This window comes from Piliocolobus tephrosceles, chromosome 18, assembly GCF_002776525.5.
Source record: "Piliocolobus tephrosceles isolate RC106 chromosome 18, ASM277652v3, whole genome shotgun sequence".
Classification (NCBI taxonomy): domain Eukaryota; kingdom Metazoa; phylum Chordata; class Mammalia; order Primates; family Cercopithecidae; genus Piliocolobus; species Piliocolobus tephrosceles.
In genome coordinates, this window is record NC_045451.1 from 7822552 (window position 1) to 7894640 (window position 72089).

A 72089-nucleotide genomic window follows, 5' to 3' on the forward strand; every position below is an offset into this window, starting at 1 on the left:
GTGAGAAATTAAACCATCCATTTATGTATTTTTTTTCAATTTCAGTATATAGTCATTCCTCAGTATTTGTGGAGATTCATTCCAGGAGCTTCTACAGATAGGAAGGTCTGCTGAGGCTCAAGTCCCTGCTATAAAATGGCATAATATTGCATATAGCCTGTATACATCCTCTCATTTATTTAACTCATCTCTAGTTTACTTATAATGCCTAATATAATGTAGATGCTATGCAAATAGTTTTTATACTGTATCATTTAGGGAATAATTATGAGACAAAGTCTATACGTGTTCAATACAAATCTTATTCAAATATTTTTTGAATAATTAAGTCTTATTCAAATATTTTTTATCTGCATTTAGTTCAACTTATGAATGCAGAACCTACAGGTAAAAAGGACCAACTGCATTTGCATTGTAGTTTTAGAACTGTTAATCCAGACCCTTCTTGAAAACAATTTTATCAAGTAGAATATAGTGCTTATGTATAATTCCTTTTGCTTTAGTCTTACAGATGCATTTCCAAAGTTACTTAGGTCAGTACCTTTTTCCTTGACTGCCTTCAGTAAGGTTGTAAACTGAAGGGGGTCATGGAAAAAGGTGCTGACCTAAGTCAAAAGGTTGTGATTTTTAAAAACACAGTTACATTGTTTTGACACATTCTTTATTCCATTGTGGAATATCCCAACTTCCCAATATTAAAAAAGTATACATTAAGGTTTATTCTTTGTGCTGTAAAGTTCTGTGGATTTTAACAAAAACTTAATGTCCCATATTCAACATGAAAATATATTCTGCTGCATTATCAACATGGGCTGGGCGTGGTGGCTTACACCTGTAATCCTGCACTTTGGCAGGCTGAGGCAGGTGGATAACCTGAGGTCAGGGGTTTGAGACCAGCCTGGCTAACATGGTGAAACCCTGTCTCTAATAAAAATACAAAAATTAGCTATATCTATATATAGATATAGACAGAGAACTAGAGAGAGTGAGAGAGAGAGAGTACACACACACACACACACACACACACATATATATATATATATATAATGTTAACGGTCAGTGATATTGGCCCCTCTGTTGAGGTCGTTTGATTCTTTTTGAATGATTACACCAAGGTAGTACACTTTTCAGAGGAAGACCATAGAGGTAAAGTGCCATTCTCATCAGATCACATCAAAAGCATATATGATCAATATGATATACTATGTGTTTGTGAATATTTATTTTATGCTTGTGTTATAATAATACTTTATTTTGTTGATCATATTATTTCAGCTTTGGTCTTTGCAAGCTCTTTCAGTTGGTTCCTGCATTCCATTCACATACCTTATCACTGTGGGCTTTGTTTATATATATGTGTGTGTGTGTGTGTGTGTGTGTGTGTGTGCGCGCTTCACTTATTCCAATTCAATTTTATCCCTCTAAACACCTGGAAACCTCTAATCTTTGTTTATATCTACAGTTTTGCATTGACCAGAGCATCATACAATTGTAGTCATATAGTATGTAGCTTTTTCATGACTTGATGGCTTATTGTTAAAATTTCTGAAGAATAATCCACTGCATGGATATAATATCATGGTTTTTTTTTTTTTAACCTATTTAAGGTCATATTGGTTGACTGCAGTTTTATGAATAGGCTGCTATAAACATACTCATGCAGACTTTTATGTGGATATTAGTTTTAAAATCATTTGGATAAATTCCAAGCTGAGCAATTGCTGGTTTCTTTGGTAAATCTATGTTTAGTTTTATAAGTCTTTCAAAGTGCTGTGCCAATGTGCATTCACATCAGTAATATTTTGGAGTAACTGTCTCTTTGCATCCTTGCCAGCAATTTGGTATTATCTGTTTTTTTGGATTTTATCCATTCTAATAGGTATGTAGTTTTATCTCATTGATGTTTTAACTTGAAATTTCCTACCGGCAAATGATGTTGAGCACCTTATTAGATGCTATATATCTTCTTTGGTGAAATGTCTGCTCGGAGATGCCAATTTTTAAAAACAGGTTGTTTTCTTATTGTTGAGTTGTATCTTTTAAGGAAACATTTTTAGCTTTTAAGGTTGAAATTATTTCAGGCTTACATAAAATTTCAAAATGACACCACAATTACCCGATTTGATTATTATTGTATGCCTGCATCAAAGCATCGCACATACCCCATAAATGTATACACACCTGTTTTGCACCTGTGATTTTAGAAAACCCAAAAAGTATAAAGATTTGTGATGTAAATTTTATCCAGATGCACAAAACATTAACATATTACAAAAACATCATTTGATAAAATGCTATTAGCTGAGCTATAGAACTTACTCAAATTTTGACCATTGTCAGTAATGATCTTTTTCTGGACCAGGATCAAAACTAGGGTTGTATCTTGCATTTAGTTTTTATGGCTTCTTGGTGTTCTTTAATCTGGAACAATTCCTCACCCTTTGTCTTTTAAGTCCTTGGGAGTTTTGAAGAGTACTGGCCCAGTTATTTGATAGAATGTTCATGATTTTTGTTTGTTTGATGTTTTCCTATGATTAAATTCATGTCACACATTTTTGACAAGAATATCACAAAGCGATGATATATCCCTTTCAGTGCATTATATCAGGAGACATATGACATTGATTTGTCCAATTAATAGTGGTACTAACTTTGATCACTTGGTTAAGGTGTTACCTGCCTAGTCTACTCTAAATTTGCCTTCTCCCTTTGTAATTATTAAGTGTCTCTTATACGGAGATTCTTTGGGATCATATAAATATCTTGTATCTTATCAGATTACCTTACTAACTGACTTCAGTGTTCCTGATTATTCTTGTCTGAAACAATCATTACTGTGAATGTTACCAAATGGTGATTTTTTTTTCAATTTTGATCATTCCTTTTATATTTGCTAATTAGATTTTTCTTACATGACAGACCTGTCTTTTCTCCTGTATTTATTGATTACTTACTATTTATTTACACTAGTATGCTCTCCTGTATTCTTTTCTATACTATAGGATATTATTCATTACTATTATTGTTTTGCCCAAATTGACACAGATTGAAAGTTCTTTCAGGTAAGCTGCTTTGCCCTTTTTGCACACTCTAAGGTTGCCATAGTTTGGCTAATAGCAATCAGTTAGACAATATATTCTAATATGAAAGGAAACATAGACAAAATAAGTAACCTTTATACAATTTAAATTTTATGTATTCATTCATGTGATTACATGCCATTGTGCATATGTAGTAATCTCCTCCAGGGACTTAAAACAGGGTATATATCAAGAACCCCAGTGAATTCCTGAAATTGTAGGTAGCACAAACTCAAGCACTGTAATATCACAACCAAGATGGCTACTAAGTGATGAAGGGCAGGGTAGTAGTGTACACAGTGTGAGTATACTGGACAAAGGGATGATTCCCTTCCTGAGTGGGACAGAGCAGGACCAGAGGAGGATGGCACAAGATTTCATCACACTACTCAGAATGGCATTCAATTTAAAACTTAGGAATTGTTTATTTCTAGAATTTTCCATGTAATATTTTTGGATTGCAGCTGACCACAGGTAACTGAAACCATTGAAAGTGAAACTGTGGATTAACGGCGGGTGGGGGGACTACTATAAACACTTATTAAATAATGTTGTTGTTTTAAAAGAGCTTGACATCAAATCAAGTGTTTTGAGAGTCCAATGATTATTGACTTTCTAGAATTTTTTTAATTGCACAACCTCCATAGTGCGATATTTTCCTCCAGAAATAAACAAACAAAAAAACCCATATTCTTCAGCAAGTAGTGAAACTGCACAAAGTTTCTGTTAAGATTAAGCCAATTAATTTACTTATTCATCACATAGTAATTGAGAACACAAAGTCTGAGTGTTTTATCCTGAATAATGACACATGATTGAAAGTACCATTTAGCTTTTCATCCTACACGTGGTAGGGGTAGCCATCACCTCTGCAGCAAAAAAAAAAAAAAAAAAAAAAAAAAATGAACTCCATTTCTGCTTTAGAACATTCTCTTTATATAATCTATCCTTCTTGTCTTTGGCCAATACCTTCAGTGGTTCATAGACATCATCATCAAAAATCAGTTCTCTCTCCTGTTGCTGACGTTACAAGTAATATCAAGCATAGGCCATCATGGCGCAACACAACAAAAGTGTATCTCATTAAACAGGATTTGTTTTGTAGATTATTTTAATATTGGATATAAAAGTTTTATACTTCCCAACAATTATTATTATGCGTAATAAAGTCCAAAGAAAAACCCAATGAGGAAATAAAAAAATAAGCACCAGTTCTCAGATGTCAAACTTAAGAAGCAGTGAACCAATGGATCATAAGGTCCTACTCCTGAAATGGTAAACTTGGGAGATGAGAGCCACTGAGAATCAAACCCTGGTTTCAGATGATCAAGAGAAATATAAACACCATAAAAACAATTATTCACCATTTAGGTGTATATCTTGATTGCTTAGATAATGCTTGATTCTTGCCTCCTTCAAACGAGCAACTGAGGTGGGGTCTGAGCACTGGTTAAATCAAGCCATGGGTAGCAGTGGCTACCCCACCACATTCATTCAGCATTTGTTATAGCCATATAGAGAACAAAGTATTGGACCATGAAATTTTTTAGCCTTAGTGAATGAATGGAGACACATGTTTATTATAACTCTTTTCATTTTTATCTTACAGTTTCATTTTAGGCTTTTTTTGTTGTTGTTTAAACAGCCTAAATGTTAACAATGTTTACATAATTTGATTACTATTTAGTTTAGGGTGATAGGTTTGAGTTTCAATTGTGGTAATAACTTACTAGTTTGGCCCTAACAGAAACAACTATCTGCAATGAAATTCCATATCTCTTGAGACAGTAGTGCTAATATTCAAAACCTTATACCAAGAAGGGGAATGTCCCAGAGCTGGTCATAAGCAGAATATTCTTTTAAACTTCATGTACTTTTTTTTGGACTCCTCCTAGTTGGGACCTCAAATTCTTGCCCTTATTTTAAACATATTTATCCTAGATAATTTTTTTTTAGCTTTCTCTTACATTAGAGACTTAGAGCATGCAGATAACAGAGTCACGTGAGCACCAGGTAGTAACATCCTGTATGTCCTCTAGTCTTTCTTTCCTGATCATATAGGATCTGAACCCCAAGAAAGCTTATCTTTTATCCCTGATCTTATGTTTGTCTCTACAGGATTTTCCAATAAACCTTTAAAAATGTTACAAATAAAGGTTTCTAATGTCAATGCTGTTATTTGACAATAGACCAGAATATGAATATTCGTTTATCGATGCATAAATTAATTCTATATAATTCATATTCGTTACAAGGTTTCAACATGTCAAAGGTAGACTACACTACCTCATACTTAAGAAATTATGGGCCGGGCGCGGTGGCTCAAGCCTGTAATCCCAGCACTTTGGGAGGCTGAGACGGGCGGATCACGAGGTCAGGAGATCGAGACCATCCTGGCTAACACGGTGAAACCCCGTCTCTACTAAAAATACAAAAACTAGCTGGGCGAGGTGGCAGGCGCCTGTAGTCTCAGCTACTCGGGAGGCTGAGGCAGGAGAATGGCGTAAACCCGGGAGGTGGAGCTTGCAGTGAGCTGAGATCCGGCCACTGCACTCCAGTCCAGGCGACAGAGCAAGACTCCGCCTCAAAAAAAAAAAAAAAAAAGAAAAGAAATTATGGCAGGGGAACCTCCTGAGTCTCTATAATTGCCGAGCACTTTCTATAAATTGTTAATGCAAAGAATATTCATTCATTCAACATACGGACTTTTGGCCTGGCTCTATGCATTAGGTGCTGGGGTGAAGCCAGAAAAAAACGAACATGTCCATTGTCCTTGTGAGACTTAAAATGTGGCAAGATAAATGTCCATTTGTTAAGTAAACACCAAACTATATAGGCAATTGGGAATTGTGTAAAATGCCATGGAAGTGTCAAGTTTGAATGATGACTTCCCACAGGAAGGGACAGTCGACTTAAGAACTGAAGAAAGTTCAGGACACAAATGAGTTGTCAATGGGAAAGTTTTCCATCTGCCCCAGGATAGGAAGGAGTATGGCTGAGTTTGAGAAATGCAAGGATGGTTCATGTGGCTGGAGTATACAGTGAGGAGGAAAGTTAATGTTGACCTGTGAGCTAAGGCTCTATAAGAGCATGTGGTAGGTAATGTTACAGCTGTTGGTCTTTGTCCAAGAGCAATAAAGAGAAATTGCAGAATTTATAGTTAGAGGGAGGTGATATGTGATCCTATTCACATTCTAAAAACAGCCCTCTAGTTACAGTGTAGAAAAGAGCAAGCAGGGGAAGTAAGAGGGGATGCAACGTGCTAAAATTCAGCGAGATGAGAAGCAAGGTGGCAATGAAAGTATAGGAAGCAGGGGCTGGTCTATCTGGAGTGAAAGCCTGTGCTCATAAACAGTACACCTCAGAAATCCTGGCTTCTCTCTGAAGATTGTGTACATTTAGTGCTTAATTGAAGGGCAGTTGGAATTTCTGGTACTCCTTTTAAAAAGCAACAATGAAGAGGTAAAAGTGGAGCATTCCATACTTTTCAGGCTATTGACTGAATTATTCTGGTCCACCTTGACTGTGAAATTGCCTTCGCAGAAATTGTAGCAGTGAGAGAAATCTAACCTAATTGACTCCATCTTACTTCTAACCTCACAAACTACCTACCTTTGTTAACTTTGAAACAAAACGATAACAGTCCCTTCCCAAAACTAACCCCTCCTTGCTCAGGGACAAAAACCTCCTCCGCAAAACTAATGAAACCCCACAAGATTAATATTGTGAGAGGGTTCTAAATTCTGCTAAGGTGTAGGTGTAAACAGTAACCAACCATTGTTCCCCAACTTTCCTTTCTATAATCATTTACTGCACTAGAGGTCACAAGATTTGTAACTACCCCAAATCTCCCTAGATAACATCCCTATTGTCAAAACTTAAGATTGGTCTTTGAGCTATTTTTCAGACTTTTGCGTTCTTGTGACCAACTGACTCCACTCAGACCCCTGACTAATACCAAGGACAGAATTCAATTGGTCCTGGTCCTGTGAATCCTATCCACAACTGACACAGTGCAAGAAGACAGCTTCAGTGCCTGTGATTTTATCCCCAGCCCAACCAATCAGCATCCCCAATTCCCTAGCCTCCTGCCCCCCAAATTATTATTGAAAAGTCCTACCCTTCCTATTTTCAGGGAGGCTGATTTGAGTACTTACTTCTGTCCTTCTGCTTGGCTAGTACTACAATTAATAAACTTTTTCTCTACTGCAATACTGTTGTCTCAGTGAATTGGTTTTATCTGTGCAGCAGGCCAGATGAACCCATCAGGCAATTACAACTACATATTGCAATCAGCTGGAGAGCTTTCCAATTTCCTGACCCTGGGCTCTACACCCTAGAAGTCAATGGGTTTGTGATACAGAGAAGATATTCCTGTTGTATGAAGTGGCCCAGCAGATTCCATTGTACAGTCACAACTGACCCCACTGTTCTAGTCCTTTCAATTTCTTCTATGTAAGTCAGCACATGGGCCGATCCTTAAATTATATCTTAAGATGAATATGAAATTTTCCTAAAGATGAAACTTCTATATTAAAATATATTTGGTGTCAGTTGGGCATGTTGGCTCATGCCTATAATCCCATCACTTTGGAAGGACAGGGCAGGTGGATTACTTGAGGCCAGGAGTTCGAATCCAGCCTGGCAAACATGGCAAAACCCCATCTGTACCAAAATTACAAAAATTAGCCGGGTGTGGTGGCATATGCCTGTAATCCCAGCTACTCGGGAGGCTGAGGCATGAGAATCACTTGAACTCAGGAGGCTGAGGCTGCAGTGAGCCGAGATCTCATCACTATACTCCAGCCTGGGTGACAGAGTGAGACTCTGGCCTAAAAAAATACACACACACACACACACACACACACATATATGTATATATATACATATATATATATAGTCTGTCAAACGATGTAGATTTCTGTATAAAAAATATAGGGAGATTAGCACACACAGAAATGTGGGAAGATGACTTAATTTAAATATACTCTGGTTTATTTGACATCTCCTTTTGGTGGTCATGAGAATATTCTCTTACAGCACCATGAGACACAATAAAGAAATGAGGTGTCTGTGCTTGGCATGAGAGTTGTTCCAGTTATTTTCCCTTTTCCTAAATCAGATTTCTCAGGAGAACGCCTCTTGAAGCAATCAGCACAAGTATTCATAGCCCGTCTCTTTCAGAGAAATAATTATGTATCATTGTAAGTTCTGTAGCCATCTTTCCTTCTTTTTGGTGCTCTAAACTACTAGTGCAAAATGTCCTTTTCTCAGTGAGATGGAAAAGAACATGCTATCCAGTTTCCTTTCTGCTGCAGGGCTAATAATGAGAAAATATTATGTCTGTCTTTGGCAAGTACATATCCTAGGAGAAATCTAAAGAGTTATTTCAACAAGCATCTCATTATGAACGAAAACCTTTAATATTTCAACTTGTTGAAAATATTTGTTTTGTTGTTGTTATTGTTTGGAAGTTCAAATTTTTTGTGTGTGATCTTTGGTTCCAAGAATAATCCTTTGGGCTTTAGCAACCATCAGTGTCTTCTTTAAATAAAATATATTTTATGTTTGATCTGATGGACAGAGATAGTTGCTATCATTCTTTACATGAAAAAAATAATTTTTTGAAGGCCATAGCTATTTCAAGGGCCCAGTTTCTTAAATTGTTTTTTTACCACCTAGTTTCTTTGAAAGGTTACTTTTACCAAGATTTATTAGAATTTATACAATACTTTGTTGCAAATCATTTTATGATATCAAAATTCAGTGGGAAAATAATTGCATTTATTGTTTCAGACCAAGAGGGTCATATTTGTCTCTCTGAAATCTTATGAATTAGGAGATATTTAGCTAGTTATCCCTGTCACATTTATTCTATTGTGTATCCTGTATATATATTCTTTTTCACTTGGCTCTTTCTAATGCAGACTTTCCTATCCTACACCAGGATGACAAGTTTTATGTGTCAACTTGGTGAGACTACAAGTTAAGCTAATCAGCGAAACAGTGAACTAGGTGTTTCCATGAAGGTACTTGGTAGATGCAACTAAAGTCCCAAATCAGTTGACTTTGACTAAGGGAGATTACCCTAAATCATTGGAGTGTGCCTGATTCAGTCAGTTGAAAGGGCTTTAGGGTCGAACTGAGGATTATCTGAGGAAAGAGAAATTCTGCCTTTGGATAGAAGCTCTACCCTCATGCCCAAGAGTTCCAGCCAGCCCTTCCTAATGGCCTGCTTTGTATTTTTTGGACTTGCCTTCCCAGCTCCCACAGTCTTATAAGCCAATTCCTTAAAGTGTGTATCTTAGCACATGTCTCCTTCTGGCTCTGTCTTCTCTGGTGAAGTTTGCCTGATCATAAATGCCTTCTAATTTTTTAGGTCCTCAGTGTGCTCCTCCCTTGAAGCCTGCCCTGGAGCAGTGCTTCCCAACATTCATTTACAGAGAAGCATCTGAGGATCTTGAAAAATACAGATTCGTTTAGTCTGGGGTTTGGCCTGAATATCTGCATTGCCAACAGTCTTCTAGCTTGTAGATTGGTGGCCTTTGCTTGCAAAATGCCTGGTAGTAAATATTTTAGGCTTTGTGGACCACATGGTTTCTATTACCACTGCTCTTCTCTGCTATTGCAGTGCAAAAACAGCCATGGACAACATGAAAACATATTAGTTATAATCATTTATAGATGTGGTTTGTTCCAGTATAACTTTACTTACAAACAAGTGATAGCCCAGGGTGGCTGAAGGTTGCTGACACCTGTCCTAAATTCTGCCAGTGTCACTGGTTCAGAGACTGCACTGTGAGCAGCAAGATGATAGAGCAGAAGTTCAGAGTAGCAATGTATACAATTTGATGAAGTCTCTGAGTTATATTCCAGTGGTGGGCTGAAGCCTTGTTATACCAGCCTATGTGAGTCCCCTGTAAAATATTTCGAAATGTTGTTGAGCCAGTTATTAAGCTGTTGTAACATTGAAATGGGCTCTGATGGAAATATTTACAACATGGAAATGGCCAATGCTACAAATCAGGAATTTTAATTTTCTCCTCCAGCATGGGGTTACAGCAGCATACCACTGGAGTTAACTCCTTCAGGGTTATTTACAAGGTAAAAGTTATCCCAGCTTAAAAAAATATGGAAATATATGCATGTAAAATGTAAAATAAGTTATTTTAGCTGATATCCATAAACATATTTTTGGCTTTTCAAATTTGACTTTCGGATAGTGTCTTTTGTCAAATACAAGAGATGAGGTTCATCTGATTCTTTTACCTGGCTGTGGAAAAATAAAAGCTGATTCAAGAATATAGATTGATTTTTTGGCAATGATTTTTCTTAAAGTGTGACAAAGCTTCAGCCAGGTTTAAGCACAGATTGTTGGTTAAGGAATTGAAGGTGGTCCTGCTCATGTCTCTCACATGCCATCATTCTTTTTGTGTGTACCAGCTATGCTCAGTGTGAGGCTGTACAATACCAAAATCACATAATGTTGAGAATTATAAGATTTATTTCCAGTGTCAGTTGACAATATCTGTTTTCTTACTGGGATTTGAAAGAGGGGCTTTTTTTTTTTATTAGATATTCATGTCATCCCTGATGGAAGTATAAACTAAATTTGTAAACATGTAATATTAAAAGTGTCCTTGTGAAGTATCTGCTTATCTTTTCATTTTATAAATAAGTCACTGGAGCCCAAGGAGAAATTAATGCTATAGACTGAATGTTTATATCTCATCAATATTCAAATCTTGAATGCCTATCTCCCAGGGTGATGGAATTAGGAGGTGGGAATTTGGGGAGGTGATTAGGTCATGAAGGTGGAGCCGTAGTGAATGGGATAAGTGCCCTTACAAGGAACGGAAGAATCTGGAGTTCCCTTTTCCGTCACATCAGGACACATCAAGAAGATGGCTCTCATTAGACACAGAATCTGCTAATGTCTTGATCTTGGACTTCCCAGCCTCCAGAACAGTGAGAAATAAATTTGTGTTGTTTTAGAGCCACCTAGCCTATGTTATAGCAATGCAAACGGACTAAGACGATGAGTAATTAAAACCAGTTAACAGCAGGGCTGGGCATAGAACTCAGACCTGCTGACTTCCTAGATGGTGCATATTCCATTGTCTGCTAGCCTTGTTCAAAGTATTTTAGTTACTGCTCTGCACCAGGCTGTGTGCTAGACTCTGAGTATATAAAGTTAAGTGAAAGATATCTCCTATTCTTTTTTTTTTCCTTTTTTTTTTTTTTCGCCACCTCGATCGGGTAGTTTTTTGTGTTTTTTAGTAGAGAGGAGTTTCACCGTGTTAGCCAGGATGGTCTCGATCTCCTGACCTCGTGATCCACCCATCTCAGCCTCCCAAAGTGCTGGGATTACAGGCTTGAGCCACCGCACCGGCCGATATCTCCTATTCTTAAGCAGATTACAGTCTCCTTTTGTTAAGTAATTCCAGTGCACTACAAGCTTTAGTAGTAAAAAAGGATCTGCAGGGGTGTGGAAGAAGCAGCAAAGAACTCTACAAAAACAAGTTGAAAAAAACTTCTAAGTGAAGAAACACTAATTCTCCTTCTTAAAATGTGTTTATTGAAGAGTTAAATGAATACAGGCATGAGGAGTAACTGAGATAAAATGCTTAGCTTGATGTCACAATAATGGCATTTATACAGGTCAGTTCCCCTTGCCTTACTATGCATGCTGTTATCTCCAGTAAAGGAAGGGGTTTCTGCAGAGATGTTTGTTTAGGGTGATAATAAAGGCAGTCCTCAAGGTCTGTACATTCCCAATAAAAACAACACACTTCCAGAGACAGCTGATTCAGCTTGAGGATGTGTATTCATTAAATAACCTCTTGAGAGGTCTAAATCCTGCACCATAGTCTGTGAAAAAGAAAGCAAGTCTGGATTATAATCTTCATAAGCCTTTGATGGCACTTCTGATGATTAATATTGAGTGTCAACTTGATTGGATTGAAGGATGCAAAGTATTGCTCCTGGGTGTGTCTGTGAGGGTGCTGCCAAAGGAGATTAACATGTGACTGGGAGTGGCAGACCCATTTTCAGTCTGGGTGGGCACCATGCCATCAGCTGCCAGCATGGCTAGAATAAAGCAGGCAGAAGAAAGTGGAATGAGGAGACTCGCTGAGTCTTCCAGTTTTCATCTTTCTCCCATGCTGGATGTTTTCTGCCCACGAACATCAAACTCCAGGTTCTTCAGCTTTTGGACCCTTGGACTTACACCAGTGATTTTCCAGGGGCTTTCGGGCCTTTGGTCACAGACTGACAGCTGCCCTGTCAGTTTCTCTACTTTTGAGGTTTTGGGACTCAGACTGGCTTCCTGGCTCCTCACCTTGCAGACGGGCCTCTTGTGGGACTTCACGTTGTGATCATGTGAGTCGATTCTCCTAAGGAACTCCCCTTCATATATACATCTATCCACTAGTTCTGTCCCTTTAGAGAATCCTAACGAATACAGCACTCAACTCTTGGTTGTTAATTTCTGAATCTCCCTTCAATGGAACCCTGATTGACATTCAGAAGTACGCTGCAGCCAGCTTGCAGTGGCTCCTCCTCAGAGGAAGCTGTGCACATGTCTTCCCAGCTCCACCTTGGTGAGGTCAGGTTGGCAGCCTACAATTAGCCATAGTCAGTGTTTAGACCATGGAAATCAGCAAATGGCATAGATTAGGGACATGACTTATTTTAAGAGAGCTTATTATCTACCGGTACCTTATGGTACATTTTTCAGTTTCTACCAACTTCTGGTGACAGCATGGAAGAAGTGATTGGACTGAAGGCAATGTCAGAGCAATGCGGTAGAGACAGGCAGAAATAACCAGCTATAGCTGGTTGTTGGCCATGATGGTGGTAGTAATGGCAAGAGAGTGACTCTCTAGGTCTTGGGGTGGGGCAAGAGTCACCTGCATCTCACTATTATCCTCCGTGAAAACTGGCGCTGATGTGCATGCACCCATGCGTATGAAGAGAGATCCATTCGACACACCAGTTGTCCTTGGAGGCACTGACCTATTATCCAGATTTCTTCACAGGTTTAGACAGGTTCTCTGGTGTGTTCTCCTCCTTCAGCTTGAAGGAAGCACTGGGGCTTCAGAGCAACTCCGAAGTTTGTCTTAGTGTTGGCTTGAACGTTCTACCCAAGTAAGCAGTGACTTCTAACTGAATTTCATTTTGCTTTATTACTCTGTTTTTAATAATGATAGATTGCATATTCAAAGTGAGGACAAATTTGGCTTACATCTCTGCACTGAAGTGTTGATTGTTAATTTTCAAAGTTGTTTTTTCTTTTTTTTTTTTTAACTGGATTCCTTCTCGTTATCTGGTTATATCCAGATGTTTCCCACCCCATCTTTTACAGGCTTTTTTTCTCCCTCTGTTTTTGGAAATTACTCTTTTGGTTAGTTAGTTACAGTAAAGACAATGGTGCCTCCGGGTGAAATCAATAATGGTTGACCAAAAGGTCTTTTGCTGGCTAGAGATTTTCTGCGTTCATATTTTGGCATGTCTCTTTTCCTAACTTAATTCTTGTTTTCTATTTTGCTTAAGGGATTGCAACAATGTCGTCTAGAAGATATTAGGGTCTAACTGGACAAGCTTTTACTTTCTTTCCTTTCATGTTGTCAGACACTGCGGGCAGTGAATGTTTAACAGTAATGGGAGCCTAGAGTTCTGACAGTTCTTCCATCTTTTGTACCTCTCCTTAGGGCTCAAAGATATAAACTCACTGACTCCAATGGCCCTTAGGCTGATGTCTGTATTTTGTTAACATACTTCAAAAACGACAGTAAAATTGATTGTGAGCAGATTTGATTTTCAGTAGTATAGTTTTATACAAATTACGTAAAGCACATTTGTGTTTTGGTCACTTAATTAAGCGTCTCATACTAACTTCATTTTTATTCTAGCTCAAGTCAGAAGTGCCCAAAGCTAATTTTCTTAGCTATGTTGATGCCTTGGCTACACATTCTCCATCCTGGATAACTATTTTCCTTACTAGCTTTTGACCTTGTAACACAGGTATTATGAGATGAAGCCCCTTGAAAACCAATTTCCAAATACAGGTCTTTGCTGAGTATGATTTTGGTGGTATATTTATAAAAATAAATTTATTAAAGCTACAAAAGTGTTCATACAAATTTCACTTATAATATTAAATTATTCACATTATATTATCAAAAAGTAAGACAATAAAATATTATCCTCGTATTCTTTAATTTTCATTATGATTAGCAATATTTTAAACATGGAAAATAAATTTTCCTAACATAGATAAAAAATTTGAAATAATCTATCACTAGCAAATTACTAATTCAAATTTTATCTATTAGGGGAGTCCTACTAAACATGATTCTTACTATTAGTCCCTTTGTATTTTATATCTTGTACATAGAAAATTTATTTGTAATATATTAATGTAGAAAAGTCTCAATATTAATCTATCACCATTTTAGTTATTTCAAATGCACAACTGGGTGCTATTAAAACTACAGTGAAAAATTATTTTCTTTCAAGTGCCATTTTACAGGAAAAAAAGTGAAAACATTGATGCACAGAGAATCAAAGTAAATTAATCTGATAATATAAGTGAATGGAACAAGCTGTGCAATATAAATATTTTAATCACTTCTTGATCCAGAAGTGCCACATCTACAAAATGAGCAATTATGGTCTACCTCTTGGGAGTCGACTCTAATTACGAAGCAGTAGGATATTACTAAATGTTAATACATGTAAATATCAAACATGAGGCCCTTGAATTTCCATGTAATTTTTAAAAATATAATTTATGTTAGCTTCTTGTAAATACCTTTGGTTTAAACTATATATGTCCAAAAGTTGAGTATTAGTTGTCTTTTAAGCACTTTATGTTATAAAATACTCTTTATTGATTCCAAGAACAGGTATCTTAAAACTAGTCAATGAAGATACATAAACTTTTAGAAAACTAGCAACTTAGTTTTCTCCATATGCTATGCCAGAGTTTCTCTATCCTGAAGCAAGAAGACCAAGTATTTCACTAAGGGCCTGTGGGAGCCACATTTATTAAGAAGGTAAAATGAGACAGACACTGGGCTCTGGTAAGTGCTTGTGTTCTTTCGGACCTAAGCCCACGGAGGCTTAACTGTGGAAGTTGGCTGTTTCCATTAGGATGTTAGATTCAATCCTGTGATTGAATTCTAATACAGGACAGAGCTCCTCTGTCGTGTATCACAGGGGAAAAAGCCATCTCAGGACACAACCTTGTGTATGTATATGGAACATAGTGTTTGGTAGAATTTGGAGGTTCATGGTCAATAGAATTCTAAGATGGTCCCTAAATTTCCAACCGCTGTTGTTCACACATCTTCATCCAGGTATTCAATCAAATGCAAATCTAGGTGTTGCTGTTCAGAGAGTTTGCAGATGAAACTAAATTACTCTGTCAGTTGACATTAAGACAAGAAGATCACACAACTGGGCCTGACCTAATCACACAAGACCTTTGAAATCAGAGAGCTTCCTCTGGCCAGTTAGAGAGGTGTAATCAGAGGTTGCAAGCACAAGAAGTATTTGACACACTGTTGCTGGCTTGTAGATGGAAAGAACTACAGTAGCAGGGAGTAGGGGCAGCATCTGGGAGCTGAAAGCAACCTCCAAATATAACTGCAAGAAGTGGAATTTTTTTTTTTGAGACAGGGTCTAACTCTGTCACCCATGTTGGAGTGCAGTGGTGTGTGATCTTGGCTCACTGCGACATCCGCCTCCTGGGCTCAAGCAGTCCTCCTGCCTTAGTCCCCACGTAGCTGGGACTACAAGCGCGAGCCACCATGCCCAGGTAATTTCTGTAGTTTTGTTAGAGACTGGGTTTCATCATGTTGCCCAGGATGGTCTCAAACTCCTGAACTCAAGCAATCCACCCGCCTCGACCTTCCAAAGTGCTGGGATTACAGGCGTGAGCCACCATGCCAGGCCCAGGAACTGAATTCTGCATATAAAAACAATGAGTTTGGAGCAGATTATTTCTTACAGCCTCCACGAGAGAACTCAGTCTCACTAATACCTTTATTTCTGCCTTGTGAATGCCAGTCGTGCTGTTCTGGACTTCTGATTTATAGAGCTGTGAGCTCAGAAATTGGTATTTTAAGCTGCTAAGTTTGTGGCAATTGTTATACTGTAATAGAAAATGAATATAATGGGCAAAGGCTACATTAACTCTCCCACCTGAAACAAACCTTTGTGGGTATTTCTGACAAAATTAGGAAGAGTCTAAACAGGTATGTGATGGTGTCATAAAGCTTAAAATATTCCTCAAATTTCATAATACATTTCTGTCTAAAAAGTGAGTTCAAGCCTTTTATTTAATTCACAGAATCCCTCCTATACTTACATCCTAGCATGTGAGGTCCTATATTTCCTACATAGCACTGGCTATTAAGTGTGTATTCATGGACACAAGTATGAATGGATGTGCAATCGGATAGAGAAAAACATTTTTATCCAATATTCAAAATATTTTTCTTTATCCAGTATCAGTAAAACTGATATTTATATGTAAAAATATTTTCATCACAATCAATGTTCCTATAAAAAAAATATTTCCTATGAGAAATGTATTATGATCTTTTGATTACAATTTATTTTCTTATAAGGAAAATGTTTCCTATAAGAACAAAATTTTTATCCAATATTCAAAATATTTTCCTCTATCCAGTATCAGTAAAACTGACACGTGTGAAAATATTTGGATCACAATCAATGTTCCTATAAGAAAAATAATATTTTCTTAAAAGCTTAGTCTATTATTATGCCACATTTCACACTTGATTCCTCACATCTTCTGACCCTCTGATGTGGTTAAGCTTTGTGTCCCCACCCAAATCTCATCTTGAATTGTAATCCCCATGTGTCAAAGGAGGGAAGTGATTGGTTTATGGGGGAGGTTTCTCCCATGTTGTTCTCATGATAGTGGGTGAATTTTCACAAGATCTGATGGTTTTATAAGTGTTAGTTTTTCCTGTGTTCACACACTTGCTCTTCTCTCTCCTGCCACCTTGTGAGGAAGGATGTGTTTGCTTCCCCTTCCACCATGATTGTAAGTTTTCTGAGGCTTCCCCAGACATGCAGAACTGTGAGCCAATTAAACCTCTTTCCTTTATAAGTTACCCAGTCCCAATATTTCTTTATAGCAGTGTGAAAACAGATTAATACAATGAATTGATACTAGGAGTGGGCTACTGCTGTAAAGATACCTCAAAATGTGGCTGCAACTTTGGAACTGGGTAATGGGCAGAGGTTGAAACAGTTGGAGGGCTCAGAAGAAGAAGGAAGATGTGGGAAAGTTCGGAATTTCCTAGTGACTTGTTGAATGACTTTGACCAAAATGCTGATAGTGATATGGACAATGAAATCCAGGATGAGGTGGTCTCAGATGGAGATGAGGAACAGTAATAAATGTTACTCTTGCTATGCTTTAGCAAAGAGACTGGCAACATTTTGTCTCTGCCCTAGAGGTCTATGTAACTTTGAACTTGGGAGAGATGATTTGGGGTATCCGGTGGAAAAATTTGTAAGCAGCAAAGCTGTTCAAGAGGGATCAGTGTAAAAAGAGGTAAAAGTTTGGAAAATGTTTAGCCTGATCATGCAATGGAAAAGAAAAACCCATTTTCTGTGGAGAAATTCAAGGGGGCTGTGGAAATTTGCATAACTGATGAGGAGCCAAATGTTAATCACCAAGACAGTGGGGGAAATGCCTCCAGGGCATGTCAGAGACATTGATGGCAGCCCCTCCCATCATGGGCCCAGAGGTCTAGGAGGGGAAATGTGGTTTTGTGGACCTGGCCCAGGGACCCCTTGCTCTGTGCAGCCTCTGGACTTGGTGCTCTGTGTCCTCGCTGCTCCAGTGGTGGCTAAGATGGGCCAAGGTACAGCTCAGTCTGTTGCTTCAGAGATTGTAAGCCCCAAGCCTTGGCAGCTTCTTTGTGGTATTGGTCCTGTGGGTGCACAGAAGATAAGAATTGAGGTTTGGGAACCTCCTCCTAGATTTCATAAGATGTATGGAAACACTTGTTTGTCCAGGCAGCGGTGTGCTTAGGGGCAGAGTCCTCATGGAGAAACTCTGCTAGGGCAGTGTGGAAGGGAAATATGAGGTTGGAGCCCCCTCACAGAGTTCCCAGTGGGACACCTCCTAGTGGAGCTGTGAGAAGAAGGCCAGCATTCTCCAGACCCCAGAATGATAGAGCCACCGACAGTTTGCACTGTAAGCCTGGAAAAGCTGCTGTCACTGAATGCCAGGGATGAAAGCAGCTGGAGTGGGGGAATGAGGTGAGGTACCCTGCAAAGCCACAGGAGCAGAGCTGTCCAAGGCCATGGGAGCCCACCTCTTGAAATGGCATGACCTGGATGTGAGCCATTGAGTCAAAGAGCTCTAAGATTTGATGACTATCCCACTGAATTTCAGGCTTGCATGTGGCCTGTAGCCCCTTTGCTTTGGCCAATTTCTCCCATTTGAAATGGGAATATTTATCCAATGCCTGCGCCTTCATTGTGTTAACAGAGGAAGTGATCAAGTTGTCCCAAGTTACCAGCAGCCTATCTTTATGGGTCTGTAGCAACTTCAGCCTTTCCCTCCTTAGAAGAAAGAATTTGACTGTGGGGCATATAAAGCAGAAAAAGAGACGGAGGCAAGTTCTAGAGCAGAAATGGCAGTTTATTTAAAAAGGACTTAGAACAAGAAAGAAAGAAAGGTACACTTGGAAGAGACCCAAGAGGGTACATGAAGGTTAAAGAGAGAAGGTCAAGTGCCCCATTTAACCATGATCCTAGGACTTTTATAAGCTCACCTCTTTCCCATGATTCTTCCCTTGGGGTGGGCTGCCCGCATGTGTAGAGCCCTCCTTACCCTTGGGGAGTGAGCACACTCATTGTGTTTAGGGAGTTATATGCATGCTCATCTGAGCCTTTCTTCTTTTTTCTGGTGGAGTGTATCCGGAAGATCGTACTTTGCCATTTTGTCTCCTAATATGCATGCATAGGAAGCTGTTACTCCCTGGGGTCTGCATTCAGTTAACACTTTTAATGTTAACAGGTGTGGACCATCAGGAGATTGTCTCTCCCTGGCTGCCAAATTATCATATTTAGAGAGGCAAAGTGATAACTGCCCAACTATCACCTGACAGGTCTAGTGAGTAGGGGGAGAGCCCTCTTCTGCCCCATTCATGCCTATAACAATTGTATCTTGGAAGTAACTAACTTGCTTTTGATTTTACAGCCTCCTAGGCAGAAGAGGCTTGCCTGATCTCAGATGCAACTTTGGACTTGGTCTTTTGGGTTAATGCTGGAATCAATTAAGACTTTGGGGGACTGTTGGGAAGGCATGATTGGTTTTGAAATGTGAAAGGGGACATGAGATTTGGGAGGGGCCAGGGCAGAATGATATGGTTGCCTTTGTGTCTCCACCCAAATCTCATCTCAAATTGTAATCATGTCAAGAGAGGGAAGTGATTAGAGTATGGGGACAGTTTCCCTCATGCTGTTCTCATAATAGTGAGTGAATTCTCATGAGATGTGATGGTTTTATAAATGGTAGTTATTTCTGTGCCCACATGCATGTTCTTCTCTCTCATGCCACCTTATGAAGAAGGATGTGTTTGGCTCCCCTCCTGCCATTATTGTAAGTTGTCTGAGGACTCCCCAACCATGCAGAACTGTGAATCAATTAAGCTCTTCCCTTTGTAAATTACCTGGTCTCGGATATTTCTTGATAGCAGTGTGAAAATGGACTAATACACCCTCCATTTATGTGAAACCTGTTTGGACGAACGGAGGCAGGATGGTGCACTTCCGGGTTCTTCTTCACCACCAACTCTTCCTGTGTGTGCGAGAATGCAGCTGACCCCCGGGAAGGTGCAGATTAATCAGGCATGCACCAGGTGATGTCAATTCGAGGAGACCAAGATTTACCTGGTGGTACCTGCGGAGCGCCCCCCCTCCCCCGACATGCCTGTGCCCCGCCTATTGCCCTTCCACTCCTAGAAAAGTCGCTCCCAGGTGGGATGCGCCCGGGGTGGGCTTTCTCGGCCCCCACTCTTGTCGGGACTGTATTAGAAACTCCACCGCCGCCCCCCCCCCGCCCCCCAGCTCCGGTCCCTGAAGCTAGATGACCAAAGAATAAATTTGCAGTTTTGCTTTTAGCCTTGCCTACTCGCTGGTTCTTTTGTGCCCACTGGGCTGGTCTTAGAAAAAACAAATCAAAACCTGTGACTCAAAATTAACTAAAAGTTTTTGACCATGATCCTAGATACCCTTTATGATGGTGCTTATTCTTTATATGTAAATGTGAAATTTTAAGGAAATTGCCAAGAGAATCACAAACGCCCATTTTTTTTTGAAATAAAGCTAAGAGAACTTCCTGGCATGTTTCAACTTCTATGTTATTTATCATTTGTCAAGAACTCTATGTGCTCCCCTAATTGATAAGTCTAGTGGGACTCAATGCCAGTTATCTGTCCTTGGAGGAAATTGCCACCAATTTCCTTCTGACTTTCCACTGTAGGACTAAAGAACAGAACATTCATGCATGCTGTGTGCATTATCCAGCCTTGCTTTTTCTCTCACTTTCTCATTGTTTTGATATTTTAGTTATTGTCTGTGCTTTTTTACATAGTTTAAAGTGCTCCTATGTCTATTATAAACAAATTTAAAAGTATTCTAAAATTATTATCCCTATATTAGAAGTAGGAAAATAGAATATGTTCAGTGATCTAGCCAAATATTATAGAGATGGCAACTAAGTCCAAATCCAGGTTATCTTAAGAGTGCAAAATGATGACTTAATATCATAAGTAAAATATTTTTATAATGTATAAGAAATACCGCTTCATAGTTTGAAGAATGGTATTTTAAACTAATTTTATCATGTGCTCTTTGTCAAGAGAGCTTCTTAGGTCAAGGAAAAGCCATAGATCCAGTTACTTACCAAGTTCAGAATTTCCTTTGAGGCAAAATAGAAATCCACAACCATTAAAAAATAGAAGGAAATTTGAAACTGTTACTATAGAAATATGCAGGGTAACAATAAAGCCTGAATAAGTGAGTTTCTAGCGTCTATGAGGGTCCACCTGTGGTATAATGGCATATGCTTATAGTGGACCCAGTCATTTAAATTCATTACTTCCTTCTAGAAATAAAGGAAAAATTTAGTATGGTTTACTTAGAACTGGAGAATAATAGAGTGATGATTTTGGAAACCATCGTGGTTAAGAAATTCCAAGGTACAGGAACTATGTATCAAAATAATGCATCATGCTGAAACTAAGAATAAAGTCTCATAAAGTCTCATGTAATTGATGAATGCTAGCATTATAAAGCAGATAATTAATGTATTCATTGAGAATGATGGAGCAGAGAGATGAAAGAAAGGAAGCTATGACCAAAAAGGGAATGTCAGAATTGGGGATACAGATGTGATTTGGTTTTGAGGGATAATGAAGTTCAGATTATAACTGGAATGGATGGAAATAAACTAATTGACTTTGAGAAGGTAAAAGATATTGTGGAAAAGGATTGTTAGAGTTAAACATGGAGAATGACTTCAGGAGATAGGAAAGAGCGTAACGTTAAACCAGCTTCTCAAGACACTGGGAAGGTGGAAAGTGAAAGGATGTGGAAAGAAGAAAAGAGAGGAAATTACGTAAATGAGTTGCATACATTCGACGGATGAGTTACATTGAAATGTAATAGAAATCCACAGCATCTTTGTAGTCTTTGATGATGCAATTAATATTTTCAAGTCCTGTGAAAACGTGATATTGCCCTTGGTTTACTATCCTAGCTGAGAAAGGACGTTTTAGGGACTTTCACCTGGCTCTTCCTATCCTAGCTTTCACCTCATAAGCCATCAGTGTAGAAATTTTGTCGGTTTCTGAGTGTTGCAATATTCTTTATAAATTCGGGACTTGAGACATAGGCACAAGAGTAATTTGCAGCTCTGCTGCACCCAGTATGAATCGGGCAGGGACAAAAGCTCCACTTATTATCTGACATCCACACACCTCCACTTTGAATAAACTACAGTGGTGTTTTTGGTCCCTGTCTGTTAACATTACCTCAGAACTAATTTCTGTGAAGCCCCCACATTTGAATAACTTTTTTTCCTCAGTGCCTTTGTTGCCATCATGTAACTTGCAAATCTCTTGGGGAAAATATTGGAGGAATATTTAGGGTATATTTACGTCTGTGTTGCAATGTCTTTTCCAAGGGTATGATGCTTTCCATAAAATTACCTGTTACCTTCCTTACAGAGGTATGAGGTTATGAATGCCTACATTGGTAACTCAAGTCAGGTTTTTCCTCGTCAGACCTAAACTTTTATCTATGAAGTACATAAAATTATATTCTAGTAAGTTGCCTGTTATGGATCAAATTGTGTCCTTTGAAAATATATATAGAAACCCCTCATACTTCAGAAAGCAAACTTATTTGGTAATAGGGTTTGATATAGTTTGGCTGTGTCCCCACCCAAATCTCATCTTGAATTGTAGCTCCCAGAATTCCCGTATGTTGTGAAAGCAACCTGGTGGGAGATAATTTAATCATGGGGTGGTTTCCCCATATTGTTCTCATAATAGTGAGTAAGTCTCGTGAGATCTGATGGTTTTATAAAGGGGAGTTTCACTGCACAAATTCTCTCTTTCTTGTCTGCCACCATGTAGATGTGCTTTTGTCCTCCACCATGATTGTGAGTCCTCCCCAGCCATGTGGAACTGTGAGTCCATCAAACCTCTTTTTCTTTATTAATTACCCCGTCTTAGGTATGTCTTTATCAGCAACGTGAAAACGGACTAATACAGGGTTTTTGCAGCTGTATAATAGGTTAAGATGAGGTCATACTGGAGTAGAATGGGTCTCTAATTCAACATGACTGTGTCAAGAGACACTGAGACAGATACAGCGTAACAATGAAGACAGAGGCTGGAGTAATGCAAGTACCAGGCAAGGAATGCCTAGGATGGCCAGCAGCACCAGAAAGAGGGAGAAAGGCATAGAGCAGACTCTCCCCTTGAGCCACTGGAGAGTGCGTGGCCCTGTAGACATTTGACTTCAGGCTTCTGGCCTCTTGAACTGTGGAGAAGACACTCCTGGCCTATCACTACCCAGCTCATGGTACTTTGTTACAGCAGCCCTAGGAAACCAGTGCAGTGTCTGTATGTTACATTCTGAGTAATCAGTCATTGACAAAGATTCCTAGTGTGATCTCTGCCCATTCTTTTCTCTGTCATTTGAGCACAGTGGTAATGCCTAATGGAAGTCCAGAATTCTATGAGCCTTACTAAAATTAGGCACTGGAGTAGAGCAGGATGGGTTTAAAGCAGAAAGATGGCTGGGCATGGTGGCTCATCCCTGCAATTTCAGCACTTTGGGAGGCCGAATTAAGAGGACCACTTAAGCTCAGATCTTTGAGATCAGCCTGGGCGACATAACGAGACCTCATCTCTACTATGAGGTTGGTGTAAAAGTAATTGCGGCTTTTGCCATTAAAAGCATTAAAAGCATTAATGGCAAAAGCCGCAGTTACTTTTGCACCAACCTCAATGAAATAAAAAAAAATTAGTCAGCCGTGGCGGCGTACACCTGTAGTTCCAGCTACTTAGGAGCCTGATGTGGGAGGATCAGTGGTAAATGTTTTCATGTTACCTGACAGCCCAGGAAATCTCTGTTACTTTTCACAGTTTTAATTGTAATAGTATTTATCAGCATCTGTTCTCTTCTTGTTTATGTATTAATTTTCTAATTTACTTTCTCTATACATCTTACATAAGTTTCAAGTTGAGACCCTATTTATCTAAAATATTTTTCTTTTCTTAATTACTAATATTGTATCTAGAATATTGTCAAAAAACAGTAAATGTTTCTTAAAAAGTAAGAATTTCTTGAATCATTTTAAATTTACTTAAAAGTAATGACATTTAATTGAATTTGTTCTTTAGTGTTAGTGACCATTTATCATCTAAGCCAAGACATCTTTGAGAATAATGTTATTCATAATTAGAGTGGGACAATAGATGTAAACTGGGACCATCCGAGGCTAACTGAAATGTGTAGACATCCTTACTATAACTCATACACTGCACTGGATAGTGAGGAAGCAGAGATTTAAGTTGTATGCAAAATTCCTCATGAAATATTGTATGGAGCTTTGCTGTAGTTTTCATTCTCTGTGTAAAGGAATAAAAACACACAAACACAAACACACATATGTATCTAATAATTTGTGTATTTTGTAGATAATTAGCTTAGGTATTTACATCATTAACAACAGGAATATAATAAATTTATGACTAATCTATAACTTATCAAAGTAGTACTTCTGAGAACTGAAAACTAGGTTGGAGATACTCAATAGATACTTTTTTATGAGTGCAAACCAGGTACCATTTAGAGAAAATACTTTAAAGAGTACTTTAGAAAAAATACTCTATTTCTTTTTAAATACTGTGAGAATAGTTTAATATAACTTAAAAGTATAATCTGTGTTAATTAGATGTCAAAGGCCCACTTAGTATTTACTTTGACTTAAACAGATGATCTTCTAGTATTCTGATGGATGTTTCATTGTCTAATTTATGCAGAGAATATAGAACCAGATCTTTTCATAATATTTTTCTGTTGAAGAAAGTTTAGTATGTGAAGGATTCATTCTAGGAACTCAAAGTTTCCAAGAATTTGTCCATATCTGACTGTCTCAGCAGCTGCATATATTACCTGTGATTTCTTCTAGGTTTGTGGAATAGATTGGCATTTACCACTTGTCTGTATATTTATACCCTTTAAACCACCCACTGCCATACCTTGTGTCCTAAAATAACGGAAGAAAACCCTGCCAGATATACACTCTGTAACTCACCGTGTCTCTAATTTCAAATCTTTATGTTCTTTCTTAGCTCAGTGAGCTCACTTGGGTAATGTAGAGAACAGAAGGCTCAGGTTTACTTCCGTCTCTTTCAACCCAGATGAGAGCGAGCCATGGTGTGATATTTCTCCTTTCTTTTGTACCCTCCTCTGTTAGCTTTCTAGAGCCTCCTGCTAGGTATCTTCTAGGAGAAGGAGCCCTTAAATCCAGAATGGAGAGAAGATTATGGAAGACATGAAGAGGGATAGGAATGGAAATTTTTATAATATTTTTCTTTCCTGACAACATTTTGACCCCCTGTTCCCCATTTTCACATCTGGGAAAGGTGTGTAACTCTGTGTGTTGTGTTTGTGTTGCATGCCTGAGCCAGTCCTTTCGATGCAGTTGGAACAAAGGAAAAAGGAGATGTGGTCAGCACCCCCCCACCCCCCCAACTGAACTCATATTTTGTTTAAACTCACAATAAAAAAAAATTCAACTTGAATCATGTATTCCACAAAAATTTATTCAGCATACATGATATGTTCACCTCAAGGAGTTTCTATCTAATAGGATAATCAGGATTAAACAAAGGAATATGTAAACTCACGGTCACTTACACATTCTAGAAGTGGTATAAATGAAACATATGTCAGCTGTCAAGTGCATAGCTCCAATTAAATGCCCAATAATAAATTTTAACTTAGTATGCATAATGGTATATTTGTTTCATTTTTCACAAAGCTCATTTCTCTTTTTGTTAATGCTACCATCATGCATGTAGGTGATCTGGAAACCTGGGAAACACATACTCTTTCATCTCTCTAACTTTCATATCAAATTAGTCACTGTTAAATCAATTTTAGCCCAAAAGCTGCCTCCTTACATATTTTAAGTTCGGCCTAAAGGTTTTTCTGTGCGTTGCGAACTGTAACAAGTGACAGTGTACAGATCGGAGGCTATACTCATGCCAATCACCAAGTTTTGGCAAATCCAATGTAGCCAACTGTTTGAACTCTTTTTCCACCATGTGGTGTCACTGGAGTCTCTGAGACCTATTCTGGTTCAGATGGCTGCCCAATTCACAAATCGTTCTTTGTTCAGTTACAGTCGTTTAAATTTAATTCAGCTGAACTTTTTCTTTTATCATCACTAACATCTTTTTCCTTAAGTATGTCTCAAATTTGCTTTCATCTTCATGTTCCCATTTTTAATACCGTAGGTTAAAATCTATCACTCCTACCTTTGTATTTTAACTGGTGTCCCCATCTCCAAGCCTACTTTCCTTTAATTTGATCTTTCCCCTTTTCGTTAAGAGTGATCTTTCAGACGTATGAAATGACCATGATGGGCCCTGACTCAAAGTAATCCCAAGATTATGGCATTGATTCACAAAGTGTATCACGTGGAACTGCTAGCAGAGATTTTATACGTGTGCATAAGTATGTGGATATATTTCACAATAGAGTAACTTGGTGAAATGCTGAGCTATGCAAAGCTAAACTTTGTGATCGTGGGCTTCTCAGCACTTTTCGTGGATGTTGTGATTCTCCAAGCAGACATAGTATGTAGGACTTATTCAATTAATCATTTAAATGTTTAAGCTTCTATTGGAACTCTGTTTCAATAAACAGTTCAGAAAATATTGGCCATTTTACAAAGTTTAAACTTTTGAGCACAGTTTATAAGCTCTCTAGGATTTGACCCTTGCTTATGTCTTTAATCTTTTCTTCTGCCATTTTTTTCTTCATCACCCATACTTCAACAATCTCAGACTATTTTTCTGTATACAAATGAACAGTGCTGTTCCATATGTTCATAGGGGTCCTTCTGTTGAGGCTACCTATCTCTTCTTCAAGGCCAAGTTTAACCATTCACTTTTTAAAATATCTTCTCCGAATTATTAGCCATGCCTTCCCAAGGAGAGTTGGTCAGGGTATTATTTTCATAACACACACTTTGCTTTTATAAACCATGAAAAACCATATTATAATTGTTTACCTGTCTTTCCTTCCAATAAGATTCTCTTAATGACAGGGGTTATACTCATGGCACCTTACATATACCTAATATATAGTGAATTATTCAAAAATATTTTTCAGCTCAGTGGATATCCTTCCACGTCAATAATGCATAGAGCTTGGGGGGACTTATGGGAAAAAAATGATACCCATCTAGCCAGCTAAATGTACCCATTCAGTCAACACATCAAGATCTTTTTATTCTAAGCACACTGCTAGGCACTGGGGGCAGAGAGATAATTCAGCAGTCATGGCTACTGCATTCATGGAATTTAAATCTGGAATAGAAAAAAATCATTAAACGTGTAACAATGACTCTAACAGAGAGATATGAAGTACTGTGGGAATATAAGATAACCGACCTAATTTTGTGAAAGCAACGGACCCATGTCAATGAAGAGATGTTACATATCTTTGGTTATCCTCACATTAATATCACAATATCCTTACTGTAATTGGACGTGGAACCAAGTCAACAAATAACAACATGGCTGTCCAACAACAATTGTGACTGTCAATGGAAACAAGTTATGTGCACCTGGCAACGCCCAGTGGGGTTTACTGCCACCCATAATGGAGACATGATCAGCAACATGATCTTCAAAATAAAGAATTTGGTTACCCTGCAACTAAAAATATGTGGCAAATTCAAAGTGATTTCTTTCTTCACTCAGTCTCAGCAAACAGTTTGCATCAGCATCATCAAACTGACCAGGGTGGGCTGGGGAAACCACCCCCATCATCCAATCATTTCTCTCCCTCAACACGTGGGGATTAAAATTCAAGGTGAGATTTGGGTGGGGACACAAAGCCTAACCATATAAGAGGGCCAGAAGATGTGAGGAGTCAAGCGTGAAATTTGGCATAATAATAAACAAAGCTTTTAAGAAAATATTATTTTTCTTATAGGAACATTGTGATCAAAATATTTTCACATATAAAGTCAGTTTTACTAAGATTGGATGAAGGAAAATATTTTAAATATTTGATATAAATATTTTTCTTATGGGAACATTCTGATCAAAATATTTTTACTTAGAAATATCAGTTTTACTGATATTAAAGAAAACTATTTTGAATCATGGATAAAAATATTTTTCCTCCATCCAATTGCATATCCATCAATTCTTGTTTCCAGGAATGTACACTTAACAGTCAGTGCTATGTCGGGAATATAGGGTCCCTCATGCTAGGATATAAGTACAGGTAGGGTTCTATGAATTTAAAAAAAAAGTCTTGAACTCACATTTTAGACTGAAATGTATTATGAAATTTGAGGAATATTTTAAGCTTTGTGACATCATCATATACCTGTTTAGATTCTTCCTAATTTTGTCAGAAATGCCCACAAAGGTTTGTTTCAGGTGGGAGAGTTAACATACCCTTTGCCCATTATATTCATTTTTTTATTACAGTATAACAATTGCCACAAACTTAGCAGCTTAAAATACCAATTTATGAGTTCACAGCTCTATAAGTTGTAAGTCCAGAATAGCACGACTGGCATTCACAAGGCAGAAATAAAGGTATTGGTGACAGTAATTTCTCACCTGGAGGCTGTAAGGAACAATCTGCTCCAAACTCATTGTTTTTATATGCAGAATTCAGTTCCTGGCCTGGGCACGGTGGCTTATGCCTGTGATCCCAGCACTTTGGGAGGACGAGATGGGCAGATCGCTTAAGCCCAGGAGTTTGAGACCAACCTGCAAACATGGCAAAAACCCATCTCTACTAAAATTACAGAAATTAGCTGGATGTGGTGGCGCATGCCTGTAGTCCCAGCTACTCCAGAGGCTGAGGCGGGAGGATAGCTGGAACCCAGGAGATGGAGGTTGCCGTGAGCCGAGATCGTGCCACTGCACTCCAGCCTGGGTGACTCAGCAAGACCCTGTTACACACAATAAAATAAAATAAGATAGAAAAAATAAAACCGACCAGGCTTGGACTTAAAGGGGACAACCAGTAAAACAAAGCTTTACTAAGCTATTTATTCCTTATTATATAAAACCCTGCTAAAGGTAAATGCTGTGATTAAATAATCACTCCTATTCCCAATTTCTTAGCTTAATGTTAACATTGCAATTCATAAAGAGGACATTTAATATGTTCTTTCATTGTAAATGCCTGTGGCATTTCATTAAGGATAACCAACTTTTCTAGCTGAAATTGTGAAATGCAGGTTGGGAACGGCCTCGCCATTGCTGCATTTTGCATGGCTGAAGTCTCATTTTGCATTTTTCTCTTTTGCTAGGATTATTTTATTTAGAACCTCCTTAAAAATCACCCCTTAGATTTCCCACCAGAATATATGTTATAGGCAGCAAAACACTTTACCAACATGAATAATTCTTCTTTCTCTATAAATTGTGTATTAAATTTATGGATTATCTGTGACCCAAATATCTTCCCCTAGGCTATCCTACTGGTTCTTACTGGGAGGAGAGAAAAGAGGTTCAGGGCAGTGAAGGGAGCCTACTTGAGGAGAATAGCCAACAAGAGATTGATTGTGCATATTGCCTCTTTCTGCAAAACCAATTTTAGGTCCTCGTTCGGTGATTGTGTGTGTGCATATGCTACTATGCATAAATCGAGAGAAGCAATATGATATTTAAAATCAAAAGCTCCAGATACAGACTGCCCTCTTGAGTCCTGGTTCCATCTCATCAAGGTCTTGATCCTGACATGTTATTTAACCAGTCACTTCACTAGTTACCTCTTCTTTAAAGAGCATAGTAGAATGGTCTCCCTTACACCATTGCTTGGATAATTACATGTTTATAAATACATGATATATAGAAAAATGGCTGGTACATAGGAAAATGTTTCAATAAACATCAACTAAGATGTAAGTGTCCTCTCCTCTTTTTAGTTCAGGTAATCAAAAAATGATAATAATTGACTATGTCTTGTTTCCAACTAGTTAAAGAAGAAATAAGAATAAGCATTTTCTTTGCAGCCTTGTTACATTTGTTCAATTATTCACCTGGTAATGATTTTAGAACTGGTTTTAGGGAAAAAAAAAAAAACCAAAAGCAGTCACCAGTGAATCAATACTATCCAGATAATCTAAGTAAATAGGTGTGCAATTCCAACTTTGTCTAATTACACCGCTTACCAATAGCTGAATCTGTAGAAGCAGTATCTGTCAGGTCGAAGGGATAAAAATAGTACAAGAAATCCTCATTTACTTTTACACTGAAGGACTAGTTCTCACAAGACACTTGAAGAAAAAACATGACCAGTTATGTATTGCCAGTGGAGGAATTTCTCTGTGGTATCCTTGGAAGAGGTTCATGTTTGGATGTTCTTGGTTTCAGAGCTGTGAATGTCCAAACTTCAAATGATTTTCTCCTTTATTACCAGAACTTTAACTTCTGTGCTGTGAATGTCACATACCAAGGCTGAGCCAGCTGCATTCTCATATGGAGAAGCATAATCAACAGAGGAATGACTTCTTCCACCTTTTGATCAAACCGCCTGTGAGAATTTGGAGGATTTTTTATGTTTAAATTCTTACTCATACAAGTATAAATCGAAAACCCACTTTAAATCTCTGCTTACAAAACTCGGAGGCTTTCACACTGTTTAACTTAATTCTACTTAACATTGTAAATGTTACCATTTATTTTATATGAGAGTATGATCTAGAGCTGTGCTGTCTTACACTCTAGATACTAGTCATGTGTGGCTATTTATATTTAAATATAAATCAAGGAATTATAATAAAATACGATTCCAAATTCAGTTTCTTAGTCATAGTAACCATATTTCAAGTACTTAACCACATGTGGATAATGGCTACCAGATTGGACATCACCGATAGAATATTTCCGTTACTGTAGAAAGTTCTACTAGCCCATGATGAAATTCTAGAGCTTATGGACTTGAAATCAGGAACTGTATTTTATACCTCTTTTAAATATAATCCTACCACAGAAACAATATGTAATATTCATCAAGACATTTGTTGGTTGAATGATGTCTTGCAGAATTTCTCCTTTTCACTGGAGCTTGCTCAACTTCCACAAAAGCAAACCTCAGTGTGGTCCATTAGCTAAAATTTTGGTTATTACTATCCTTCCAAATAATTATCTCTATGCTCTTTACCTAGATAAACTCTGGCTTTGTCCCGTAGACCCCACAGATCTCCCTGTAATCCTTTTTTAGCGACCTCCTCCTCCTTTTCCTTTTCTTTTCATCCTTCAGGTTTCTCACTGAACGCAGTGCTTGTTTTAGGGTTGAGAACAATTGGAATGAAATCTAGGGGTTTCATTTGAGGTGCTTTTCCTGCAAGACCTGCACATGATATGATATGAGGTTGGAGATGCTACAGACTTTTTTGCTACCATATGGAATCTAATGTCAATCTGCAAAGGTTAGCAAAAGAGAACTTAGAGAAATCCAACTTTATTTTTCTTTTTTTTCTTTGAGACGGAGTCTTGCTCTGTCCCCCAGGCTGGAGTGCAGTGGCGAGATCTCAGCTACTGCAACCTCCACCCCCCGCCCCCCAGGTTCTAGCGATTCACCTGCCTCAGCCTCCCAAGTAGCTTGGATTATAGGCACGCATCACCATGCTGGCTAATTTTTGTATTTTTAGAAGAGATGGAATTTCGTCATGTTGGCCAGGCTGGTCATGAACTCCTGACCTCAAGTGATTCTCCCACACTGGCCTCCCAAAATGCTGGGATTACAGGCATGAGGCACTGGGCCCAGCTGAGAAATGCAACTTGTATCTGACTGGAGCCCTTAAATCTCTGAAGCCAGCACTATCACAAAGTTTTTTCAAATTCATGAGTCAATACATTCTGTAGGTATCATAAGTTGTTTTATTATTTAAAATCACAATATCCTGAACTCTCCTAGAGTTTAACTCAAGGAGAGTTTAACAGAGAGTGAACTCTCTCTGTTCACTCACCTTTTAGAGACAATTTCACAATCTCTCTCTTTACTCCAACTACTATAATTAAAGGGGATCTTAGGAGATAGTGACTGGAACTTTCTATTCTTTAAAAATTTTTTAATAACCTCAGAAATGGTAAATATTAAAAGTTCATTATATTTGCAAAACACCCTAACATTTCAGGCCTCCATATAATATTTGACATCAGAGTGATTTTTCCACCTAGTGACCATCATTATCTCAAAGCCACATCCTTCTCTTTCCTTTGGTTTATCTATAATTATTCATGCTTCTATTTTTTTAATGATGCACACTCTATTTTTTCTATTGTCTTGGCAACCACTTTTCACTGAATAGTCTATTTAAATCATAACTTTGGAGAAATGAAATAATTCACCTTCTCTACTGTGATAGTTCAGCCCCTGGGTGGTTGAGTTCTGTTTGGCGGAAACATACGACCCTACAGATGAGGGTCTTGCCTTAGATTGGTCCTCAGTTAAACTTTGAAAAGTTTCACCTCTTATTTGCACGAGCAACTATCTCAAATTTTTGTCCTGCTCTTCAAAACCTGAACTCAATCCCTACTCCCTTCATCCTTAGCAGATGATCTTTTTACTACTTCAGTGAGAATATTGGGGCCTTCAGCAACAATCCTGCTTCTTTTCTACCCCCTACATTTAATTTCCATCAGATCATATTTACCTTCATTATGTCATGACCAGAATGTGAGCTGTATCTTCCTGTTTAAAACCCACCTCCAACTTTCTCTACGATATTACTCTATTATTCATCCCCTCTCTCATATATATTTAACTTTTTCCTCTCCACTCAATACTCTCCTCAGGCTGTACACATGCTTGGTTCTTTGCCTGAAAAGAAAATCCCACAGTCAGGAATGAGGGATGAGAATGAAGAAGGAGACGGGGGAGTCAGATCACTCAAGGCATTCTATATGATATTTAGGAGCTTATACTGTTTTGGGGGATGAAAACCCACTGCAAGCATTCAAGCAGGGGCGGACATGGCCGCATTTCACATTAGCATTCTAGATGATTACTCTAGCTTCTCTGTGAGTGATGGATTGTAAAGGTGTAAATAGTGTACCAAAAGCATATTTTGCAATAGACTAGGTGTTGCTAAGTGTTACTAGGTTTTCCTAAAAAACATTGCTTATGGACAAGTAAATAAATAAGCTTTATTTCATAGCTTTTAAGTCTTAATCTTTAATCGACTCAGCCTCTTTAGCCAGAATATTCTTTATTTCCAAATAGTTATAAGCAGGTGGCTCACTTAGCATTCTATTTGTTCATCAGGTGATGAGTACATGTTTATATCCTGGTATAGTACCTGGGTTATAAGAATATGGTTCTGCACAGGTATCTGCTTCTCATTCCTACTCCATGAGTTTCAACACCCTGTCCAGTCTAGTGCTAAATCCTTATGGGGATGATGTGAGGTGCTAAGGATTCCTTGTTCATGTAGTCATTTAACTAGAGGTATGCTATGGTTGCCTCCTTTCACCCCATGGTTGAGGGAGGCATTCCTGTCCTGGGTTTGTGTGGATGGCCAAGCACAAGACATCCAACACTGGGCAGATGGGACCAATGAGAGTGCATGAGTCCCATGTACTCACAGCCTAGGGAGAAAGAGACTGCATGCATGCAGGACCACACAGAGGCTGCACTTGGGAATGCAATGAACAACTAGAGGCTGCAGGAGGCATGCCTTATAGTATCAAGAGGGTGAGGAAACCCTGGTTCCCATGGGAGGATGAGACTGGCTTGTTTGAATAACTCTATGGACTATCAGGAACGGAGGCTGCTATTCAGACTTTTTTGTTGTTGTTTCTGAGACTGAGTTCACTCTTTCGCCCAGGCTGGAGTGAAGTGGCATGATCTCTGCTCATTGCAACGTCTGCGCCCCACGTTCAAGCGATTCTCCTGCCTCAGCCTCCTGAGTAGTGAGATTACAGGCATGTGCCACCACACCTGGCTAATTTTTGTATTTTTAGTACAGACAGGGTTTTGCCATGTTGGCCAGGCTGATCTCGATCTCCCGACCTCAGGTGATCCACCCTCCTCGGCCTCCCAAAGTGCTGGGATTACAGGTGTGAGCCACCGTGCCCATCTTATACAACTTTTTGTTACTAGCTTAAGTAGGACAACTCTGAACAAACATCAACCAGATATTCTATCCATTGTCGGTAACAAGAGAATGAATTCATTTAATATTTACTTATTAGATTATAAGTATTAGAATTAAGATTACTGTAATGCTACTTTTCAGGGATAAATTGAAATGTATTCATATAAATCTAAATTTATCCAGTGAATACTTTCCATAAGCATTATTCACTTTATCAAGAGCTACAAAATATTCTTTATAATTATATCATCCAAACTTTACGGAGTTTGTAATTTTGTTAAAGAAAGTCAATTGTTTCCTCAGATATTTATGTGTGAGACAGATTTTTGAATTTCCTACAATAATATCTGATATGGAATCTGTCTTCTTTTTATGTATCCATTTCAATATATTTTCCTGAAGAAGCAATATTTTTGAGAGGCACATTTTTTCTTATAAAATACAGAGGAATGACAGATAATACTGTTTGTGACTTTGGGATTTTCAGGTTTACCAATTCCAATTGCCTATATTTGGGTTTCTGAGAATATTGGATTGATAAACTGACTGCATTACCTGCTGAGCATCTGGTTTAAAAAGTATACATGGAGAAGTATGTGACATTAGCTGTACTCCCTGTTATTGGTTGAACTTTGTACCCCACAAAACATGTTGAAATCATAGTCCCTGCTAGCTGTGAATTTGACCTTACTTGGTTGAAACTCAGATGTAAGGTTAGGTTGTACTGGAGTAGGGTGGGTCCTTTATCCACCATGACCGGCATCCTTGTAAGAAGAGCATAAAAGACCTACACACACACACAGTTGTAAACACACACACACACAATTGTACACACACACACACACACACACACAATATTGTGATGACAGAAGCAGGGACTAATGTGTCCACAAGCTGAGGGATGCTCAGGATGATTGACAACACCAGGAGCCAAGTGAAAAGCATGGAATCAATTCTCTCCTAGAGCCTTCAGAGAGAGCACGGCCTCGCCCACGGGCTCGTGTTGGAATTCTACCCTCCAGAACTTCAAGAGAATAAATTTCTGTTGCTTTAAGCCACCCCATTTGTAGTGCTTTGTTATGGCAGTCCTAGGAAGAAAAAGTGAGACACTCTCCTAAGTATTAAGTTATCTTACATATACAAGCTTCTACATAGATGTTCGCAAAATTTTAGAACTTCAGTCTTGAAAATGATGCAGTTAGCTGAACTATTTTCACATAAGGAGATCCAGGGTTCTTACAGACTTGCCCAAAATATATGACCATTCAGTGTCAGGGTCCTAGTGTAAGAACTCCAGTTTCCTGACTGCTGGCCAAATGCTCTTGCATCTCCCATTCACATTAAAAGACGACTGCATGTATTGCCCATGTACCTCCTTGGAAAGCACAGCATGGGCCTTAACAGAAACACACCTGTAAGGGAGAGGTTTTAGTAGCCCTAGTGGAAATCCTCAGCAGATCTTTCCCAGGATTAAGAAACAACAGGAGGATTGCAACTAGGCCCGAGAGGACAACTGTCTTGAAGTTAAATATTGCCTTATAAGTCCTAAGTGGCTGGCTGAACGAATGAAAATGTGATTTATTTATGATGGAAGAGAAGCAAAAGGTTTGGGTGTTTACAGTGAGCTCACAATTACCACAATAAATTGGTCCTTAGTATTCAGAACGAATATGTTATTTGACCTGAATGCAAGCTCACTATCGAATGGTTGACCTGTTCTTCCTTTCAGTTTTGTGCTGTGTCTTCTGTGATACAACATCAATATGCCACACAAAGACAAAGGGTGTGCAGACCCACTTTGCATGGGCTTTGCACAAGGATGGTAACATCACAAGATGGATTTGGATAATGACATCTAGATACCAGATTGAGCAAGAGAAAAATAGATATCAAAGCCTAATGGTATATTTGATTGTAAATATGCCCATGAAACACACAACGTAGAAAAATAAGCAGTATAACCAGAAAGTCCTGATGAAGGTTAATATTGTGTGTGTGTGTATGTGTGTGTGTGTGTATTTCTCTGAAACAGATAAAAAGGTGCTAGAAAGTAATTTGTTTATCCTTAGAAGGGAAAACCTACTTAAATCATGGCACATCCCTAGGAGGGATGAGGGTGTGGTTGGGGGAGGCGGCTGTGGGGTACTCTGGAGATATTCAAGGTAGCTACTTTTCTTCCAGTACTAGAAGGTCTAAGTTTTTCAGGAAAAAGAGCATGGTTGGATCTTTTAAAACTTTTAAAATCTGTATAAACTTTATATATGCATATATATTTATCTATAACTTTATATATATATGTATATATATACACACATACACACACATTTAAAAGCAAGCAGCTTCTGCTCCAATTTAGGTGTATATTTTTTAGTCATTACATCAAATTCATACACACACACACACACACACACACACACACACACATAAAAGCAAGCAGCTTCTGCTCCAATTTAGTTATTTATTTTTTAGTATTACATCCAATTCCTTGTTTTATAGCAATTACATTTATGTGGTAAAAATGTAGGAAGTCCCTCCTCTTTACTTGTCCCCCAGACAGATGGTTTGCTTGCTCTGACGGCCACCACTGCTACAAACAATAGATCATGAATATCATTTATATACACATGGAATTGTAACGTACAATACATATTGCTCTGTGTATTACTTTATTTATTTACGTATTTATTTTTGGCTGCCCATATATCTTGGTGATGTTCCATACACCATAATTAGAGCTACCTGATCATTTTTAATGAAGATACGATTTCCTATTGTATGGAGGATCTATAATTTAAGTAACCAGTCCTCTACTGTGCTTTTCAGTTATTTATAACCATTTGATGATAAATAAACCTGTAATAAATGTTGGGAAAAGTAAATTCATGACTGGATTTCTTGTGTCCTTGTATTTCAGGTATGTCTCTGGTAATTACTTAAAGCTGTACATTTTCATTATTTAAAACGACCACACATTCTGACCCTTGGACCATACATTCTGATGTAAGGATGACATAGTTAATAATAGTGCATATAATAATACATAGGAATTAATATGTGCAAAGGCAAAAACTAAAAGTAGGGCACAGAAGAGGGGCCGGAAGTATGTTGGATGCTTGGAATACTAACTAGTGTGGTCATTGGCAACACCCTTGAGGTGGAGGTATTTTAGCACAAGCTGAATTTAACTGGGCAGTGCAGCATTGAGGCATCTGGAAGAAGTTTTCAGGCAGTAGAACAACCTGAAACAAAGGTCCCGAGATAAGAGAATACCTGGAATATTTCAGAAACGGCTGGCCTAAGGGCAGCAAATAAGCAAGGGGCAGAACAGCAGATGAGGACCAGCAGTTAACAGGGCCACCTCATGGAGGGTCCTGTGAGCTACCAAGAAGATGGGGATATGATCTGAGCAAATGGGTGTGGAGGACTCTGTACAAAAGAGTTACAGTAGCCGCACTTTTAAAGGGGGCAGTCTGAGTGCCATGTCGTTAGAGGCTTTCTGGGGAAAGAGCAGAAGCAGTGAGCCTTCTGCAGCCATCCAAGTCTTCCAGCAGGGCAATGGAGGCAGTGCAGATGTCTAATACAGGTTCTGTTTACAGTGTGCTGACAGTCCCAGGAAGGACAAGAAAGCGAGGAAAAGGGAAAGACATGTATGTTTGAAAGAGACAGCAATGCTACCTATTCAGGAACACACCTTTCTATTATACGTTGAAGCCCTTTCACTCCAAATGAACTGAGTTCATATGTGTTCTATGCACAGGGTAGTCAGATAGAAGGAGGGAGGGAGGGACATAGAGAGAGAAAGAGAGTAAAAGAAACACAAAGAAATACAACAGATCCCTGGATTTGCCTCCCAAATTTGCAACGACACTGCTTCTCCCTCTTGGTTGAGAATGCCACCATACTTCCAAATCCTTCTTATTTCCATTGACTTTTCTCGCTCTCCCACACAAAACATCCAATCCATTAACAAATCTTGTGACTTTAACCTTTAAAATATCCCCAGTATCTGACCACTTGGTATACATTCTGCTTTCTGTATATTTGAATTTGTATTTTTCTTTACTTCATGATAACGTCCATCCATTATCTCTCCTAAAAATTCCTTCCCTCTCTCTCTTTTATGACTCGTATTAGACATATGCTAGACCTTCTTTTTCTATCCTCAAGTCCCTCAATCACAATCATATTTTTGTATCTTTATTTTTCTATACAACATCTAATAATTTTTACAATTCTATTGTTCATTCAATAATCTTTTCAGGTGCCTTAACTGGTATATAACATACCTATTAAATTTTTTGTTTCAATTATATAGACATATACACATATATATTCAATTATATATGTATTTCAAGAACACATATACACATACATATTTAATACATCTTTTGGTTCTTCAAATGTCTCTGACTTTTTTGATATTTTATTGCTCAGTTAATTTTACAGTTTCATTGTTTGTGCCTTTCAATATTTTATTTACAATAATGTTTTACTCTGATAACTCTGAAGTGTAACATCTAAATCTGTTCTTGTTTTTGGTGTTGTTTTTCTAATATTTACTACTACTATCTTGTTTAATCAGTGCTTTGGTAATACCTTTAGAGTGAGGTCACACTGAGATGAATTTCACCTGTGGAAGACGAGCATCTACTGATTGAGGATAATCACATCTGAACAGGATTGGGTTTGCTTGTCTCTCTTTTTAATGAGTATCAGGTGATGTTACCAAGGTGCAGTAAGTTCACTTGAATTTCACCTGTGGATTTTTTGACTGTGGGAAGGTGTTCTTTACATTTGAATCATGGAACCAAAGGATATGGGCCTATGCTTACAAATCATTAAGGAACACTAAAATTATTGGTGCTCTTCTTGGTGTTCTTATTGCTACATCATCATTATTCCTATGGTTATTATTATTATTGTTTCTCCAGAGCAGAGTCTGAGATAGATTTATTTGTGGGTTTCATCACATGGAGACAAATTACTCCCCAATCGCTTTTCTGCTGAGTATTATTCTTGAATTTCTTAACTTTATGCTGGTGCCCATGTCAGCCAGCTTCCTCCCTCTCTTATGGGAATGATAACTGTCCACACTTCTCCCCTGCTACTCTCCTCTTCTCCCTACTCTCCTTTTTCCAGTATTGGCATTTCCATGAAGGAAGAACAGTTTTATTCCAACTTCAAGTTAATATGCTTATGCTTCATTTCATTTTCCTATCCCTTCGAAGTCATTTGCAACTTTCTTTTGAACTAAAAAATGTGTGTAAGTACATATTTTTTGCAAATTTCTGACATCTAATCTGTGGCAACAGAAAGCTTTCAAGAATATCTAGTCCACTATAGTCTTGGGAAGCACTCAAATGATTTTTCTGCATCTACGGAAATTCTTCAATCTCAACGTGAGAGTTTTTACTTAAAAAAAAATGTCAGGATTGACTCCTTCTTATCAATATCTTTAGATTTAACTTTATTATGGTAAGAGTATGTGGTCTGGGTCATTGATTTTGGGGGATTAAAATGGAATCCTTTTTTGATCTAATAGGTATTATATTCCTTTTTTAAGATTCAATGAGACTGCCTTTGTGGGTCAAATACATAGTCAACTTTTGTGTTTCCTATGTGCTTGAAATTAACTTACATGTGTGCTACATGTGATTATAGAAATTGCTCTTCCTGGATCTAGATATGCCAATCAAATGTGCTTTCCCTTTGTGTCACTCACATCTGTAGGATCTTTACTAATTCAGTGTCCATTTTAATTGTGTGATTGAAGGGTACTATAATATATTCTGAAATTTATAATCTACTTTTTATTAGACTATTGCCATTTTCATACACCAGTAGTCTTCCTAGTCTCTCAATCTTCTCGACTTTTGAGTGCTGTCTTATGACAGACATTATTTGCCTTATTACCCTCCATTTTACTGTGAAATTTCAGATTTCAGAATCCTAATTTTTACATGATGCTACCCATAAGAAAGCCAACATTTTCTAGTCTCGATTGTATTAATGTATAACCTTGTGACTAAGTTTTAGCCAGTGAGTTATAAGCAGAAGGATTGAGCGAATTGTCTTGGAGATCTCCTAAAGAGAGATGGTCTGCTATTCTTCATTCAGTTACCTAGAATCATCATAGAATGACTGGAGTTTCAACAGTTGTCTTGTATCAAAACACAAAACCGTGAGAAAGTTGAAACAGAAATTGAAGTGTTCTGGATCTTAGATGTCATAGCAGCCCTGTTATATAAGATAGAAATAAATTTCTATCTCTTTTAAGATTACTCAACTTGGAAGCTTCCTGTTTTATAAAATAAAACCTATCCTAGTTAATACCAACCACAGGCCACCAACCTCAACACCAACACATTTTTAAATGTCATTGACTAAACTAAAGGTTTAAAGGAGAAAACTTTTCTATGTCTGTAAAACTGTTTATACATTTTTTCTTTATTTTGATTTGTGGCTTGGATAAAGATGGAGTTATATATTAAAAAAATTTTTTTTATAACTTGAAAGAATTTCTCCTTTGTTTTCCAGTATGGAGTTATTTGGAAGTTTGGGATATTGAGAATCTTTTTATCCCCCTTTCTGGAGTTATTTCAGATCTTCTTTTTATCTCCAAGATTCTGAAAATTGTTGACCAAGCACGTGTCGAAGAAAAACTGCACCAATTTAAACAGCCAAGGAAGATATTAAGAACTACTGCAAGTTGAGAGATTGAACTCAGCTGCACAAAACAAAAGGCAGGAGAGTTTGTAAGTGCTGCTGGAGGACAATGAGGGGGAAGTTGGTGGATGTGATTAGACCACCTGTGTTGGCTAATTTGTGATCTCAATTAAGCTCTTACCTCTTAATTACCCTCTCACAGAAACTGGGAGGCAGGGGTGTGTAAAGAGCACCCTTGACATAACTAAGTTCCTCTCAGAAAGAGACCGTCTTTTATATTTCATAGGACAGTTTGCCAATAGGATAAGAGATTTTGCTTAATAAACTAATAATAATAATAAAAAGACCAAATCTAACCAGATAAGGAGACAAACGAGCACACTCTTACACTGTCAGTTCTCACCTGAGGACTTGGACTATAAAAGAGCAGGCCTTCAGTAGCTCGAAACAGTGTCTTAACTGACACCGTCTTGCAGTCACGCATGATAAGAACTCGGCATCCGCCACAGAAGGTTCTGCCTTGTCAAAGACTCTTCCTTGCAAGATCGAGGGACCACCAGGCCCGGACCAGGACTCATTTTGTCTCCTTCACTCCCCCTGGACTGGTTTGTTAACACTTTCTTCTATTACGTTTTCCTGTTGATGATAAATATCACTTTGTTTGTTGTGGGATGTTTATAACATTTATATATTGGCTAAGTATACCATGATGTATGATTTTGATGAGGTTGGCAATATTAACTGCTTTGTGGAGTTGCTCGAGCCTGTGTGCCCATGGTCTGTCCACCCAGTGAATAAGTGAACAGAGAGTGCTAAGGAAAATTACCCCCTTGGGAGCTCCATGTAGCTCCTGGCTTTTGTGATGGAAACAGCATCAATAAAAGCCCAACTGTGGAAAGACACAAATGTGTGTGGACCTGGTTATCTCTAACCTTGCACCACTTGTGATAGGTACTATCTCTGTGAATGATTACAGTTCAAAGGGATGGCTCCCAGATACTTGAGAAAAACATTCATAGGTTGTAATATCCTTAGGAGGCTGAGAGAACATTTACCTCTCAAAGGAGCATAGAAAAGATTTATAATTACAAGTTTTCTAAGCAAATACTCTTAGAAAATGGAAGTCAGGATAGCCTAAAGTTTACTCAAGTGAGAGGAATGTCAAGGACATATATCTTGGTAGCAGTTTTGTATTTACTGTTTGTTCATTAATTTGGACCCCTTGTGTGACTTTTTAATCTAGAGACTTCTATACATAAGCTCTGGGGAATTTTTGTGGTATAATTTATTTTATGCCCATCGCTTCTATCTTTCTTCTTTTTATCCTCATGAAACTTTTATTAATTAAATGTTAAACTGGTTTGTTTATATATTTTGACTTCCATATTTTCTATTTCTGAGATTTCATTCAACTTTCTGGAAGAAATTTTTAACATGCTCTTCCAAACCTTTTAAATTTTAATAATCATATTTTATTTTCTAAGTAATATTATCCTCTCTTTCATTAATATAAACATAAATCTTGTTTTCTGGCTGTGATGTAATGGTACATGTTTCTGAGAAATCTAATTGGAGATATTTTGTATTGTTAAAGACTTTTATTTGTATTTTCAGAGGTCATTTTTGTTGTTGTTTATGTTATTTCCAGTGAGGTCTTGTGTTCCTTACTTATTTCTTTATATTTCAAACAGATGCATAGACAAGCTCATTGGGAACCATGAGTGTGCGGGGGTTGTGGGGAGGGCCAGGTCAATTTTCTCTATTTTAGGGTAATGGGGTACAAACCCAGCTATCACCGAAGAAAATCTCAAAAATGTGACACTTTTTTTTTCTCTAATATCCTTCAAACTTCTAAAGAACCTTTTATTTTATTTTATTTTTAAACTTGAAATTAGAAACCTGCCTTCTCTTTTCTGTTTGTTGGTGTGCCAATATGATATTAGAGGTTGATCCTTGACTTAGATAGCATTGGGACAAAGGATATTCTTCCTTGAAGATTCAGAGGGCTGCAGTGGGTCCCCCGGTACACAAGCACCGTCTCCCTGCTGTGCTTTGAGAAACAGCTGCCAACTATGTCTCAGCAAGAAGCAGCAATATTACATAAATATCACATTTTACTTTTGACTGAAAAGATTGCCCAAACATAGTCTAAGTCAGGAATCCAAGTTGAAATTAAAATGAATCAACCTCTACGCCAATTATATGCTTAAAAAATAAACTCAGCGCAACACCAAATAATTGATTTTGTATTATTTGTGGGGAAGAAGAAAGGCGAGTGATAATTGAGAAAACTAGGGTCTTTATTTGTATCTTTCCACCATCCTGCTTAAGGAAAAGCCCAGCTTTGATTTTCAATTACATTTGTGATTCTGTGCATTTAATAATGCTGGCCCTTCTTTATCCTTAATGTATGCTGATGCTTTAACTCACGTAAATGCATGATTTGTTTCCAATCACAAAATTTCCCTATGGCTTATCAAGGCCAATGGTATTGCCTAGGTTTTCTTCTAGGGATTTTATGGTTTTAGATCTTATGTTTAAGTCTTTAATCCATCTTGAGTTTAATTTTGTATAAGGTGTAAGGAAGGGATCCAGTTTCATCTTTTATTTTAGCAAAAGCATAGCATATGGTGCATAAATAGCACTCATATATAAACATAGCATGCACAAGAGATTAATACAATTTTCCTTTTTCTAGTGATTAATATTTACCCTGGCAGCTGTAGCATTTTAGCCTTCCATTAGCTGACAGATGTGAATAAGGGCTGCATCTTGCTTCCACCAAGCTGCTATATCTCAATATGTGTTCACAGCTTAGGGACTAAGAAATATGCTCCAGGAATATTTAGAACTCTCATAGGAATTTCTTGTGGCTTCAATGGATTTGTTTTCACAAATATATTAAATTGAATATTTTATTTCTTCAGGGCAAAAAGTTAACTGGCTTGAAACTCACAGGTGCAGAACAATAAAGAAAATTCCAACTTAAATCTGGGCATTCAAATATTGAGTCCTTGGCTTGTTACAACTGTCTCATGGCACAGAGCATCATGAGAAGTTTTAAAGGAAATAATGATTTATAGCTTTGAATGTGGGAAAGAATATGGAAAAGAAAATATGTTTATATTTGAAGGATAATTATAAATGCATTCAATTTTAGGTTTTATCTTGGGGAATCAGATGAGTCGAGGCATTTTTACTATCAATTGCTAATATCACATCTGCTTTTGAATAGAAAATGAATTATGAGTTTGCCATCTCCCCATTTTATACATAAGTTTACTTTTATATAAGTTTTCTGTTATAATGATGGCTTGTGAAATCATGGAAAATGCTTAGTTTTGTTAAATGCTAATTTGAATGAATATTTCTTATGTTACATCTAAAATAGTAGAAAAATAGAAGTACAAAGTGTAAAATCTATGCTGTCACAAAGTATACGGTTTCAAAGTTATGTATGTATATGCATACATATACAAAAATATACACACATATGCTTATATATCTCTATATATCCACACATGTAAAATATATCAATTATATTTCAGTGTTATGGATTATATATACATTTATTAATTAATTCTTACAATGTATATCTCTTAGAAACTTTAGGCACCCACATGTATTTCTGTGTATATATATACATTTGGATTTATACATAGTAGGAATTTAGTTAATGTACCTATATCATTAATAATTCTTAGTCATATTTTTCCATGCATTCATTGAATAAATATTTGATCAGAGTGTTAAATGCTTAAGATCTGGTAACACAGGGGCACATAAACAACTAAATGAGAACTAGCCCCTACTAATAGTATTCCAACTCTGACTAGGAAACAAAAACAAAAACATATAAATTGTTAAATAACAAAATCAAAGTAAATTACAGTTCTATACATAATTATAAAAACTGTTACAAGGTCAATACATATTGTCAACTGTCATGTTTCCAAAAATCACCAGAAAAGTGGTCAAACAAAGGTGGGTTGTTAGACGGAATACAGTGAGGAACCATTACCTTGACAGAATTTAGCAGTCTTATGAGGTGAAGTAATGGGAGGATATTAACTGGATCTAAGCGGTTGAATACGTTGATTTCAACGCAAATCTTTCAAGACAGAAGGAAGGGAGGAATGGGCAGACTTTAACACAGAATAGCTTCAGATAGGTGGGCACAGTGAAGCAAAGTTTTGAAATAAGTATAGATGAGCAAACTGTTAAGTAAACTATTTTGTCTTGCAAATAATATTATTTCTCAGGAGCAAATATTTCCTGGAGCAAACAGCTGAATTACTTCTGCTCATTCTTAGTAGCACTTTAAAGAAGGCAGTATTCTGGCCAGGCATGGTGGCTTATGCCTGTAATCCCAACACTTTGGGAGACTGAGGCGAGAGGATCACTTGAGGTCAGGAGTTCGAGACCAGCTTGGCCAACATGGTGAAACTCTGTCTCTAGTAAAAACACAAAAATTAGCTGGGCATGGTGGCAGGTGCCTGTAATCCCAGCTACTCAGGAGGCTGAGGCGGGAGAATTACTTGAACCTGGGAGGCAGAGGTTGCTGTGTGCCGAGACCGTGCCACTGCTCTCCAGCGAGGGTGACAAGACTGAGACTCCCCCTAGCAACAATAAAAAGGCAGTATTCTAAGTAGACATGAAAAGTTCATAGGATTCCAGTAGTATTTGACGAAGGAGCAGTTGAAGTTTGTTGGTTTCAATTTTCAGTCCCCCACTTTTACATTTTTCAATCTAAGCTGAAGGATAGCATATTATTTGTAGGGGATATGATCAATCTGGATCTGTATCACTCTTCAGTGTGTCATGATTGCACACAGAGTTGTTGATGGTGTTTGTTTCAATCTTTACAAGCTTGCTTGTATGCTCTCTCTCCCCACCCATCTCTCTCTCTTTCAACGGAATATCTCACATTTGATGATTTGACCGTACAGTGGCTAGAAAGCAGTATTTAAGACTAGAGAGACCAGCCCTGCAACATAATATTAAGGGAAACATTTGGTCACAAGTTTAAGTCTATGTCTATTTCAGGGACCAAAAACGCCCAAGGTAAGCCAAGTGAACACTTCTTATGACAGCCCCCAGAGTTCACAGAGCCAGATAGGGAGCCAAATTTACCTAATTTCATGATTGCTTAGTTCCCTGATCTTTTTAGTAAAATGAAAGATTCCCGCAAATCTATGCAGCAATGAGAAGACAATAGTCCTTTTAAAAAAAATGTATTTTCCACCTAAAGAGGCCAGCATTGTGTCTAAAGCCACTTAATTTTGAAACATCAACTGTCCAATTTCAGTACCTCGAAGACTAGGACTTCTATGGTCTTAAGATCGTTTCTTTCTTCCTTGTCAGTCTCTGAACTGTCTGTCACATGTAACTTTTTTTTTTCCATTTTCCACATCTTTCATTATTTATTTATTTTATTATACTCTTAAGTTCTAGGGTACATGTGCAGAACGTACAGGTTTGTTACATAGGTATACACATGCCATGGTGGTTTGCTGCACCCATCAACCCGTCATCTACATTAGGTATTTCTCCTAATGTTATCCCTCCCCTAGCACCCCCTGAACCAACAGGCCCCAGTGTGTGATGTTGCCCTCCCTGTGTCCATGTGTTCTCATTGTTCAACTCCCACTTATGAGTGAGAACATGTGGTGTTTGGTTTTCTGTTCTTGTGATAGTTTGCTGAGAATTATGGTTTCCAGCTTCATCCATGTCCCTGCAAAGGACATGAGCTCATCCTTTTTTATGGCTGCATAGTATTCCATGATATATATGTACCACATTTTCCTTATCCAGTCTATCATTGAGAGGCATTTGGGTTGGTTCCAAGTTTTTGCTATTGTGAACAGTACCGCAATAAACATATGTGTGCATGTGTCTTTATAGTAGAATGATTTATAATCCTTTGGGTATATACCCAATAATGGGATGGCTGGGTCAAATGGTATTTCTAGTTCTAGATCCTTGAGGAATTGCCCCACTGTCTTCCACAATGGATGAACTAATTTACACTCCCATTAACAGTGTAAAAGCATTCCTATTTCTCCATAGCCTCACCAGCATCTGTTGTTTCTTGACTTTTCAATAATAACAATTTTGACTGGCATGAGATGGTATCTCATTGTGGTTTTAATTTGCATTTCTCTAATGATCAGTGATGTGGAGTTTTCTTTCATATGTTTATTGGAAGCATAAATGTCTTCTTTTGAGAAGTGTCTGTTCATATCCTTTGCCCATTTTTTTGATTTTTTTTTTTTCTTGCTCATTTGTTTAACTTCTTTGTAGATTCTGGATATTACACCTTTGTCAGATGGGTAGATTCCAAAATTGTTCTCCCATTCTGTAGGTTGCCTGTTCACTCTGATGATAGTTTCTTTTGTTGTGCAGAAGCTCTTTAGTTTAATTAGATCCCGTTTGTCTATTTTGGCTTTTGTTGCCATTGCTTTTGGTGTTTTAGTCATGAAGTCTTTGCCTATGCCTATGTTCTGAATGGTATTGTCTAGGTTTTCTTCTAGGGATTTTATGGTTTTAGATCTTATGTTTAAGTCTTTAATCCATCTTGAGTTTAATTTTGTATAAGTTGTAAGGAAGGGATCCAGTTTCATCTTTCTGCATATGGCTAGCCAGTTTTCCCAACACCATTTAATAAATAGGGAATCCTTTCCCCATTGCTTGTTTTTGTCAGGTTTGTCAAAGATCAGATAATTATAGATGTGTGGTGTTATTTCTGAGGCCTCTGTTCCATGCCATTGGTCTATATACCTGTTTTGGTACCAGTACCATGCTGTTTTTATTACTGTAGCCTTGTAGTATAGTTTGAAGTCAGGTAGCATCATGCCTCCAGCTTTGTTCTTTGTTCTTAGGATTGTTTTGGCTATGTGTGCTCTTTTTTGGTTCCAGATGAAATTTAAAGTAGTTTTTTTCCAATTCTGTAAAGAAAGTCAATAGTAGCTTGCTGGGAATAGCATTGAATCTGTAAATTACTTTGGGCAGTATGGCCATTTTCACAATATTGATTCTTTCTATCCATGAGCATGAAATGTTTTTCCATTTGTTTGTGTCCTGTCTTATTTCCTTGAGCAATGGTTTGTAGTTCTCCTGGAAGAGATCCTTCACATCACTTATAAATTGCATTCCTAGGTATTTTATTCTCTTTGTAGCCATTGTGAATGGGAGTTCACTCATGATTTGGCTCTCTGTCTGTTATTGGTATATAGGAATGCTTGTGATTTTTGCACATTGATTTTATATCCTGAGACTTTGCTGTTGCTTATCAGCTTAAGGAGATTTTGGGCAGACACGATGGGGTTTTCTAAATATACAGTCATGTCATCTGCAAACAGAGACAATTTGACTTCCTCTTTTCCTAATTGAATACCCTTTATTTCTTTCTCTTGCCTGATTGACCTGGCCAGAACTTCCAATAATATGTTGAATAGGAGTGGGGAGAGAGGGCATCCTTGTCTTGTGCTGGTTTTCAAAGGGAATGCTTCCAGTTTTTGCCCATTCAGTATGATATTGGCTGTGTGTTTGTAATAAATAGCTCATATTTTTCTTTGAAGTATGTTCTATCAATACCTAGTTTCATGAGAGTTTCTAGCATGAAGTGCTGTTGGATTTCGTCAAAGGCCTTTTCTGTATCTATTGAGATAGTCGTGTGGTTTTTGTCATTGGTTCTGTTTATGTGATGGATTACATTTATTGGTTTGTAGGCTAGTAATTACTGCCTCAATTTCAGATCTTGTTATTGGTCTAGTCAGGGATTTGACTTCTTTATGGCTTAGAATTGTGTCCAGGAATTTATCGATTTCTTCTAGATTTTCTAATTTGTTTGTGTAGATGTGTTTAAAGTATTTTCTGATCATAGTTTGTATTTCTGTCAGTGGTGATATCCCCTTTATCATTTTTTATTGCGTCTATTTGATTCTTCTTTCTTCTTTATTAGTCTGGCTAGTGGTCTATTTTGTTAATCCTTTCAAAAAACCAACTCCTGGATTCATCAATTTTTTTGAAGGAGTTTTTGTGTCTCTATCTCCTTCAGTTCGGCTCTGATCTTAGTCATTTCTTGTCTTATAATAGCTTTTCAATTGTTTGCTTTTCCTTCTCAAGTTCTTCTAATTGTGATGTTAGGGTGTTGATTTTAGATCTTTCCTGATTTCTCTTGTGGGCATTTAGTGCTGTAAATTTCCCTCTACACACTGCTTTAAACATGTCCCAAAGATGCTGGTTCGTTGTGTCTTTGTTCTCATTGGTTTCAAAGAACATCTTTATTTCTGCTTTAGTTTTGTTATTTACCCAGTAGTCATTCAGGAGCAGGTTGTTCAGTTTCCATGTAGTTGTGTGGTTTTCAGTGAGTTTCTTAATCCTGAGTTCTAATTTGATTGCACTGTGGCCTGAGAGACTGTTTGTTATGATTTCTGTTTTTTGCATTTGCTGAGGAATGTTTTACTTCCAATTATGTGTTCAATTTTAGAATAAGTGCGATGAGATGCTGAGAAAAATACATATTCTGTTGATTTTTGGGTGGAGAGTTCTGTAGATGTATATTTGGTCCGCTTGGTCCAGAGTTGAGTTCAAGTACTGAATATCCTTGTTAATTTTCTCTCTTGCTGATCTAATATTGACAGTGGGGTGTTAAAGTCTCCCACCATTATTGTGTGGTTGTCTAAGTCTCTTTATAGGTCTCTAAGAACTTACTTTATGAATCTGGGTGCTCCTGTATTGGGTGCATATGTATTTAGGATAGTTAGCTCTTCTTGTTGCATTGATCCCTTTACCATTGTGTAATGCCCTTCTTTGTCTTTTTTGATCTTTGTTGGCTTAGAGTCTGTTTAATCAGAGAGTAGAATTGCACCCCCTGCTTTTTTTTTTTTTTTTTTTTTTTTTTTTTGCTTTCCATTTCCTTGGTAAGTATTCCTCCATCCCTTTATTTTGAGTCTGTGTGTGTCTTTGCACGTGAGATGGGTCTTCTGAATATAGCACACCAATGGGTCTTGACTCTTTATCCAATTTGTCAGTCTGTGTCTTTTAATTGGGGCATGTAGCCCATTTACATTTAAGGTTAATATTGTTACATGTGAATTTGATCCTGTCATTATGATACTAACTGGTTGTTTTGCCCATTAGTTGATATAGTTTCTTCGTAGTGCCAATGGTCTTTACAATTTGGTATGTTTTTGCATGGCTGGTACCGGTTTGTTCCTTTCCAAGTTTAGTGCTTCCTTCAGGAGCTCTTGTAAGGCAAGCCTGATGGTGTCAAAATCTCTCAGCATTTGCTTGTCTGAAAAAGATTTTATTTCTCCTTCACTTATGAAGCTTAGTTTGGCTGGATTTGAAATTCTGGGTTGAATATTCTTTTCTTTAAGAATGTTGAATATTGGTCCCCAGTCTCTTCTGGCTTGTAGGGTTTCTGCAGAGATATCCACTATTAGTCTGATGGGCTTCCCTTTGTGGGTAACCCGACCTTTCTCTGTGGCTGCCTTTCACATTTTTTCCTTCATTTCAACCTTGGTGAATCTGACGATTATATGTCTTGGGGTTGCTCTTCTCAAGGTGTATCTTTGTGGTATTCTCTGTGTTTCCTGAATTCAAATTTTGGCCTGTCTTTCTAGGTTGGGGAAGTTCTCCTGGATAACACCCTGAAGGGTGTTTTCCAACTTGGTTCCATTCTCCCCATCATTTTTAGGTACACCAATCAAATGTAGATTTGGTCTGTTCACATAGTCCCATATTTCTTGGAGGCTTTGTTCATTTCTTTTCACTTATTTTTCTGTAATCTGGTCTTCTCACTTTATTTAATTCTCACTTTATTTAATCTTCAATCTCTGATATCCTTTCTTCCCCTTGATCAATTCGGCTATTGATACTTGTGTATGCTTCATGAAGTTCTCGTGCTGTATTTTTCAGTGCCATCAGGTCATTTATGTTCTTTTCTAAACTGGTTATTCTACTTCTTTTTTCAAGATTCTTAGCTTCCTTGCATTGAGTTAGAACATGTTCCTTTAGCTCAGAGGAGTTTGTTATTAACCACCTTCTGAAGCCTACTTCTGTCAGTTTGTCAAACTCATTCTCCATCCAGTTTTGTTCCCTTGCTAGTGAGGAGTTTTGATCCTTTGGAGGAGAAGAGGGGTTCTGGCTTTTTGAATTTTCAGCCTTTTTGTGCTGGTTTCTCCCTATCTTCATGGATTTATCTATCTTTGGTCTTTAATGTTGGTGACCTTCAGATGGGGTCTCTGAGTGGATGTCCTTTTTGTTGATGTTGATACTATTCCTTTCTGTTTGTTAGTTTTCCTTCTAACAGTCAGGCCCCTGTGCTGCTGGACTGCTGGAGATTGCTGGAGGTCCATTCCAGATCCTGTTTGCCTGGATATCAGCAGTGGAGGCTGCAGAACAGCAAAGATTGCTGCCTGTTCCTTCTTCTGGAAGCTTCGTCCCAGAGGGGCACCTACCAGATGCCTGCCAGAGCTCTCTTGTATAAGGTGTCTGTCAGCCCCTACTGGGATGTGTCTCCCAATCAGGATACACGGGGTCAGGGACCCACTTGAGGAGGATGTCTTATCAGAGCTCTAACACTGTGCTGGGAGGTCCACTGCTCTCTTCAGAGCTGTGAGGCAGGGATGTTTAAGTCTGCTGAAGCTGTGCCCACAGCTGTTCCTTCTTCTAGGTGCTCTGTCTCAGGGAGATGGGGGTTTTATGTATAAGTTCCTGACTGTGACTGTTGCCTTTCTTCAGAGATGCCCTGCCCAGAGAAGAGGAATCTAGAGAGGCAATGTGGTCAGAGAGGCAATGTGGCCGCAGCGGCCTTGCTGAGCTGCAGTGGGCTTTGCCCAGTTTGAACTTCCCAGTGGCTTTGTTTACATTGTGAGGGTAAAACTGCCTACTGAAGCCTCAGCAATGGTGGACGCCACTCCCCACACCAAGCTCAAGCATCCCAGGTTGACCTCAGACTTCTGTGCTGGCAGCAAGAATTTCAAGCCAGTGGATCTTAGTTTGTTGGACTCTGTGGGGTGGGACTAGCTGAGCCAGACCACTTGGCACCCTGGCTTTAGCCCTCTTTCCATGGGAGACAATGGGTCTGTCTCACTGGCATTCCAGGCACCACTGGGGTATGAAAAATAAACTCCTGCAGCCAAAACGGCTGCCAAGTTTTGTGCTTGAAACCCAGGGCCCTGGTGGCATAGACATCAGAGGGAATCTCCCAGTCTGCCAGTTGCGAAGACCATGGGAAAAGTGCAGTATTTGGTCTGGAGTGCACTGTTCCTCCCGCTACAGTCTCTCACAGCTTCATCTGACCCCTGGTGCTTCCCAGGTGAGGCAAAGCCCCACCCTGATTCGGCTCACCCTCCGTGGACTGCACTCACTATCCAACCAGTCCCAGTGAGATGAACCAGGTACCACAGTTAGAAATGCAGAAATCACCTGCCTTCTGTGTCGATCTTGCTGGGAGCTGCAGACTGAAGATCTTCCTATTAGGCCATCTTCTCCACATGTCTTTTAAAGCCTGAAATGAAGAAGTTTAGGTATAGAGGAAAGTAGTCAAGAGCTTCCTTTGCATGCATAAATGTGTGCTTTGTATTAATTAAAGGTTCAGCATTTCCTCTTTTCGGAGTATGAAAGGAAAAACTGATGGACCAAATGAACCCTGAGTGAAATCGGAAATATTCTGAAGACAATTTTTATTTTTTATTTTTCTAAAATAATAATATTCCTGTTTAGTTTAAAGATAGTAACCAAAATGTTTTTGTACTACAAATTCATTATCAGTTTTTCAGAGCTATCCAATAATTGTGTGTGTGTGTGTGTGTGTGTGTGTGTGTGTGTACCAAACTACCCTATGTGATTTTTGAATAGTTTAGAGATGTTTTGCTACCACTCACCAAAACTAGTCCTGGAATCTATTGATGAAATTTATAAAATAGAGATCATCAGGTAATTCTCTAGCAAAAATGTTTGGGTTGAGTAGTGTTCCTAATGGCACCGAGTAGTGTTCCTATATTTTGTGGTTTATAAAAGTAAGATCATGGCCCTACAATATGTAGTTTCTGTGTTTTACAGCTCTATTTCTGTGTTTAGATGTAAAAGTCTGGTTCCTATGAAAAGTGTTGTTTTTATGGAAACAGAAACATCTTTTTCTGGAAAGAATGTGACAGGTGGTTTTAAATTACTGAATGACAAGAGTCTTGGGTTGATTGCTTTCTAAAATGTTGCTCATTGGGTGAGTCTAATTATGCAAGAAACCAACTTTAAAAGAAACTGGTATCAAAGGAAGTTGGGTACACTCAAAGGAAAGTTATACCAGCTCAATAGTTGTTTGATTTATGTTTTAGCTGCCTAGTCACTAGCATATAAGCTAATACCAGGGAGACATTGAAGAAGGAAGAAGAAAAATACTAAAGGAAAAAAAATGTTAATTTATCATATTTATAAGTGTCTAAGATAATGCAGAATTATAAACTAGTAAAGATGAATAAAAATGTTGGGTAGAGAAAAATAAAAACTTTAAGACTATAGTGTGATAATGAAAGGTTTCAGTTTTCTGAATCTTATGATTCTTAGATGGAAGATGTCTACTTCATGCAGTCAGAAGGTCTTGCTTAGAAGCTGTCTTCTCTAAAATCATTTGTTTCTGGAAAATTTCTAGAAATCTTCACTTTCAGTTCCCCAGTCTCAACAGTTTCCCAGCAATTCAAGGATGGCTTGTGTCTCTTTAATGAGAGATGTATATTTAAGTGTCTAAGAGATTCATGTTACAATGTTACAAAAGTTAACAGCTCCTTTACTTAGGTTTTTTTCATCAAGGCCTATGATTAGTGTGCAGGGTGAGCCAAAGGTTTTGAAGCAAATAGTGGTAAACAAGCTGTTAGTCTTGATAAATAGCAATTGTAATTGGCTCACATTCTCTTTTCTAGTACCAAGTATTTCCTGGAAGAAAAAAACCTAGATATTTGTGCTTGTTCCATAGTGCTTAATGTAGATAAGGAAAGAATCCCTGCTTTCAATTTTGTTTATTTTATAAAAGATGTTCTTTAGTATTTGAGAAGAATGGGACTCTCAAAGCATCTCAATAGTTCATACGGGTAGAGCACGAGGTCAGGAGATCGAGACCATCCTGGCTAACACGGTGAAACCCCGTCTCTACTAAAAAATACAAAAAACTAGCCGGGCGAGGTGGTGGGCGCCTGTAGTCCCAGCTACTCAGGAGGCTGAGGCAGGAGAATGGCGTAAACCCGGGAGGCGGAGCTTGTAGTGAGCTGAGGTCCAGCCACTGCACTCCAGCCTGGGCGACAGAGCGAGACTCCATCTCAAAAAAAAAAAAAAAAAAAAAAAAAAAGATAAATTAAAATATGGTATTGGGATTTGCAAATCATTTGATTTTTATGTGAAAACTTATTTAAGATTATTTTATACTAATGAATTAAACCTACAGTTTTTAAGTACACCACCTACTGGAGGGTATGTTCACTCATCCTTCACATGTAGCTTCACATTAGACGTGTTTAATTGATTTATTGTAGGCTAGTTTTGTACATTTAGAGTTCAATGTACATCAACAGTCTCAAAACTGAGTTATCATTACTCAATGAATATGACACAGTTACATGGGCATTGGTATTTATAAGACATCAATTTCAAGAGCTTAGAACTCCCTGTATTTATTGTCTAAACTGATCTTCCTGAAACAGTCCCTTGGCTAAGCAATCACATTAGTTTTAATTTTTCACTCTCATTTTGCAATTTCTCTTCTCCCAGTATACAAAACAATACAATGCTTCTAGCATATCCTGTATTTCTCTATGGTGCCTTACCTTAATAGCACTGAAGAAATTAAAGTGGAACCTGTTGTTCTTGATATTGAGGGGAATGAATTTAATGACTGCATGTAAAATAATTATACTGATCAGTGCTAAGAAACTATTTTCAATAGAATTTCACAAACACCAAAAAGAACTTTCTACATTTTTGATGATAACTTGCCATGTGTTTTTTTGACATTTAACTCAGATGGAATTAAATGTATTGCATATTTTTCTTGTAATAAAAGCCCTTTAGTTCACATCTAATTTCTATAAACATGGCTTCTTCTTTGTAAGTCTTACATTTATCAACAATTAGAGTAGAATTAGTGCTTAAATGTGTCTAATATTCATGAATGGCGTCCTGAAATGTTTTCAAAAACATACCACGTAAGGAAAATATTGAAAGACTTTCACCATCTATTAAGAGATATCATTCTAATAAAATTTTAATTTTTGCTTAATAACTATCATATTTACTTTGTTATAATAAATTACAAATGTTTTATTTGTAATGCAATAAATAATTTTATGCAGAAAAATTAGTTACACAAAAAATTCTGGATCTTCTTACAGAGATACTATCAGCTAAAAAAGCATAAGACATATATATGTTAAACTTCTAAATTTAATTATCTTAAATTTTATTTTATAAATGACATTCTCAAGAGTAAGCAGTAGAGAATTAAGAGTTTAAGGAGAAACATATGGCAAGGCACGGGGGCTCACACCTGTAATCCCAGTACTTTGAGAGGCTGAGGTGGGTAGATCACTTGAAGTCAGGAGTTCAAGACTAGCCAGGACAGCATGGTAAAAGTTTGTCTCTACAAAAAACATAAAAAGAAGCTGAGCGTAGGGGTGCATGCCCATAGTCCTAGCTACTCAGGAGACTGAGGCAAGAGAATCGCTTGGAACCAGGAGGTAGAGGTTCCAGAGAGCTGAGATCACGCCACTGCACTCCAGCCTGGGCAACAGAGCAAGACTCTGTCTCAATAAATAAATAAATAATTAATTAATTAATTTAAGAATAAAATAAATGATAAATGATATATAATTTCAAATTATTTAAAAAAGAATTTGAAAAATTATGTATGTTTGTATATGGACAATGGTGACTATTCAGATCTCCATTGGATATGTATAAAATGAGAATTTGTAATATTTCATTTAAAAGCTTAATAGAAATAAAATTGAAATTCTATTCATTTCAACTGCTTAAATTCAGAATAAAAATGTTAAAGACCATAAAAATGTATAAAGGAGAGCATTGTAATAAAAATTATTTTCAATAATGTGTAAAGAAAAAGGTTTGCAAACAACTCATATAAATAATTGAAGGCAGGGAGTGGGGCCAATATGGCCAACTAGAAGTAGTGATCGAAGTCTCCTATCAAAAAGAACCAAAACAGCATGCTAATTCTGCACCATCAGTCGAGGTATTCAGGTTCTATCATCATACTGACTGTGTGGCTGGTGTGACCCATAGAGAGGAAGGAAGAGCAGTTCAGCCTGGGAAACTGCTTTTTCCACAGCACTGTACAACCCAGAGATCAGAAGGTCCCACTTATGGGCCCACACCACCTGGGCCTAGGGTCACAACCAATAAGCTTCGGAGATTCTCAGCAGTCACTCAGCAAGCATATGCCAAAGCCTGCTGAGTTCCTGCGGGGAGGGGCAGTCATCACCACAGCTGCAACTGCCTGCTGTCTAAGCTGTCTAAGCTTGTTATGGAAGGGACCGCAGCCAACACTGGAACTGATAGCTGCCTAACACACTAAGTTCCCAGGGTAGGGGAAAGGCGGCAGCCATCTCTATAGCTCCAGGCTGCACTTCTCCCCTGCTGGAGCCAGGAAGGACGGATGGCTTGGTCCCAAGAGGTATTCCCCACAGTCCATCATACCGGCTGTGGCAGACTGCAGCCAGAGTGTCTCTTCAGGTCTGACCCTGACCCATCCCTCCTCACCAGACTGGACCTCCCTGCAGGAACTCCAAGAACCAGACAGAACTCTGATCTCCCTGGGCCAGAGCCCCTAGTGGGAGGGGTGGCCATAGTTTCGGCAAGCCGGCAGACTTAGTCTTTACTCCTGCTAGTTCTGAGGAATCTGGGCAGCCCAGATGAGTGGGTTTTCCTCCAGCACAGCACAGCTCCTCCACCAAGGAACAGCCCCTCCACCAAGGGACAGCCAAAGTACTTTGTTAAACAGGTCCTGCGTCCTATGCCACCCAACTGGGTGAAACACTTCAACAGGGGTTGTCAGACACCCTATATAGGAGTGCTCCTACTGGCATCAGGTCAGTGCTCCTCGAGTCAGAGATCCCAGAGGAAGGAGCAGGCACCCATCTTTGTCGTTTTCCAGCCTCCTCAAGTGACATCTCCAGATGCGGTGGTGAACCAGATGAATAGGGCCTGAAGCGAACCCCCAGCAAACCACAGCAGCCCTAAAGAAGAGGAACCTGACTACTGAAGGAAAAACAAACAGACAGAAAGCAACAACAACAGCATGAACGAAAAATGTTCCCACAAAAACCATAGCAGCCTAAAGATCGAAACTAGACAAACTCATGAAGATTAGAAAGAATTAACAAAACAACACTGAAACCCCAAAAAGCCAGAGTGTCTCTTCTTCAAATGATTGCAACACCTCTCCAGCAAGGGTGCAGAACTGGATATAGGATGAGATGGACAAATTGACAGAAGTAGGCTTCAGAAGGTGAGTAATAACGAACTCCACTCAGGTAAAGAAGCATCTTCTGGTGTATATGTGCCACATTTTCTTAATCCAGTCTGTCATTGATGGACATTTGAGTTGATTCCAAGTCTTTGCTATTGTGAATAGTGCTGCAATAAACATATGTGTGCATGTGTCTTTTTAGCAGCATGATTTATAATCCTTTGGGTATATCCCCAGTAATGGGATGGCTGGGTCAAATGGTATTTCTAGTTCTAGATCCTTGAGGAATCGCCACACTGTTTGCCACAATGGTTGAACTAGTTTACAGTCCCACCAATAGTGGAAAAGTGTTCCTATTTCTCCACATCCTCTCCAGCACCTGCTGTTTCCTGACTTTTTAATGAGATCGCTTGGACACAAGAAGGGGAACATCACACACTGGGGCCTATTGTGGTGTGGGAGGAGGGAGGAGGGATAGCATTAGGAGATATACCTAATGTAAATGATGAGTTAATGGGTGCAGCACACCAACATGGCACATGTATACATATGTAACAAACCTGGACGTTGTGCACATGTACCCTAGAACATAAAGTATAATAAAAATAAAGTAAATAATAAAATAAAATAAAGAGGGGGGAAAAAAAGAAGAATCTTCTGACCTAGTGCAAAGAAGTTAGAACCTTGATAAAAGGTTACAGGAGCTGCTAACTGGAATAACCAGTTTAGAGAGGAACATAAATGACCTGATGGAGTTTAAAAACACAGCACAAGAAACTTTGTGAAGCATACACAAGTATCAATAGCCAAATAGACCAAGCAGAAGAAAGGATATCAGAGATTGAAGACTATCTTGCTGAAATAAGACAGGCATACAAGATTAGAGAAAAAAGAATGAAAAGGAACAAACCAAAGCTCCGAGAAATACGGGACTATGTAAAAACACTGAACCTATGATTGATTGGAGTATCTGAAAGAAATGGGGAGAATGGAACCAAGTTGGAAAACACACTTCAGGATATTATCCAGGACAACGTCCCCAACCTAGCAAAACAAGCCAATATTCAAATTCAGGAAATACAGAGAACACCACTAAGATACTCCAAGAGATCAACCCCAAGGCATATAATCATCAGATTCTCCAAAGTCGAAGGAAAAAATGTTAAAGGCAGCCAGAGAGAAGGGCCCAGTCAACTACAAAGGGAAGCCCATTAGACTAACAGTGGATCTCTCAGCAGAAACTCTACAAGCCAGAAGACAGTGGAGCCAATACTCAACATTCTTAAAGAATTTTCAACCCAGAATTTTATATCTGGTCAAACTAAGTTTCATAAGCAAAGGAGAAATAAAATCTTTTTCAGACAAGCAAATGCTGAGAGATTTCCTCACTACCAGTCCTTCCTTGCAAGAGCTTCTGAAGGAAGCAGTAAATATGGAAAGGAACAACCGGTACCAGCCACTGCAAAAACGTACTGAATTGTAAAGACCGCTGACACTATGAAGAAATTGTATCAACTACTGGGCAAGATAACCAGTTAGCATAATGATGACAGGATCGAATTTACACATAACAATATTAACCTTAAATGTAAATGGGCTATATGCCCCAGTTAAAAGACACAGACTGGAAAATTGGATAAAGAGTCAAGACCCATTGGTGTTCTGTATTCAACAGACCCATCTCACATGCAGACACATATGGTCTCAAAATAAAGGAATATTTACCAAGCAAATGGAAAGCAAAAAATAAGCAGGGGTTGCAACTCTAGTCTCTGACAAAACAAACTTTAAACCAACAAAGACCAAAGAAGGGCATTACATAATGGTAAAGGGATCAATTCAACAAGAAGAGCTAACCATCCTAAATATATATGCAATCAATACAGGAGCACCCATATTCATAAAACAAGTTCTTAAAGACCTACAAAGAGACTTAGACTCCCACACAAAATTAGTGGAACACTTTAACACCCCACTGTCAATATCAGATAGATCAACATGATAGAAAATTAACAAGGATATTTAGGACTTGAACTCAGCTCTGGACCAAGTGGACCTAATGGACATCTACAGAACTCTCTACCTCAGATCAATAGAATATACATTCCTCTCAGTGCCACGTGACACTTATTCTAAAATCAACCACATAACTGGAAGTAAAAAACTCCCTAGCAAATGCAAAAGAACTGAAATTAAAACAAAAACAGTCTCTCACACCACAGTTCAATCAAATTAGAACTCAGTATTAAGAAACTCACTCAAAACAATACAACTACATGGAAATTGAAAACCTGCTCCTGAATGACTCCTGGGTAAATAAGGTAGAAATCAAGAAGTTATTTGAAACCGGTAAGAACAAAGAGACAATGTACCAGAATCTCTAGGACACAGCTAAAGGTATGTTAAGAGGGAAATTTACAGCACTAAATGCCCACATCAGAAAGCTAGAAAGATCTCAAATCAACATCCTAACATCACAATTAAAAGAGCCAGAAGGCCGGGAGTGGTGGCTCACACCTGTAGTCTTAGAACTTTGGGAGGCTGAGGCAGGTGGATCACCTGAGGTCAGGAGTTCGAGACCAGCCTGACCAACATGGTGAAATCCTGTCTCTACTAAAAATACATAACAATTAGCTAGGCGTGGTGGCACTTGCCTGTAGTCCCCCGGTACTTGGGAGGCCAAGGCAGGAGAATTGCCTGAACTTGGGAGGCGGAGGTTGTAGTGAACCGAGATCACACCACTGCACTCCAACCTAGGTGACAGAGCAAGACTCCATCTCACGCAGGGATGGGGAAACACCAGAGAAGCAAGAGCAAACAAATCCAAAGCTAAGGAGAAGACAAGAGATTACTAAGATCAGAGCAGAACTGAAAGAGATAGAGACAGACACACAAAAAACCTACAAAAAATCAACAAATCCAGAACCTGTTTTTTTTTCTTGCAAATTAACAAAATACATAGACCACTAGCTAGACTAATAAAGAAGAAAAGAGAAAAACATCAAATAGACACAATACAAAATGATAAAGGGGATATCACCACTGATCCCACAGAAATACAAACTGCCATCAGAGAATACTACAAACACCTGTAAACAAATAAACTAGACAATCTAGAGGAAATGAACAAATTCCTGGACACATACACCTTCCAAAGACTATACCAGGAAGAAGTTGAATCCCTGAGTAGACATATAACAAGTTCTGAAATTGAGGCAGTAATTAGTACTCTGCCAACCAAAAAAAGCCCAGGATCAGATAGATTCACAGCTGAATTCTACCAGAAATACAAATAGGAGCTGCTACTGTACTTTCTGAAACTATTTCAAACCATTGAAAAGGAGACTCCCCCCTAACTCACTTTATGAGGCCAGCATCATCCTGATACCAAAACCTGGCAGAGACACAACAAAAAAAGAAAACTTCAGGCCAATATCACTGATGAACGTTGATGTGAAAATCATCAGTAAAATACTGGCAAAACGAATCCAGCAGCACATCAAAAAGCTTATCCACCACAATCAAGTCAGCTTGATCACTGGGATGTAAGGCTGATTCAACATACACAAATCAATAAATGTAATCCATCACATAAACAGAACCAATCACAAAAACCACATGATTATCTCAGTAGATGCCGAAATGTCATTTGATAAAATTCAACATCCCTTCATGTTCAAAACTCTGAATAAACTAGGTATTGATGGAACATATCTCAAAATAATAAGAACTATGTATAACAAAGTCACAGCCAATATCATACTGAATGGGCCAAAACTGGAAGGATTCCCTTTGAAAACCAGCACAAGACAAGGATGCCCTCTCTCCCCACTCCTATCCAACATAGTATTGGAGGTTCTGACCAGAGCAATCAGGCAAGAGAAAGAAACTAAGTGTATTCAAATAGGAAGAGAGGAAGTAATATTGTCTATGTTTGTAGATGACATGATTCTATATTTAGAAAACCCCATCTCAGCCCCAAAACTCCTTAGGCTGATAAACAACTGCAGCAGTCTCAGGATACAAAATCAATGTGCGGAAATTGCAAGGATTTCTATATACCACCAATAGACCAGCAGAGAGCCAAATCATGAATGAACTCCCATTCACAATTGCTACAAAGAGAATAAAATATCTAGGAATACAGCTAATGAGGGACATGAAGGACCTCTTCAAGGAGAATTACAAAGCACTGCTCAAGGAAATAAGAAAGGACACAAACAAATGGAAAAACATTCCATCCTCATGGATAGGAAGAATCAGTATCACGAAAATGGTCACACTGCCTAAAGTACTTTATAGATTTTATAGATTCAATGGTATTTCTATCAAACTGCCATTGATGTTCTTCACAGAATTAGGAAAAAACTACTTTAACTTTCATTTGGAACCAAAAAAGAGCCCAGATAGCCAAGACCACCCTAAGCAAAAAGAACAAAGCTGGATACATCACACTACCTGACTTCAAACAATACTACAAGGCTACAGTAACCAAAACAGCATGCTACTGGTACCAAAACAAATATATAGACCAATGGAACAGAACAGAGGCCTCAGAAATAATACCGTACATCTACAACCATCTGATTTTCAACAAACCTGACAAAAACAATCAATGGGGAAAGGATGCCCTATTTAATAAATGGTGCTGGGAAAACTGGCTAGCCATATGCACAGAACTGAAACTGGACCCCTTCCTTACACCTTATACAAAAATTAACTCGAGATGGATTAAAGACTTACTTGTAAAGTCCAAAAACATAAAAACCCTAGAAGAAAACCTAGGCAATACCATTCAGATATATAGGCATGGGCAAATGTTTCACGACAAAAATGCCAAAGCAATTGCAACAAAAGCTAAAATTGACAAATGGGATCTAATTAAACTAAAGAACTTCTGTGCATTACTACATAAATAAGTAATCTTATTATGTAAATATACCACTGATTATTATTTTGTACTGCCAATAAATGAAGTTTATTGTATTTATTATGTCTCCGAAGTATTGTTTTGGCCCCTGTAAATATGTTCAATAAATTATAAAAGCTAAATAGGTTATTCAATACTGAAATTTTCCCCAAATGGTTCCTTTATTTATACCTTTTGAATATTTATGGTCATGGAAAATTATATTTCAGAGATAAAGGGAAGAGTGAAAGGACTTCTGATTGCGATGAGTGAATAAGCAGGTGAATCTTCACTCCCCCCAAAACAAGTGTTCAGCTTGGTAAAATCGTGACAGCAACCATGGCAGCACTTTTGAAATCAACAATGGCAAGCAACATCCTGAGGTGTTTATTCATGAAAAAGGAGAACGGGTGGTCTTGGCTGAGGCTTGCCACCCTCTCTCACCTCACCTAATGGCCACCATATCTTGATCCCGTAGTAGTTTCACCACAAGTTGGCTGTAAAAATCATCAGATTGCTGATATGAAAGTGAGAAGACTTGATTTGGTACAGATAATGAAAATGCACAGTTTTGCCTAAAGATACAGTCTTGACAAGGGCAAGTGTTGAATTAATAAATACATACATAAAATACTTACATAATACAAACTCTTCCCAATGTTGAGGTATGATGTTTAATTAAGTTACAGAATGTTTTTGTTAACATTATCTTCTTTGTTTATTCTTATTCCTACAATGTAGTCTGCAGTATTCCAGCCCAGAAAGAAAAATGATGATCTGCTTAAGTGAGAAGAGTAATGCTTAGGACAGGGATAGTATATCCTGTCAATTTTGAGAAGAGTTCTCAGAATCCACCTGAAATAAGGTCCTCTGTTTCCAGAATGACATAGAAATGAGGGAGTGCAAATGTGATCTTGTGTATTAAAGTACATTAAAAAACCTGATGGATGGTAGATCTTCAGTGAATTTTGCTTTGTTTTTCTCTCTTTTCCCAGTTTGACATATGGGCAATATTATAATCCCTTTAAAACAAGTGACTGTAATGTCTGGAAACTTTTTTTTGGCAAATTATGAACTTGGTTTTCTGATGTTATTCAAACCACCGTATACTTAAAATCTACTACTGATACAGAGAAATATCCTCAATTAAAACAAAGAAGTTAAGCAGGGCCCAGCCATTGCAGAACCTGGTTTTTAGACTTTCAATCTCCCCTGGCCTTTTTTTTTTTTTTAAACATTTTTAATACCTTTTCTGAATTCCAGTAATCCCAGACAAACCCATATCCACATATAAGTATATAATTTTTTATAAAGCCAAATATATTACATAGAATCCATATTCTATAGCTTCAGCTATTTTTATTTTTTTGTGCCAATGTCACCTCTAGTGTTGTCCAGTGATGAATGTTCTAATTTGTAATGAAATAGAGAAAACCTTAATAAATAATCTGTACAAGATTAGGTATTTTTCCTTATTTGTATATTTCTATTTAAGGTTGATATACAAAAAGCTTCAAAGTAGGCAATTTAAGGCATAGTGCTAATGAAGCATGAAAAAATACACAATTGATACTTTCGCCTAAATGTTACTATCTAACTTGAGAATATTTGACCCAAGTAACACAAGCCATAGACCATATAATTTAACTGAGCTTTTTCATGGCATTCTGCTGTTCAGACTTTTTTCCCTAACAGATAGTATGTTATAATTAAGTAAGGAAGCATACTGCAGAGAGGCAGATATCAAAAAAGTACTGAAGCCAAATTTGCATAGGACAGCATTATTTTAGTTTTGATAAAGTTAGCTTTTAATATTTAACTGAAAGTTATGTCAAATTATTTTAACAGTCTCAATTTATGGAAGCCTTCTGTCCTTATAGAATCAGGAGAAAGCTTTTGATGATATAATATTTTGTATTTTAGAAGTGTGAAAAAACCAGTCATTATGGATGGTTGGGAGGAATAAAACAGTTAGAAAAATACTATGTTCAGAATTCTTAGGCTTTGCGTAAGACTATCTGAAAAGGTAAAATTGCCTCTGGCTGCATTCCCTACGAAGACTGTGGAGTACATGAAAAGTGCTTTATAGTCATGAATTAATTGGCAGTAACTTCTCTAAATAATTCTTTTTGATATTATTCTCATTCTGTAAATAAAACAGTGTCCCTGAGAGAGAAAAAATTCTATCTTGGCCCAATAGTAGATCAGTAGGAGGATCTTAATAGGATGCTTAGAGAGGTTAAGTGGGCGGAACCTTTCTTTTTTTTTTTTTTCTTTTCTTTTTTTTTATTATACTTTAAGTTCTAGGGTACATGTGCATAACGTGCAGGTTTGTTACATATGTATACATGTGCCATGTTGGTGTGCTGCACCCATCAACTCGTCAGCACCCATCAATTCATCATTTATATCAGGTATAACTCCCCAATGCAATCCCTCCCCCCTCCCCCCTCCCCATGATAGGCCCCAGTGTGTGATGTTCCCCTTCCCGAGTCCAAGTGAGCTCATTGTTCAGTTCCCACCTATGAGTGAGAACATGCGGTGTTTGGTTTTCTCTTCTTGTGATAGTTTGCTAAGAATGATGGTTTCCAGCTGCATCCATGTCCCTACAAAGGACGCAAACTCATCCTTTTTTATGGCTGCATAGTATTCCATGGTGTATATGTGCCACATTTTCTTAATCCAGTCTGTCACTGATGGACATTTGGGTTGATTCCAAGTCTTTGCTATTGTGAATAGTGCCGCAATAAACATACGTGTGCATGTGTCTTTGTAGTAGCATAATTTATAATCCTTTGGGTATATACCCAGTAGTGGGATGGCTGGGTCATATGGTACATCTAGTTCTAGATCCTTGAGGAATTGCCATACTGTTTTCCATAATGGTTGAACTAGTTTACAATCCCACCAACAGTGTAAAAGTGTTCCTATTTCTCCACATCCTCTCCACACCTGTTGTTTCCTGATTTTTTAATGATTGCCATTCTAACTGGTGTGAGATGGTATCTCATTGTGGTTTTGATTTGCATTTCTCTAATGGCGAGTGATGATGAGCATTTTTTCATGTGTCTGTTGGCTGTATGAATGTCTTCTTTCGAGAAATGTCTGTTCATATCCTTTCCCCACTTTTTGATGGGGTTGTTTGTTTTTTCTTGTATATTTGTTTGAGTTCTTTGTAGATTCTGGGCGGAACCTTTCAAACCAGAAATGAAGACCATGACATTTGTAAACGTCATACTTTGTGGCTGAGATTAATTTACAATTGAATGGTTTTAAAAGTCATTTCTAGAATATAAAGTTATAGCATCTTTATCTACCTGTTTGTTTGATAGCAAAGCTACCAGTGATTGTGCCATAGTTGTATTCACACCAAATAATTTGTTAGGCTTTTGCTCAATATTTTTTTTGTTTTTAAATTTTCAAGTTGTTTTGGGTTCAGTACAGACTAAAAATGATTTTATTCATTCTGTACTTTTTTTTATATTTTAATATTTTCTACTTTTTTCCTATAATAGTTCCAACATAATAGGATTTTATAGTTAATGAACGTGAATTGCTGACCAGTTTACAAGTACTCTCTGTGTAGGTTCAGATGAAAAGTTTGATGTTGAATATAAATGGATCAAATATATGGAATAAATCTTACTACATTTAGTTAAATGAAATATAAACAAGAGATTGTTCTCAGAAAGAACTATTTTCTAATTAATATCCTGTAATGTTACTTGAGCCATCTGTAAAATGGATATAATTGTACTGTAACCTGACATCTGTTTCAAAGAAAAAAAATTGAAAGCACATAGAAAGAGCTGGGAAAAAATCCTGGCTTGAATAATGTATAATCCAAAGTGTTATTCATTAACATTACTTGAGGGTTAGTAGGTTTGTCAGCCACTTTATTACAAGTAATAAAGCGATTCCCGTTTTAACTTATTAGAAAGATATATTTGCATTTTGGCATTTTGGTGAAAAAATAATATACTCTAGTCCTGTACATTTTATTTATATTGTCATTAACAACTCAATGAAATAGAGCCTTTTAGCATCATGTATTGAAATTCATACGTATTTGTATGTTTTATGTTCATACATTTAAGCAAATATTAATGTTCACTAAATTGAAACTGAGAGATGCATCATTTGAAATCCATGAATATGCATGAACTTTCCTGATTTTTTCTTTGGGTTTTAATATAATATTTGAGAAAACAATCAAATTTCATTCTTCTAAATATTTATACTTGAATTATAGTGTAAAGTGGAAAGTTGCTTATATTGCTTATACTGAGATGTGTGAGCTTATAAAAAATAAAAGGTAAACTTGATCTAAGGGTATCATATTAGGACTACTTATATGGATTTTAATAGTTTCTTTCAGGGTCTTCTTGCTCTAAATTAAGAATGGCAAACATTTTGGTCCAGTTCTGTGATATTGCTGTTGATCAAGGGCAATGAAATGAATTCAAGCAGGAACTTCTGCTTTTATGACTTTATTAGATGATTAAGGAATTGGTTAGCCTTCCTAAAGAATGAGTTTATGCTTTCTTACTATGGGGTATATATTAGAAAAAAGCAGAAATAGCTGTTTTTCACCCAAGATGATCTTAATAATAATGTAGAAACAAGAAGTTAGGCCATATTTAATATATAATTCCCACCAGAAGCCAGAAACAGAATAGAGACATATTATTAGTCAGACTCTATAAATGTAATGCCGGGGAGGGGCATAGTTCACCATTACATGAATTCAAATGTAGTGAAAGTTGATTTGTGCCTTTCTCCACCTCCTCCTAAATATGTCAGTATGTGCAATAAAACTCCCTTGGCATAATTAACTGTAATGTGATGTCCTTCAAGAAAATAATTTAGAAGTGGATGAAATTTCTTTTTTTTAATTTAATTAATTTATTTATTTATTGAGGCAGGGTATCGCTCTGTTGCCAGGCTGGATGGAGTACAGTGGTGCAATCTTGGTTCACTGGAACCTCCACCTCCTAGGTTCAAGTGATTCTCCTGCCTCATCCTCCAGAGTAGCTGGGACTACAGGTGCATGCCACCATGCCCAGCTAATTTTTGTATTTTTAGTAGAGATAGGATTTCACCATGTTGGCCAGAATGGTCTCGCTCTCTTGACCTTGTGATCACCCATCTTGGCCTCCCAAAATGCTTGGATTATAGTCATGAGCCACTGCTCCTGGCCGGAAATAGTTTTAAAATTCTCTATGGAAGTTCTCAAAGTTAGTTACATGTCTAAATTTAATGAATGTGCTTTAGTGCTTTCTGCAAATTGTAGCCAAGATTTTTAAAATTATTATTCCTGGTAAATTTATACATCTGGAGAAGAACATGTAATTAATGAACATAATAGCCTTATGAAATTAAAAGAAAATAATTTTCTGAAACTTTATGGTTACAGAGCAAATCAGGTAAATAATTTCTTGTTAGTTCTGAGTTTGACAGCTTAAATAGTGTGTCATCATAGAAGCAGGAGGAACTTTCACAGTCATCTAGGCATACTCTGTAGTATTTTTTGGTGAAAGATCTGAAGCTCAACATGTACAGGCATCAAGTTGAGGCCATGCGGGTGGGGAAGCACAGCCGGCACTAGGTCCTCTCGCCAGATGCTCACTTCTCCACAGTTCACACCAGCTCGCATACTTAACATTAGGAAATTGGGTTTCAAATTTAAACCATGCTTTATTTTATTATTTCCAATAATATAGTGCAAAAGGCCAGGCATCTTCTCCATTTGATGTGACTATGTGAGAAAACTGAAAATTAATATTGTATTTATCTTCTCTCTTTAGCCTGCAATAAAGTGAATATTGCACATGCCTTGAACCAAATTTGTTTTGGGATAGAAAATGGAATCAAATTTGGGGGTCATCCTTAATAGCTTTCATAATATAGTTTGACATTTTAATATGGCAGGTAGGAAATTAAACACAAAGTCCCTTCTATGATGGCATTCTGATAATTTAAATAACAGACATCACCTAAATTATTATCTTGAAGGCTGTGGCATTTCAAATCCATTGTCATTTTAAATTCTCCAAGGAATTTGGAAAGGTGGGTATTTATTTATTTGTAAATATTACAGTGAAAGGTTGTATAGCATTTCATTTAGCTCTGTGTTAGCTATGAATTTAAAAAATCACAGAAATGTGAAGAGCCTCTTTGAAAGTTTTCTGGAGTTAACACCAAATGACCTATTAAATGATATTTCATTGATTAATTCAGGTTAGACTAATCTTTCCGTAAAATGCCTCATCTACTTTTTTATATTGCTAGTTCAAATGTATTCTGCAGTATACAAAACATGTGTAAGAAGATAAATCACTTTAGAATTAATTCAGTTTGTCCCCCGAGATATATAAAGTTAAATAAGTGAAGAACATATATACAGGCAGTCCTTGACTACGGTTTGATCTACAAGTTTTTAACTTTATGATTGTGTGAAAGCGATATGCATTCAGTGAAAACAGTACTTTGATATCTGAATTTTGACTCTTAATCTTTTTCTGGGCCAGCGATATGCAATACTTTCTTGTGGTTGCTGGGCAGTGGCAGGGAGCTGCAGCCCTCACTCAGCCATGAGATCACATCACGACGGGAGGCAAGCGGGCTCTTCAGTGGCCTATGTTGCCAGATGATTTTGCTCAAATGTAGGTGAAGGGAAGTGTTCTGAGCACACTTGAGGGAGGCAAAGCGAAGTTATTGATGTCGGGTAGGTTGGGTGGATGAAATGCATTTTCCACTCATGATATTTCCAACTCACAAATTGAGGAGCACCTATACTTAGAAAGCAAAAGCATTTGCCTTCATTTTTAAGCCTGAAATCCTTCAATTTTCTTAGTTATTTTCTATGCACACTCATTGAATCTACTTTGCTTCAAGCAAATGCATTTTCTTGGGACCATTAGGTGTCATCATGTCTGTTTTTAAGGCTTTTAGTATACCAGTGACTTGCACACATTTCTATTCTTGAAGACTTTACCAGGAGTTCAGATGACAAGACAGCTCTAAGGGAGGGAGGATCTGGAATATAATGAGAAAGTACAAGCTAGATCCTGGAAAAAAAAAGGGAAATACTGATAGTATAAAGAAAGTTTTGGTATTTTATATCTGTTCCTTGAGTAAAATATCAATGCCTTATTCCATGTTGTGGTATAATATGAAAGAAGTGTTTAGGTAAACAAGTTAAATTATTTTAATCTCTTGGTTAAAAGAAAAAACACAAGCTAACCACATGAATTTCGCTTGGAAAGAAATCTTTTTACAGTGTCACTGGTATTTATATTTTTAGCATTTGTTAAATACTTCCTATTAGAAGAGGTGTGTATGTTGAGATTCATATAAAATTGAGAGAAAAAAGTTGTCACCTTTTATTTCAATGGAGTTTATAATTCCTTGGACGAATAATATTTGATGGATAAATGTACTGTGTACCCAAAATATAGTCATATATTTTAATAGAAAAATATATAATATAGGTCTTGGCAAAATGAGTTTTGTTTCAACAAGACAAAATACATGGAAAGTCACATTACATTTTTTACAGATCTACCATGTTACCACAATATAGGGTGACAATGCATGAGATATTGGGACAAGACCTTTCAGATGTTTCTCCCTCACTTCTGCCAGAATGCTAGGTGTCCGCTAGTCCTTAAGGAGGCCCTGCTAGTGCACTGTGGGGAGAGGATGGGAGTAGAAGGGACAGGCTTTCTAGACAGGGAGGAGTACTCCATTCCTGGTTCTCCCACCTATTGAGAACTTGGAAAATTACATAACTTCTTACATAGAATTTAACTATCTTCGCTTGTAAAATATTACAAAATAATATTAATCTCACTGTGTTATAAAAGTAAAAGTGGTATTAGTAAGGATTTGGGCAGAATAAAAGGTATAAAAGGTGGTCCATTCATATTGGATAATTACATCAGAGTTTAATAAGGGGACTACACAGGCAGAGTGTAAGGAAAGCACAGGGATAGTGCAGTATCCCAGCACAAGAATGGTGGGGCTGTACCGCCCAGACGAAGCCACCTGCAGGTGTTCTGACTTGGTTAAGGGAAACAGCTAATCTGATACAAACAGGAAAGGAGCCAGGGAAATACATTCTCTGACCTTTATTTCCTCTCTTTTGTCTTCTGTTAAGGTTATCCATTGATGGATCCCCTAAGGCAGGGGTTCCAGGAAACTCTGATATAGTCCTAGAGATTATTCTTCAAGGACACATTATAGTCTCTAGAAGGTCAAAGCAGACCTAATGGTCAAAAAACATGTTCATCTCCCTGGTGCCAGAGATATCCTTCTAACATGCAATTGAACCATCCCAGCACCCTGCTTCCAATTCTTCTATATTTTATCCTGGTAGCTCACAGGAAAAAATCATAATGCTTAATTTAGAACAAGACCATTTATTGTCTAGCCACTGCCTCCTTTAAATTCCCTCTCCTCCAGCTATGGGGAACTAACTCTCCTTGATTCCTCAAGGTGCCATGTCATGTCATGAGTTTTCATCTACCATGCTTTGTCTATTCTCTTCCTAGAATGCGTTTTTCCTGTTTCCTATTTAAATGATTCCTGCTTATCTTTCAAAACTCAATTCGCCAAGAAGAAATTCTCATATTAAAAGTTGGATTTATATGCTCTTTTGTCAGTGCATCTATAATACACCCTGTTTGCATCTATCACAATGTTAATTATATCACATTGCAGTCATAGGTGACAGGTCCTTTCTTACTAGACCTGAATTTCTCCAAGAAGAAGACAGTGTTTTATTTTACTCTGTATCCTTAGTAACTTGAATATATATATATATATTGTACTTAATGGTAATTGTATGAATAAACGAATGTGTAAAAGGCCTAGTTTGGTGCCTTCAATAGTAGGTACATCACATGGGCTCATGTGATATCAGCTGGCATCCAGTGGGGGCAATAAAAAGAAACAGGCCTCAAGAACTCAAGAATCCTTTCAAACTGAGATACCCGCTAAAAGTCAGACTACCAGTCGATTGAAATTTGCTTTCCATCCTCTCTTCCCAGTCTACCTCAGACTTGCAAAAAATTCCCATGTAATTGAAAACTATTTCAGAACATCTGTCTCAAGATGTGAAGATGCCATGAAACTCCTAAGTTTATAAGCCTCTGCAGACAGATAGTAATAATGGCTTTTGGAGAAATCTGAGAAAATCATCTATTAGAGCTCTGTGGTATTTCATTAATCTACACTATCAAGAGAATTACATTGCTCAACCTTCATAATAAAGGAATTATAGAAATTTCAAGTAGTAGTAAACTCATAACCCCAAATCTCCTCAATATAGTAATTATGAATTTCTCCAAACTAATTAAACACTAAATATTCCAACCCAAACATACTTGTGTGTGTTTGAAATTTTTGCACCAGATATATTTAGTGGAATGGATATAAATGCATGTGTGTGAGTGTGTATATATACACACAAATACATATAGCCATTTTTTTTAAATTGGTAATGGAGCTCAAATAAAATGCAATTGTATTTCCAAGCCAAAATGAGTATAGAAACATGAGAATTAGCTAATGGACTGGTATAATTTGTCATTTAAACCCAAACTGTTCACTATTATCAATAGGAAAAATTTTTTTTATGTTTAGTTTTATTTCACAAAATTTTTACATCTCTAATTAGCATAGTTCTCCAGATTGCATGACATTTGAAGGACTTGCATATAAAAAGATGACTTAGAGAAACTCCAAAAGGTGATAGAAACTACACAAATTTTGGTATGTGGAAGAAATTGTGCATAGTGCCAGGCTAAATAATGTCCCCCACAATGATGTCTGTGTCCTAATTCCTAAATCTTGTGAATATCACTTTACATGGAAAAAGAGAATTTGCAGATGAAATTTAGGATCTTGAGATAAAGAAATTATAGTGGATTATCTACATCAACTCAATGTAGTCACAGCGATCCTTATAAGAGGGAGGAAGGAGAATCAGACTCAGAGAGAGAAGAT